The sequence below is a fragment of the Scylla paramamosain genome, chromosome 39 (genome assembly GCF_035594125.1).
Source record: "Scylla paramamosain isolate STU-SP2022 chromosome 39, ASM3559412v1, whole genome shotgun sequence".
Classification (NCBI taxonomy): domain Eukaryota; kingdom Metazoa; phylum Arthropoda; class Malacostraca; order Decapoda; family Portunidae; genus Scylla; species Scylla paramamosain.
In genome coordinates this window covers 11386681-11458769 of record NC_087189.1, presented here as the reverse complement: position 1 = coordinate 11458769, position 72089 = coordinate 11386681, and the positions used below count along the sequence as shown (strand labels likewise).

The 72089-nt window shown below is 40.2% G+C and overlaps 5 protein-coding genes across 5 annotated transcripts in view; 2 read left to right on the top strand and 3 right to left on the bottom strand.

Annotated features, from left to right (window-relative positions):
- The window catches only part of LOC135092162 (transcription factor SOX-10-like), an 8619-nt gene extending 2652 nt beyond the window's left edge, over positions 1-5967 (bottom strand). The window contains exons 1-2 of the mRNA XM_063990434.1: positions 5472-5967; positions 1-2835 (exon numbers count right to left, since the gene is read on the bottom strand). The exon at positions 1-2835 is cut by the window's left edge and continues 2652 nt beyond it. Coding sequence (XP_063846504.1) covers positions 1723-2835; positions 5472-5585 — 1227 coding nt within the window. The 5' untranslated portion in view covers positions 5586-5967 and the 3' untranslated portion in view covers positions 1-1722. The remainder of the gene's footprint in view (positions 2836-5471) is intronic.
- Positions 5968-16109: 10142 nt separating this feature from the next.
- LOC135092161 (G-patch domain and KOW motifs-containing protein-like) lies at positions 16110-44283 on the top strand. The gene is made up of 9 exons (XM_063990433.1): positions 16110-16395; positions 17694-17899; positions 21183-21313; positions 21983-22065; positions 28858-29029; positions 29704-29856; positions 31109-31792; positions 32496-32651; positions 43407-44283. Exons 1-9 carry the CDS (start codon positions 16250-16252, stop codon positions 43524-43526), a joined length of 1851 nt encoding a protein of 616 aa, XP_063846503.1. The 5' UTR covers positions 16110-16249; the 3' UTR covers positions 43527-44283.
- A 6733-nt stretch (positions 44284-51016) lies between these two features.
- On the bottom strand, positions 51017-54421 carry LOC135092311 (uncharacterized). Its single transcript, XM_063990765.1, has 4 exons — positions 54386-54421; positions 52405-52465; positions 51461-51642; positions 51017-51304 (listed from the first exon to the last, which is right to left on the bottom strand). The coding sequence occupies exons 1-4, from the start codon at positions 54419-54421 to the stop codon at positions 51017-51019; spliced, it is 567 nt and encodes a 188-aa protein (XP_063846835.1).
- Positions 54420-55577, top strand: LOC135092310 (protein FAM133A-like). Its single transcript, XM_063990764.1, has one exon. The coding sequence runs from the start codon at positions 54420-54422 to the stop codon at positions 55575-55577; it is 1158 nt and encodes a 385-aa protein (XP_063846834.1).
- A 12551-nt stretch (positions 55578-68128) lies between these two features.
- On the bottom strand, positions 68129-70483 carry LOC135092160 (uncharacterized). The gene is made up of 2 exons (XM_063990432.1): positions 69208-70483; positions 68129-69083 (listed from the first exon to the last, which is right to left on the bottom strand). The coding sequence occupies exons 1-2, from the start codon at positions 69997-69999 to the stop codon at positions 68418-68420; spliced, it is 1458 nt and encodes a 485-aa protein (XP_063846502.1). The 5' UTR covers positions 70000-70483; the 3' UTR covers positions 68129-68417.
- Positions 70484-72089: the final 1606 nt, after the last annotated feature.

The following is a 72089-nucleotide window of genomic DNA, read 5'->3' as shown; positions in this document are numbered from 1 at the left end:
TTAATAAATGAGTAATAAATGAAAATAAGTGAATGAATAGGTAAATAAATAAAATTACGTGAGGATTTTGTGGAAAATTGCTATACTTTTTTGTGCAATCGATGAACACAAGTTTTTAATGAATCAAAGAACATATTAAGGAAAGAAGAAGAAGAAGAAAAAACAAGGAAAATACAAATGTAAAGTAAACTACTAGACCTTGAACTCTTTCAAGAAGTTTCACGACACTTATCCTTTCAACATTTCATTATTGATTTAACTTCACTTCGGGAGCTGGCACTCAGGTGGTCTTTTTATTCTTTATTTTTATTGCTCTTGGCTAGTGGCCCTCTCGCATAAAAAAATAAAAAAGTAAATAAATAAATAAATAAGAAAATGTTGTGTTTAGTATTAATTCTATTCCGGAAAGATGAATGTACAAATCAAGTGAATATAGATATAGAGATCAATCGATAAGTAGACAAGTTAACAAATGTGTAGATAAATAAATAGTTGAATGAATGAATGCATGAATGTATGAATTAATAAATGATTAATTAAATAATCAGGCAAATAGGTGTGAGTTTCCGTGGTAATAAATAACTCGATAAAAATTAAACACGCAGACTCACGCACATCAAAACAACTCAACCCCACACACGTCCAACAAAAAGAGCAGCTCTTGACTGCCGGAGAGTGGCCTTGGCGTTCACAAGGAACCAAAGATAAAATATATTAGAAAAAGTACAAAATCAGGCCAAAAGCCGCCCAAAAATATGCTACAATTAAAAGCACGAACCGGAGCATATTTACAAATATATACTTCGAAAAAAATCTTGACTCCAATTAATCTAAGCACAAGGAAAAAAAAAGTAATAACTCTCACGTAGCGATTCAGTGCGTGCATTCACCTGTGCTTTTATCGACAGGTGAGACTCAACTAATTAGCAAAGGCGTATTGGTAGTGTGGAAACGAACCTCTCATTACAATTACCGGGAGGAAGACTAGACATCACTCATTATCACAGCACTAATCAAGACGCTGGCACGGCAAGATTGGGAAACAGACAGACAGACATGTACAGCCAGCACTATAGCATTACAGCACCACCGCCCACACGCCGCTGCTGGCAAAGGCAGGGAACAAATGCACATGTCTTCTCTATTCTGGAAAAGAAAGGAGGACAGGTCAGCCAGAAGGTGTGGGAGAGAGAAAGACCCGTATTCAGAAACACTCTGCTCTCTCATCACAACTGTTCACGAAGGCTACAGATATAATTAGCCGGGTTCTCAGGACTTTCTCCTTTTCATAATGTAGAAATCTTGTTAATCTGTCATAGGAACCTTAAAACACTCTTAGAAACCCGTACAGCCTAAATCAGGGCCTTTTAAATGTATGCTGGATGCAGGCAGAAGTGTTTCAGAATATGGTCCAGAGGCGGGTGTATCTCACACACGACAGGCGGTGAGGGAGGCGGTGAAGGGGGCGGTGAAGGAGGTAGTGGGGGAGGTAATTGGGAAGGCGGTGACTTACCAGAGTTTGTGGCGGGGGAGGGGCCGAGGGAGAAACAGAGAGAGGAGAGTCATGTTGAGTCGTGTTGGGTCATGTTGGGTGTGCTACGCGATGAGATCAGGAGAGACAAGGCGACCCGCAGCGGCCGGCGAGGGCTACGGAGCGGGAGGCCGGTGGGAGCAGAGACCAGCTCGCCAAACAATAAAGGAACGAAGGGGGCGCCTCAGGGCTCATCTGGAGGGGTCACCCAGGGCGTAGGAGGCCTCCAGCGCTGGCCGCAGCCACGAGGACGCCGGGGCCATGTCCGCACGACATGGCGCCGCCTGGGGGGCGCGGGCCGGCAGGTCTAGGGTGTCCATGAAGGAGTCAAGGCAGTCGTCCCAGGCCAACGTGGCGGGGCCCAGGTCCGGGCAGACAGGGGTTGGGGGCGTAGCCAACCTGCGCGGGGCGCCCTCCTCCTCCTCGTCCCCCAGGGCCGCCAGCAGGTCCAGGTCAGTGCCGAGAGCGTGCAAGTCCAGGGACAGGTCTGGGGTGAGCGGCACCAGGTCCTTCACGCCGATGTCGTCCAGGTCTGCCAGGGTGGGCGGCTCCTCCTGCCGGGGGGACTCGGCGGCGAGGCCACACCCCAGCAACGCCTCGTCCCACTCGAACTCAGCATCGAAGGGCGCGAGATGCTGCTGCTGCTGCTGCTGCTGCTGCTGCTGCTGCTGCTGCTGTTCCTCATGACTCAGAGAGGAGGAGTCCCAGGACAGCCAGAGGGCGGGGCCGTCCTCGAACATGCTGGCACTCTCCGGGGAGTCCGGGAGGTCCAAGGGCGGCGTGGCAGGCGGGAGGGTGGTGGTGGGCGGCGGGCGTGAGGGCTGATGCGGCGCGGGGGTGGCCGCAGGGCATGCTGTCCTGCTGGTGTCCTTGGCCGTGTTTCTGAAGCCTCCACTCAGCAGGCACTCCCGCACCCTGCTGACGGTGGCGGCTGTGGCGGGCGGCGCGTGGCTCACTGTCTTGCAGATCCTGCCACCGCCTGCCCCCGCCACGCCCCGGAGCGGGTCGCCGGCGCGGGTTCCCGAGGACAGGAGAGGCGGGAAGGGGCGGAGGTTCTTCTTCTTAGGGCGGTACTTGTAGTCTGGGTACTCGAGGCGGTGCAGGATCTTGAGTCGCTGCGCCTCCTCCCGGTAGGGGCGCCTCTCTTCCTCCGACAGCAGCTTCCACCGGCGGCCCAGCTGCTTGGAAATCTCGGCGTTGTGCATGTCGGGGGTCTGGGAGACGATCTGCCGCCGCTCCAGCTGCGACCACACCATGAAGGCGTTCATGGGCCGCTTCACGTGGTTGGGCGGGTGTTTTTTGGTCTGGGGAGGCAAGTGCAGGAGTGTCAGGGGAGCTACGGTGACAGACTGACTGATTCATTCATCAAATTCTCCACAACATCGGGGTTATATGGCACCACTGTGGTAAACACAAGTACCAGTCACGTGTTACACTAATAACACAGCTGTTACCGTCCTCACAATCACGCCGATTAAGAACAAACGAAGCGAAAATTACAGAAAACGAGTGAAAATAGCAAGGTAGACTACATTCCTCTTTTCCGTTCTCTCTCTATCCAGCTCGTGAAAACAACCTGTGGCATTAAGTAAACAACGAGTAAATGATATCCTTAACATGATTTCCTTTCCCTTATGACACAGTCGCAATCACAGCATAATCACGTTACAGAGGAGTCTTTTATTATTTTTCTTTTAATAGGTGAGAAAAATCAGAAATCAATTGAACAGTCTCTAAAATGAAGGTATAATGTTATCACCATCTTTTGTAGTAACGCGTTGCTCGCTGGTTGTCACAGACATTCGATTCCATTAAGATAGAACACACACACACACACACACACACACACACACACACACACACACACACACACACACACACATATACGTGCGATGTAATATATATCTTCCTTCTCTTCCTTTCCCCAACCCTTCGTACTCGTAATAAGTTTGCTAATTAGGTATTGTAAAGCATAGCGAAGCTCTACAAAGACACAGTTACAAAGCACATTTTCGTTCGTTTCCCACAAATGTTTATGCGTCCAGTAATTAAATGCCATCCATGTATCATTCAAATTATTGATATTCATTCTAGAGTTTTCAATAATTTCCGTCCAATTTACTAGATATTTTCATATTGTATAATTATATCCATGTTATCATTATTCAAGCATTTATTGCTATTATTTTTCGCTCAAATCACAACCTAATTTTCATCGGTACTAAACGGCTTTGCTAGACCTCCGTTTACAGGTGACCAACGTCAGATAAACAGGTGTGGCTGATTAATTTCACAGGTGTGCCCGAAGATAAGGAAAGTGGAGACACGCTAAACAAAACAACTAATGATATACAATCAGGTGACACGAGAGGGGAGGCTGGGAATGCAGGACTGATCGACTAATAGAATGGTTAACTGGCTGAGTGACGGATTTATCGCGCCACTCCTAGGACATGTGGAGCTGGGGCAGCAAGACACGCTAGGTAGTCTAGCCAGCAGCTATCTCTCTCTCTCTCTCTCTCTCTCGCTTTTATGTGTGTGTGTGTGTGTGTGTGTGTGTGTGTGTGTGTGTGTGTGTGTGTGTGTGTGTGTGTGTGTGTGTGTGTGTAAGGCCCGTATTCAGAAACACTTCTGGCCGCATCTCGACTGTTTTGAAAATGTTTTTAAGGTTCTGGTGACAGATTAAGAAAATTTTTACCTTATGAACAGGAAAAGCAATCTTTAGAACCCGGATAATTTATGGCCTGTGAAAATAGTAGTGATGAGAGAACAAAGCGTTTGTTAACGCGTGAGCGATTCAGGCACGTTTACAGAATCACACTCGTTTTACTTTGGCTGACGGAACAATTTTTTTTTTCTGTTAACTAAGACAATATAAGTTATATATGCGAATTTCCGTTTCTACTACAAGTATTTACTGTTCTCTGCGTAACCTAATGTAACTTAACTGCCACGTATTAGTACTTAACGTATAAAAAAAAGTAATAATGATAATGATAATAATAGCATTGGTATTAATTTATGTGGCAATTACTTTTTTTCTCTTTTGTTTGTCAAGGAGTCTGGTCAAGGCTGGCTGTTGTCGGGTGAAAAGGGACGGATGAAAAGGAAGAAAGAAAAAAAAAAAAAAAACGATCATTACGTATTCCGTCCCCAAAAGTCAATCAGTAATATAATTACTATTTTTATAATAATAATAATAATAATAATAATAATAATAATAATAATAGTAATAATAATAATAATAATAATAATAATAATAATAATAATAATAATAATAATAATAATAATAATAATGATAACAATAATAATAATAATAATAATTATTATTATTAATATTATTATCTATCATTATTGTTTTGTATTTTTATTGTTATTACTCGTTGTTGCTGCTGTTGTTCTTCTTGTTATTATTACTATTATTATTATTATTATTATTATTATTATTATTATTATTATTATTATTATTATTATTATTATTATCATTATTATTATTATCATTATTATTATTATTATTATTATTATTATTATTATTACTGTAACTCCAAGCAATTTCCAGTTTAGTCCCAGCACTAACGTGGAAAGTTTCAGCACTGAGGCAGCAAATTTAGTTATCATTATACTAACTGTATCACTGTATCATAAAAGAGACTGAAAATAAAAAGAGGAACTAATTTAGTAGGCAAAGTTACAGAGCCAGGAAAAGCACATTAGTCTGCCAGAGAAATGCAGATGTGAATCTGTAGCAACACTGACTACTGGACCAGTCAGCTCTGCGGCGGCATATTTACGTGTAATTATCAATAAGCCGTTTATCATCATAATATCATAAAAAGAGATGAAAAATAGACTGATTTACCAGGCAAAGCTACTTAACCTTAAATGCAGGTGTTAATCTGTAGCAACACCAATTACTGGACCACTCAGCGCCTGACCTTACCTGCGTGGCGTCTGAGTACGGCGTGGGTGAGGCGTCATCCACAAGCAGTGACCCAAACACCAGGGAGGAGGTGGCGGTGTTGGCGGCGTCCTCAGCACACCCTCGTGGTAACATGCTTGGTTCCTCTCCAGCACTCCCTCACTCCTTCATCCGCCCAGGGACAGACGGGCGTGCGGCACCTGGGCGTGTGCGGGCGCGTATGCGTGCACGTGAGGGCAGCGGAGGGGTGCCTGCTAACCGCGTCAACTCTCAACAGGTGCGCGTGTGACTGACTCGTAGTAAACACAACCACTACTTTTTGAGTGGCCCCTACACCTCCCCTACGTCACCTTCCCGCTGCCCAACTACCTTGCTCACAGCGATTCCCCCTCGTGACGTCACCCGCGGCGGCCAGTGAGGGCGGGGCGCGGATGGAGGGGGCGTGGCGGCGGCGTGGAGGTGGCGCATGCGTGTGGGTGGCGGGGTCATACGTGCGGGTAGCTCTCTCAATGAGCCCCGCCCCGACCCGCCCTGTTCCGCCCTGCCTCGCTAACCAGTTAGCCAGAGAGAGAGAGAGAGAGAGAGAGAGAGAGAGAGAGATTATCATATTATTAGAAAACATGTCATTACAGAGACACTACAGACATTAGACACCCACTATCCCTAAAGATCTTGTTAACACCCTCAAACTGAGGCTGTCGTAAATATACCAGAGCGACGTCCAACTTACTGTCTGTGAGGAAATGGTCATATACGTCAGCCAGTCTGGCTCCGAGGAAGATGTTACAGAGACACTGCAGGCAGCTTGTGTTGCTTCGGTCACACTTGTAGAGGTGAGAAACGTGCCCCGCCCCAAAGACACAGGTATTCTAGAAGCCCGAAGGTGCGTACAACCTTGCTTGCGAACTGAGTCTAAGTCGGTGATACTTTGGTTGAGATGAGCGGAAATAGTCGCAGTTTTGAACAGACTCACCCTGAATTCCCTCAGTCTTCCCGCGATGGAGTTCAGGGAGCGGGTCGGCTGAGCGTATCGTGTGTTTGCTGCAAGGAAGGGAGGGTGTGGCACCATCGGGTGAATTGTAGAGGCAGTCTGGGGCCACTTTTTATGATGAGATCGACAGTCTCTCAATCAAATAGTTTGGTGCAAGATTATTGTATGGTTTCAAGAGACACGATATTGATAGAAACATTTCTAGTGATCTTGACTGACAGTACAAAAGAGTGATTGATAGTCCTAAAATGTGAAGAATCCATAAAAAAAAAAAAACTTTATCTTGAGAGATTTTTCATGATTTGAAACTAAATGAAGCAAGACTTGTCAAAATAAGCAGTGGTATGTGTGTTGTGAAGATGAGGTGGCTTGACAGGGAGACAGTAGCGGATAACAGCACCATAAAACCATTGTTGAGAGAGAACATTGACTGCGAGCAAGAATCTCTGCAGGTTACAGTACATGGGTAGAACTGTAGGATTCCGGCAGTCTGTGACCAAACCAGTCTCCCCTCAGCATATCCACATCATGTGAGTTAAGAGCACTTCCTGTTTCTCCCGAGTTCCTTCTGGCCGCAGGGAACTGTGGGAAGATACTTTGGTTATGTTGTCTTGAGCTACTGCATTTGTTTGTGAAGGAGTGGCTGTTCTGTCTTTGAAATATGGCAGGTAGGAGTAAAGGAGACTTAAGAATGAAGAATTTTCCGTAAATGTGAACATTAATCAATTTCAGCCACAGGGATATGTAAGAAATTTGATATGAAATCGTCTGATGTTGGAACAGACCGTACTCCTTGTTTGCTCTCTCTTCTCAAGCTCAGTGAAGCGGTTTGCTGGTAGATTATTGTATGATTTCGAGAGACACTACTGACAGCAAGACCTCTAGTGACCTTGACTGATAGCACAAAGGAGTGATCGATGATTGGGATCTTTTACTGCCTGCATTGGTGAGTAGAATCGTCTAGTATTACTCAAATGAAACATCAAGTGTCATATTGCCATTACTTAATCAAAGACGCCGGAATGAAGTAATGAAAAGCAGGGCCCAGACCTGGTGAGAAGGATGTCTTTCTTAGCCACAAACCAGAAGATACTCGTATGCTTTGTAATCTTTCATCGGGAGGATAAAACTGGTAATCACAAGTCCAACACAGTGATTTTTAAGACACCGGTGAATTACACAACCACAAGGTTTCATATTATAAGGAATTTAGGCATGATGATTAAGGGCCATATTTTGAAACACTTCCGCGCCGCACCTCCACTGCATTCGGAAGGCTCTAGTCGAAGTGACACATAGAGGCTTTTAAAGGTATTTTTATGGTTCTTGTGCTGGATTCTCTGAGCCCTGTGCGCGGGAGTGATAGATTAATAAGATTTCTTCACTATTAACAGGAGAAACCCATCTAGTCATTTCTGTGGCCCTTAAAAACAGTCGTGGTGAGAGGGAAAAGTATTTCAGAATATAGGTCTTAGTCGTCCCATTCCAGACTCACTCCTGTTGTGTTTAACGTGTTCTTTATCTTGAGTATTCTTTTCTGCCGACAGTCTCCTTACGAAACATGATAGCTGAGATTCTAGACAGATCAAAGAATAACTTATGAGTGAAGTGGAACGGGAAACACAGACGTGTGACAGGAAAACTACTGTACACAAGGCAATGGTCCTTCATAGAAAACGCCGCCTCGTCTGGGGAACTAGGGAAAACATTGTATCCTTCTACCATAGAAGTATTATGGGTAGCCCTGTGTTACATCTACACGAGAATGTTGATAGAGCTTTAGAAACGGTGCTCACTAACACACACACGTGCATAAAAAAAAAAAAAAAAGTGGTACAAAACTATGTAGAGCGCCCCCCCACTCCCCCTCTTTAACGCGAGCCTCTCATTTCTCTCATTCGTTCTCTCTGTGCGATCTCTAAATAAAACCTTAACACTGATCTCAGTCACATGACTAACGTTCTTCTTCCAAGCAGGCAACCTCAGCTGCTGGTGTATGCTGTCATCCTTCTCTCATATTGCTTCACTGTTGCGCTCCTACTTACATTCTGTTTCGCTACTCACATCTTTGCTTTTTCATGCTCATACTTCTTGCATTCTCGCATTAAGCACTCCACGGTTTCATTTACTCTCTCACACATCGCACACCTCTTGTTCCCACCTTTCATCCAGCTATATACCCTGCTATTCACCCAAAGACCTCCTTCTGTCCTTGAATAACAGGTTCCTTAAAGTCTCCGTCATGAAAAGTTTAATGATGGAAGAGCAGGAGGGCACTCACACCTGGGAGAGTTTTTTTTTTTTTTTCTGACTCACCGTGCCACACATAATGTCTTATTTGGAGTGATACATGGCTCCCCTATTAACTTACATACCACTTGTCTTATCTTTTATAACTATATCTCTTATATTCGTCTTCACCATGTCAGATCTGATGTTGTTGTTGGTTCCCTTGTCAACCCAAATACCTCCTATGTCTTATTTTGTCTAATTATAAATATTCATCTTAGTTACATACAACAATAAGTGCTTTAAGTAGTGAACATTTTTTTTTCTGTGATTCACCTTACACTATAAGATAATATAGTGTTTCAATTCAGATCGTCATTCTTCAGCCTAAGCATTTCTCAGTCTGAATATTGTGAGTAGCAAAAGGACGGGCTACAGATGACTGATTGGACTGACAAGGTTAATGTGGCAGACACAGATGACTCACAAAATTCCTGCGGCGGAGATGGGCGGAGGACGGCAGGATGGAGACTGACAATGATGCTGTGGTAGACAAGGGCAAGGATGGCAAGGATGGCCAATGGTCGTGACTGATGCATCCAGTTGGGCGACTCGGGTTATCCGCGTCACCCAATTATCAAATGACGCAGGTCGTTGTCACACTAAGCGGCGGCCGCAAGGCGCGGCCACACGGCGGCTCCGCATGACCAGTACCGTGACACACTGTCCGGCCAAGCCGCGTACAGAGCACAGTTTACCCTCAGCATCCACTCTGGACAGTCATGTTGTCTGAGCTTAAGTTCATTTGTGCTCTTGAGGCAGAAGAACTGCTCAAAGACCCCGCACGTCAGAGACACTGGGTTCATACTTGTCATGCTGAAAGGTAAACTACAATAGTGAAAGGCTTCAGAAGTTATATGACAATATAAGGAAATATGATGAAAAGTTCTTTGAATATTACCGAATGACCACGGCTTCTTTTGATGAACTGTTGCAAGTTCTGAGGCCTCACATCTCCAGGCAAAGTACAGTTTAGGAGGGCAATATCACCAGAGGAAATATTAACTTTTCCTAAATTGTTGGCTTCTCTTACACACACTAAATGAATGAATCCACGTCAAACATGGTTACAAGTGCGTTGAGCAGGGAGAGCGCCGTGCGGCGTGGCCGGACAATGTAACCACATGTATAGAACTATGAGTTTTGATTGGTCCCCACATTCGGTGTGATGCGGCGGCACGGCTACGCGGCGCCGCCACAGCATGATGCAGGGTAAAACGGAGCAGTTCGGTGACGCAATGGTGTTTTTATTTTCATTTATTTATTTTTTTTAACGTAATAGGGTCATTGGTCTAGGGGAAAAAAAAGGAAAAAAAAAATGACATCCAATGAGGTGCCAGTCTCAAAAGAGAAGTCAAGGGAATCATCGAAAATTGAAGTATAAGTGTCTTGAAACCTTCCTCATGAAAGAGTTCAGGTCATAGGAAGGAGAAAATACAGATGCAGGCAGGGAATTCCAGAGTTAACCAGAGAAAGGGATGAATGACTGAAAATACTGGTTAATTCTTGCATTAGAGAGGTGGACAGAATAAAGATGAGAGAAAGAAGAAAGTCTTGTGCAGCGAAGCCGCGGGAGGAGGGGAGGTCTGCAGTTAACATGATCAGAAGAGCAGTTACCATGAAAATAGTGGTAAAAGATAGCTGGAGATGAAACATTGTGACGATGAGGAAGAAGCTGAAGACAGTCAGTTAGAGGAGAGAAGATCATAAGAGGAAAAGCTTTTGATTCCACCCTAAAATAGCGGTATGAGGGGAAATCCCCCCTCCCGCCATACATGTGAAACATACTCCATAAATGGACGGATAAGGTCCCTGTACAGAGTTAACAGCCGGGGGGCTTGAGAAAAACTGGCGGAGACGACTCAGAACACCTAACCTCATAGAAGCTGTTTTAGCTAGAGATGCGATGTGAAGTTTCCAGTTTAGCTTATAAATAAAGGATAGATCAAGGTTGTCTGGAATGCTGTGTTGAGTCGATAGATGGAGGAATTGAGTTTTTGATGGATTGAACAATATTAGGTTTGAGGTTGTCTGGAAGGCTGTGTCGAGTTGATAGATGGAAGAATTGAGTTTTTGATGCATTAAACAATATTAAGTTTGCTCTGCCCTAATCAAAAATTTTAGAGAGATCAGAAGTCAGACGTTTTTTGGCTTCCCTGCGTGAACTGTTTACTTTCTGAATTAGGGTTGGACGTCTATGAAAAGACGTGGAAAAATGCAAGGTGGTATCATCAGCGTAGGAATGGATAGGACAAGAAGTTTGGTTTAGAAGATCATTGATGAATAACACCATATAGCACGATTTTTGTCTTTGATAAGCAAGTGTTATTTTTTTTAACTCTTTTCATTGCAAAACAATAGAAGATGTCCATTATTCCTGTCAAACTTTGCTTTTGTCTTTTCCAATGATTTTTTTTTGTCCCAAAATAGCTGAATTTCTTAATTTTTCCAGATGCTGTCACAGAGAACCTCTTTGCTCTTGTCTTCATGATTTGACCACATATGTAGCAGAATGCACCTGGAGAATGAATGCAGCCTCTTGATGCCATTTCACCTCTTGTGATGTGTCTTCTTAGGCAGCCAAAGCAGAACTGACTGGTGGTTTGCAAGCCTCTACTTTTATATTGTCAAGCAGTACTCTAGAATATTCTTAGTCTTTCTAGAATGTGTTCCAGAATGTTCTCAATCTTTCTAGAGTATTCTTGAACCTACTAAAGAATATTTTGAATCATTCTAGAAAATTCTTGTAGATTCTAGAAAATTCTTGATACTTCTACTATACTTGATACTTGATTACTACTGTATTCTAGAAAGTTCTAGAATATTCTGGAAATGTTTACATTGAATAGAATGTGCTGAAATGTTCTAGAAACTTCTAAAAGTGTCTGGTAGAACATTTCGGAAGATTTGAGATTCCTGAAATGTAAGCAAATTCTTCTAAACATGAGATATTTCTTGCTAGATCTGATCAGTTCAAGAATGATCTTATTAAAATTAAAATTTTTTAGAACACTTTATATTCTTTCTTTCATTGTTTTAACTTATTTGCAACATTTCAAAAGCAATTGATAAGCAATTGAGATTTTGCAAAGGTCTTTACCTGACATGAAAACCAACAGTAACCCACACTGTAATGAAATAAGGCAATAATACAAATTAATTGTTCTAACCACAAAAGCAGAGTTTGAGGTTCAAAATTACTTTTTTCTATTTTGTTGAGATGAAAATAACTGGAAAATTATGGTTTGCGGCTAAGGACATGACAACAGTGAAATTCTGTTACATAGTGTAACAGGAAGAGAGCGGGTGACAGGATAGAACCCAGAGTAACACCACTGTTGATAGATTTAGGAGAACAGTGACTGGTCTGCCACAGCAGCAACAGAACGGTCAGAAAGGAAACTTGAGATGAAGTTTCAGAGAGAAGGATAGAAGCTGTAGGAGGGTAGTTTGAAAATCAAAGATTTGTGCCAGACTCTATCAAAAGCTTTTGATATGTCTAAGGCAACAGCAAAAATTTCACCAAAATCTCTAAAAGAGGATGACCAAGACTCGTAAGGAAAGCCTGATCACTATTAGGTTAGGTCTTGACGGAACCCATGCTGGTGATCAGATAGAAGGTTGTGAAATGATAGATGTTTAAAAATCTTCCTGTTGAGGATAGATTAAAAAAAAAAAACCTTAGATAGGCAGAAAATTAAAGCAATAGTTTGAGGGATTAGAACAATCACCATTTTTAGGAACAGGGTGAATGTAAGGAAACTTCCAGCAAGAAGGAAAGGTAGATGTTGATAGACAGAGTTGAAAGAGTTTGACTTGACAAGGTGCAAGCACGGAGGCACAGTTTCAGAGAACAATAGAAGGGGACCCCATCAGGTCCATTAGCCTTCCGATGGTTTAGGCCAGCGAGGGCATGGATAACATCATTGCGAAGGATTTTAATGGGTAACATGAAGTAGTCAGAGGGTGGAGAAGAGGGAGGAACAAGCCCTGAATCATCCAAGGTAGAGTTTTTAGGAAAGGTTTGAGCGAAGAGTTCAGCTTTAGAGATAGATGTGATATCAGTGGTGCCATCATGATGAAACAAAGGAGGAAAAGATATAGAAGCAAAGTTATTGAGATGTTTTTGGCTAGGTGCCAGACGTCACGAGTGGAGTTAGATCTTAAAAGATTTTGACACTTTCTATTAATGAAGGAATTTTTGGCCAGTTGGAGAGTAGACTTGGCATAATCTCAGGCAGAAATATAAAGTGCATGAGATTCAGGTGATGGAATGCTCAAATATCCTTTGTGGACCACCTCTATCATAATGTAGCTGCCCGAAGGCAGCTAAGGGTTTTTAGACCCACACGGTGACGCGAATCGTTTATAGCATTCGGTCAAATCTGAGGACATACATAATAAACATAAGACATGTGTAGCACTACTAACCATTACATACTGTATCAACATAATGCATCACTAATCATTGATTATGCTAATTAGGGCAATCAACCCCTCGTAATACAGATGTGGAACTCACGTGCTTGGGATCTTAAGGAGGCCTGTCACCAAGCAACACCTGAGTCTGTTTTGTAGTGGTCCGATCTTTCCTGGAGCAGTCACACCCGAACTCGGTAGCGGTACAAAGCCCTCCGGTATTCGTTCCTGATGGCCCTCGGCGCCTCACGCCTGCCCATCTTACCCTTAGGTCAGCAATAGTTCCTGGGTGACCCATCTGTGTCTTATCCATCCTACTCGCCATGTCATCAACTTTACCACGTAAACATGACCTCACTGCCTCCCTACAGCTAAGCTCTCCACAGCTAGTTCCTCTCACACAACTTCACTGCTGCATTTAACTACTATAATTAATTCAGTTTCCTTAATCTCTACTCTAATTAACTCAGTTTCCTTAGTGTTATCCATGCTTCATATTAGTCTCTCACCACCTGCCTCACAGGATCTTGTGAGGTGATAGAGCTGGCGATTATACTCCCCTCATTTACTTAACTTTTATAGCACCAGAACTTAATATACTAGTTCACTTTAACTCTCATAACACAAAACATGTTATTTAGCATACGCTTGTTCAACAACTTCCACCCGCTCGGTGGTCTTTCACCCGCTCGGCGGTAACACATATACAGCATGAGAACAGGCTGTGTTAAACCGATGTTTGGAAGGTTTAGGTTGAGAGAAAGAGTGAGGAATGTACGCCTCCATGCCAGACACTATTACCTATTATGCGCTCAGCACACAAAGACGGGTCTCTGACACGGAAGCAGTAGTCATTCCAAGGAAAATCAACAGGTCCTCCTCAGGTGCCCCCAATTAGTAAGAGGCAAAACACCAGAGACACCTCCGCTTCGGGACATCCTGAGAAGAGATTGGAGCAAAAGGACAAGATACAGATATGAGATTGTGATCGTAGGAGCCCAACGGAGAAGAGAGGGTGACAACATAAGCAGAAAGATTAGAGATTAGGAAAAGGTCAAGTATGTTGGGCGTATTTCCAAAACGGTCAGCAATATGAGTAGGGTGCTGCACCAGTTGCTCTAGGTCGTGGAGGATAGCAAAGTTAAAGGCTAGTTCACCAGGATGGTCAGTGAAGGGAGAGGAAAGCTAAAGCTGGTGGTGGACATTGAAGTCTCCAAGAATGTAGATCTCCGCAAAAGGGAAGAGATTCAGAATGTGCTCCACTTGGAAGTTAAGTAGTCAAAGAATTTCTTATAGTCAGAGGAGTTAGGTGAGAGGTATATAGCATAGATAGATTTAGTTTGAGAGTGACTGTGTAGTCGTAGCCAGATGGTGGAAAACTCGAAAGTTTCTAGGGCGTGGGCAAGAGAGCAGGTTAAATCGTTGCGCACATAGACACTACATCCAGCTTTGGATTGAAAATAAGAACAGAGAAAGTAGGAGAGAACAGAAAAGGGGCTACTGTCAGTTGCCTCAGGCACTTTTGTTTCAGTGAGGGAAAGAGGATGAAATTTAGTAGAGAAGTGGTGGTGTTCTACAGAATGAAAATTATATCTAAGACCGCGAATGTTGCAGAAATTAATGAAAAAAAAGTTGAAGGGGGTGTCAATACAGAGTTGATACCAGAAGAGCAGTCCGACCTGAGGACATTCGTGGTCCCCTCCCCAGATGGAGACTAGTAGAGTGCAACACCTCTCATATTTTATTTGTGCGTGTTAATGCAATCGCAGCCGCGCCGCAGTGTAACACCAGCCTTAGGTGTATCCTGCACCAGGGGAGAAGGAAACCATACAATGGGTGTTGGTACCCAGCCTATAAGTGTCGGCCATTATGCTGTCCATGTGTTTCCTGTCGATAAGTACCCTAAATACTGACTAGTAATAACAGAAAGACCACAACAGTATGCTTATAAATGACACTAATTAACAGTTTGGATTACAGAAGCATCAGTTGTACCTCGAAGTCTTCTACCGAAGCAGTGTCGCTTATTGGATCGTCGACTGACTCGCCTTCTTCGCTTGTCTATTGGGTATTATAGTGGAATGATGACTGGAATGAGAGCTGCTTTTCCATCACTGAATACAGAACCTTTTTGCTCACTGATATCTCTCGCCTTGTTGTTGGTCTTTTTTACAAACACTGATTCATTCTTTTTTTTTTTTTTTTTTCCTCTTCAGAAGTTGTAAACTATATTCCTAATGTTTCGTGTTTTTTTTTTTTTTTTTAAGTAAAGTAAAAAATATCCTTGTGATCCATTCCAGTATCCTATTTTTCAGGTAGGTCTTCTCTTTTCATTCCCTATACCCTCTGAATATATATATATATATATATATATATATATATATATATATATATATATATATATATATATATATATATATATATATATATATATATATATATATATATATATATATATATATATATATATATTTTTTTTTTTTTTTTTTTTTTTTCTTGTACTGTCTGTAGCCCACACAACTCCACAGGTTAGTGACTCTCTCATCAACATCGTCTCAATCAACGTTTGGAGTCTAAATAGCTATTTGACAGTTACATTGGTACTTGTATGTTTATGACTGATGATTTGATTGAAGAGATAATAAGAAGGCCAGTGAGAAATAGCATATGCCTCATTAGCTTAATATGACTGTTAGTTTAACGCACTGGAGGAGAGACTAATATAAAAGGACCGCGTACCTATTCTCAAACGTTTTGGCGACTCATCTAACATGGTGCGTTGGAAGTTACTGGGGGTTTTCATGATTTTGGTGATTATTTAACAGTAATCCTGCACGGTCAATTGGAAAAAAGGAGATATTTGAACTCAACTAATGATCTTTGGCCTTTGAAAACAGTAAAAAACGTTTACCCTAAGACTGAGCAACCTACGTGTAACTTCAAGACTAAGATCAAGGTACACAACAACAACAACGTTTTCCAAGGCAGAAAAACAGACAGCGGGTAATACTGTCCCTCGACCTTTTGGCTAAGATCAAAGTGGGTATATCTCTGGCTGCCAGTGAAGAAGTGAGCGGATTTTTTAATACTTTACTACAAGATGAACGGGCATAAGTTCTCCCTGTCGTTCAGCAAGAGGATAGAGAAGAAATCCCTGCAACCCTCAGCCCTGGGGAGTGAGGGCAGGGCGGAGGTGAAGCGCTCGCCCCAGGCCCTGCTCGCTGTGGACCAGGACTCCCTCAAAGTGTACGGCTTAGAACTACAACTTGTCTTCTTGTTCTTGTTCTTGTCCTTCTTGTTGTTCTTCTTCTTCTCCCTCCTCCCCGTTCTTCTCCGCATCATCTCATTCTCATTCTTCTTGTTGCTGTTTTTGTTGTTCCTTGCCCTTCATATTATTACTGTTATTATTATATTATTGTTGTTGTTGTTGTTGTTGTTGTTGTTGTTGTTGTTGTTGTTCCTCCCCCTTCATCATCTCGTTTTCATTTTCCTTGTTGCTGTTTTTTGTTTTTCCTCCTCCCTTCTTTTCATCTTCATCTTCATCATCATCACTTTCTTCTTCTTCTTCTTCTTCTTCTTCTTCTTCTTCTATTCATCATCATATTATTCTTTATTTTCCTTATTATTTTTTTTCTCTCCCTTAATTTTTGTCTTCATCTTCATCTCATTCATATACTTGTTGCTGTTTTTGTTGCTCCTCACTCATCTTTTTTTCTCCATCATCTCATTTCTTCTTCATCATCTCATTCTTATCTTCCTTGATGTTTTTATTTCTCCCCCTTCCATATTGTCATATTCTTATGCTCCCCTGCCTATTCTCTCTATCCTTTTCTTTTTTTTTTCCTTGCAGTATATGGACAAATTTAATTTCTTGTAATTTTTTCTCCATCATCTAAACAAATTGATATGAAAAGTAATACATAATATCATGCATGTATTATGTAGCAGTACCTTTATTTTCTCTTTTCTGTTATGATATACCTAAGTGGAACTGTCATAAAAAATATACCTATATAAAAAAAATCCTCTCCTGAATGTACTGCATCTCTGTTGGTGAAATTGTTTGCTTTCTGGTTGATGACAGTTCCATAATACTGTCCTGATATAATTATGAAGGGTTGATGGGAGATAAACTTTCTTTATATATCTTAAGAGAACTTCCTCCACAAATAGTAGCTATTTGAGGGTGGATGTGCATTAGTACTGGTCAAGAGGAAGACAGAGAGTGAGGTAGAGGAATGGAATTGCAGTGGAACTGCAAAAGACAGGAGTCACAGAGGAAAATGCAATTGACAGAAACAACAGGAGACTCAAACATGTTGCCAACCTCCCACTCTAGGGAAATGGCAAAAGGAGAAGATGCATTAGTACTGATGTTATAGTTTAATTTTGTGAAAGTTTTGTTCCTCCTGCAGTTTAGTTACTGAATAATAGCTCTCAACAGAATAGCAGGGTCAGTTAGGTTAGGTTGGAGGATGTATCCTTAAGAATGACCAAAATTGTTTTGTTAGGAATTGAGGATTATCATAACTTATCACATTTAGAAATGAGAATGCAGAGGAGGAGGAGCTAGTCATCCCGCTCCTGCAGGCCAAGAGGTCTGCAGTGTTGAGTCGTCTGGCCAAACTGCAACAGGAAGATGGAGGGAAGGAAGGTGAAGGGAAGAAGGAAGAGGAGACTGCTCAGGAGAATCAAGAGGACAGCAAGCCCCTCACACTGGAGGAAAAAGCTGAACGTGCTCTTCTGGAAGGTAAGCTTCGTTTGGCATGGGTTGTAAGGGAAGAAATTGTAGTAATCTGTGCCTTCCTTGTGACACAGTATTTTGAAACACTGTGCACTTATTAAATTTTTTCATCAGGTCATAGAAATTTTGGTCCTCATGGGTGCTTCTCCCACTGATGATGTAGAATTCTTGTCAGATGGATTGGTAAAATAACAGATGATAAGTGTCCGGAAACCTCCCTCTTGAAAGAGTTCAAGTCATAGGAAGGAGGAAATACAGAAGCAGGCAGGGAGTTCCAGAGTTTACCAGAGAAGGGGGATGAATGATTGAGAATACTGGTTAACTCTTGCATTAGAGAGGTGGACAGAATAGGTATGAGAGAAAGAAGAAAGTCTTGTGCAGCGAGGCCATGGAAGGAAGGGAGGCATGCAGTTAGCAAGATCAGAAGAGCAGTTAGCATGAAAATAGTGGCAGAAGACAGTAAGAGATACAACATTGCAGTGATGAGAACGAGGCTGGAGATAGTCAGTTAGAGGAAAGGAATTAATAAGATGAAAAGCTTTTGATTCCACCCTGTCTAAAATAATGGTATGAATGGAAACCCCCCACACATTTGAAGCAGATTCCGTACATGGGCGGATAAGGCCCCTGTACTGAGCAGCTGGGGAAGGAGGGGGGTAAAAAGAACTGGCAGAGATGACTTAGAATGACTAACTTCATTGAAGCTCTTTTAGCTAGAGATGAGATGTGAAGTTTCCAGTTAGATTATAAGTAAAGAACAGACCAAGGATGTTCAGTGTAGAAGAGAGACAGTTGAGTCATTGAAAAAAAAGGAAATAGTTATCTAGAAGATTGTGTTGAGTTGTTTCCACTACATCCTGTTAAGATGATTGAATATCTAATGGAGATGGATAAGGAAGAAAGAAAGTTGAAGGATGAGAATATAATAAAATGAGGGAAGCTGCAAGAAGCCATCAGGACTACATGTGGAATGGAACATGGCCACCCATTTCCACCTATTATCACCATCCATAAATTTGTCTTATTTTCTTTTCAAAGCTTCCTAACATTAACAGCCTACAACAGCTAGTTGGAGAACAGACTTGGCATTAACATGCCAAGTCTGTTCTCCAACTAGCCAAAAACTCCTTCATTAACAGAAAATGTCAAAACCTTTCAAGATCTAACTCCCCTCGTGATTTCTGGCATCTAGCCAAAAATATCTCCAATAACTTTGCTTCTTCTTCTTTCTCTCCTCTACTTCAACCAGATGGCACCACTGCTATCACATCTATTTCTAAAGCTGAACTCTTTGCTCAAACCTTTGCTAAAAACTCTACCTTGGACGATTCTGGGCTTGTTCCTCCCTCTCCTCCACCCTCTGACTACTTCATGCCACGTATTAAAATTCTTCGTAATGATGTTTTCCATGCCCTCGCTGGCCTAAACCCTCGGAAGGCTTATGGACCTGATGGGGTCCCTCCTATTGTTCTCCGAAACTGTGCCTCCGTGCTTGCACCTTGCCTAGTCAAACTCTTTCAGCTCTGTCTGTCAACATCTACCTTTCCTTCTTGCTGGAAGTTTGCCTACATTCAACCTGTTCCTAAAAAGGGTGACCCCTCTAATCCCTCAAACTACCATCCTATTGCTTTAATTTCCTGGTTATCTAAAGTTTTTGAATCTATCCTCAACAGGAAGATTCTTAAATATCTATCACTTCACAACCTTCTATCTGATCGCCAGTATGGGTTCTGTCAAGGCTGCTCTACTGGTGATCTTCTGGCTTTCCTTACTGAGTCTTGGTCATCCTCTTTTAGAGACTTTGGTGAAACTTTTGCTGTTGCCTTGGACATATCAAAAGCCTTTGATAGAGTCTGGCACAAAGCTTTGATTTCCAAACTACCCTCCTACGGTTTCTATCCTTCTCTCTGTAACTTCATCTCAAGTTTCCTTTCTGACCGTTCTATTGCTGCTGTGGTAGACGGTCACTGTTCTTCTCCTAAATCTATTAACAGTGGTGTTCCTCAGGGTTCTGTCCTGTCACCCACTCTCTTCTTATTATTCATTAATGATCTTCTAAACCAAACTTCTTGTCCTATCCACTCCTATGCTGATGATACCACCCTGCACTTTTCCACGTCTTTTCATAGACGTCCAACCCTTCAGGAGGTAAACATATCACGCAGGGAAGCCACAGAACGCCTGACTTCTGATCTTTCTAAAATTTCTGATTGGGGCAGAGCAAACTTGGTATTGTTCAATGCCTCAAAAACTCAATTCCTCCATCTATCAACTCGACACAATCTTCCAGACAACTATCCCCTCTTCTTCAATGACACTCAACTGTCCCCCTCTTCTACACTGAACATCCTCGGTCTGTCCTTTACTTATAATCTGAACTGGAAACTTCACATCTCATCTCTAGCTAAAACAGCTTCTATGAAGTTAGGTGTTCTGAGACGTCTCCGCCAGTTTTTCTCACCCCCCCAGCTGCTAACTCTGTACAAGGGCCTTATCCGTCCATGTATGGAGTATGCTTCACATGTCTGGGGGGGTTCCACTCATACTGCTGTTCTAGACAGGGTGGAATCAAAAGCTTTTCGTCTCATCAACTCCTCTCCTCTAACTGACTGTCTTCAGCCCCTCTCTCACCGCCGCAATGTTGCATATCTAGCTGTCTTCTACCGCTATTTTCATGCCAACTGCTCTTCTGATCTTGCTAACTGCATGCCTCCCCTCCTCCCGCGGCCTCGCTGCACAAGACTTTCTTCTTTCTCTCACTCCTATTCTGTCCACCTCTCTAACGCAGGATTTAACCAGTATTCTCAATCATTCATCCCTTTCTCTGGTAAACTCTGGAACTCCTTGCCTGCTTCTGTATTTCCACCTTCCTATGACTTGAATTCCTTCAAGAGGGAGGTTTCAAGACACTTATCCACCAATTTTTGATCACTGCTTTGACCCTTTTAAGGGACTGGCATTTCAGTGGGCATTTTTTTTTTTTATTAGATTTTTGTTGCCCTTGGCCAGTATCCTTCCTACATAAAAAAAAAAAAAAAAAAAATTACTGAGTCCATTCCATTCATCTATCTGAGAACCAATTTCTTCCTATCTCTTTTAAATCTAACTTTTTCAAGTTTGAACCCATTATTTCTTGTTCTATCCTGATTACTGATCCTGAGAATTTTGCCTATGTCACCATTATATTCCTTTTATCACTTCTATATCACTTAAAGACCTATACCATTGACCTGGATGATGATGATGATGATGATGATGATGATGATGATAATGATGATGATCTGTCCAGAGAGCAAGAGGAGGCTGGACGAATGGACTACACGGGATGTCAAGAAGGACATTACCATCCCTGCTGAAGACCCCCTCTCAGCCCCGCTGACAGACATTGGCAAGGAGTCCACACTGGATGACTATGATGAGGTGCTCTACATCTTTTCCTTGTCACTTTGAGCTGCTTTAAGAATATGTGGTTTTATGGTGTTTTGAAATTACATACATCTATTTTCTTATTTATTTTATGGTACTTTGAAATTATATCTTTTCTTAGTGATTATCAGGATTCTGAAATTGCACTTTTTTTTTTTTGGTATTCATGTTCATTGTTTATATTTATTATGTACAGTATCTGGTTCTGTTTTCTTCCATAGTTTTTGCAAAATTTCTGTTGCTTAGCCAGTTAATGAATCATAACTTAGAAATGAGCTACAATCCTTAAAAGTATATCCTTTACCCTTTCACCACTCTTTGGCACATTTTTTCTCAGTTATTAACAACCCTAACACATTTCTTTTTCTATAACCATCTCCTAATACTAAATGGACTAGAAATTGCAGAACCTATTTTTAAAAAAAGATTTCATACAATGTTCTTAATGCTGTGAGTTGTTGCTTATTTCAGTGAAAAGGTTAAATCATTACTTGTAGTATTTCAAAATTATCTAACACCTCCATCTCTCAAAATTATCTAACACCTCCATCTCCTCCTTTCCTCCTCTACAGATTACAGATGAGTCCTTAAAAGTATGGCATTAAATCATTACATGTATTTCTAAATTATCTAACACTTCCATCTCCTTTTCCTCCTGTACAGATTGCAGTGGAGTGTTTCGGCGCCGCTATCCTGAGAGGCATGGGTTGGAAGAAATCCGAGGGCATTGGTGGCAGAGAGAAAAAGTTTGTTTGAATCTCATTTCATTGTTGTGGGATGTGATGATTTTGTGTGCTGAAAAGAATATTTGTTCCAGTCTAAGCTTATTTGTTATTTATTTGTAGTGTGTATGTTCTTGCCTAATTGTTATTGCTTAATTGTATTTTTACGGGACTGCGTCAAGTTTGTAATGACCTGTCTTTTAAAGTTAATTTTTTTATTTTTTGTCTTTAAAGACATGAATGATTCTTGCCCACACAACTTCATCAGTCAGTGCATGTGTGTTTACCTAGTTTACCTAGTTGTATTTACCTAGTTGTAATTTACAGGGGCTGAGCTATGCTTGTGTAGTCCTGTCTCCACATCCACACTTGTCCAATTTTTCCTTGAAGTTGTGCATTCTTGTTACCAATATTACATCCTTACTTAGCTTGTTCCAGACTTCTATATTTCTCTGTGTTACTCAAGCATCTTCCTTTTCCTAGTCTTTTGCTGTGTCCTTGTGTATAATTGATATTTCCCACTTCTCTTAGCAGCAGTTTCTCATTATCTATTTTTTCCACTCTATTCCACAATTTATAAATTAGTATCAAGTCTCTCCTTTCTCTTCTTTGTTTCAATGTTGGCAAATTCATTTCCTTTAACTTGTCTTCATATGTTAATTCTTCCAGTTTAGGAACCATCTTCGTTCCCATCCTTTGTATCCTTTTTATTTTTTTCATGTGTTTCTTCTTGTGGGGAGACTGCACTGATTCAGCATATTCCATCTTTGGTCTAATCACTGTGGTAATTGTCTTTCTCATTGTATCTTTACCCATGTAGTGGAATGCCGATCCAGTATTTCTCACCATTTTATATGTATCTCTGAATATCATTTTTACATATTTTTCTGATTGTTGACTATCCTGTATTATCACTTCCAGATCTTTCTCCTCTTGAACTTTTATTATTTCTTCATTTTCCATTTTATATGTCCATTTTGGTCTCTTCACTTTTTCACATTTCCATTACATGACATTTTTTTCACATTAAATTCCGTCTCCCATTCCTAACTCCAATCCCAGATTTTATTTAAATCCACTTGTAGAATTTCACAGTCTTTGTTGTTTCTAATGTCTTTGTAATTTTGCATCATCTGCAAACAAGCTTATGTAACTACTCCTTCAGGCATATCATTTATGTAGATCAGGAAAAGTATTGGTGTCAGTACTGATCCTTGTAGTACTCCACTATCTACTTTTCTCCAATTTGATTTTGTCTTTTACCATCATTCTCATTTCTCTTGCCTTTAAGTAACTTTCCATCCAGTTTTTTTTTATTTTAACATTTAATCTTCCTATATTTTCTAACTTCCATAATAGCTTGTTGTGGGGAACTTTGTCAAAAGCTTTTTTTTTTTAAGTTTAAATACACACAGCCTACCCATCCACCCTCTGATGTATTGTATCAGTCACTCTCAAACAAAAGCTCATCAAGTTTGTTACACATGATCACTTTTGTCTAAAGCCATACTGTTTTTCTGATATTATATCATGTTTTTTCTAGAAATTTTGTCCACTGCTTCTTTATCACTTTTTCACAGATCCTACATGCTACATTGGTCATTGATACTGGTCTATAGTTTAGTGGTTTTTCTTTCTTTCCACTTTTATAAATTGGCACTATGCTCTCTTCCATTCCTTAGGCACTCTTCCAGTTGATATTGAGCACTTAATTATGTTATACACTGGTTCAATTAACTGTTTCCTGCACTCTTATAAAATGAAGCGTGGTACTCCATCTGGTCCTGTTGCTTTTCTCTCTTCCAGTTCCTCCATCATTTTATATAAACTATTTCTTTAATAACTATAATTTCCCACATTTGCTTTTTTGTCTTTTCATCTTGTGATTCTTTAAATTTTGATTCTTCTGTGAAAACTTCTTCAAACTTTTTGTTTAGCAATTTGCTCATGTCTTTCGGGTCTTCATATGTCTTCAACCTTTCTAATTTTCTTTTTATTTAGTGTCTCTATTAATTAATCTATAGAACAGTTTTGGTTTGTCCTTGCACTTTTCAACTATATCCTTTTTCATATCCTTTCTCTTCCTCTCTCCTTTTTTTTGCACATATTCATTTCTTGCTATCTTAAAGTCTTCTCTGTTTTTTTGGTTTTGATTTCTTTTCATTCTTATCCATGCTTTTTTTTTTTCTATCTTGCCTTGAATCACACCTATTTCCTTTTTCTTTAGGTTTGTATAATGGGACATATTTATTCACTCCTATCTCATATATTTCCATAAAAATGTCATACTTATCTTGTACATCATGTGCTCTTTTCAGCTTTTCCAGTCCATTTCTTCATAAAATTTCTTAAGATCTACATTCACTTTTCCATAGTTTCTCCTCTTTTTCTTTGTAAGATCCATCCTCTTCACTGACATCAGTATCAGTTTCTTTTTCTATCGTTACATGCTCACTTTTTCCTATGGGACATACGTATCTTAATTCTTTAGTTAGGTTGATTCCCTTTGTTAGTATTAGGTCTAGTCTCACTGGTTCATCATCTCCCCTATATCTTGTATTTTCAGTCACCAATTGCATCATTATGTTTTCCTCCCCATGCAGTCTCATTTCTTTCTGCTTCAGATGTTTCCCAATTTACTTCTTTACAGTTGAAGTCACTAACCAATAATACTCTTTTATTACTTTTGATATATTCACTCAAGCACTAAATGGCATATTCACTCAAGAACTAAATGGTATCTTCTATTATTTTCTCATATTCTTCCTTTTTTTTTTTTTTAATGAAGAGGGTCACTGGCCAAAGGAAATAAAAAAAAGGAAAAAAAAAAATCCCACTGAGGTGCCAGTCCCAAAAGAGAAGTCAAGAGAATCATTGAGAATTGAATGATAAGTGTCTTGAAGCCTCCCTCTTGAAAGAGTTCAGGTCATAGGAAGAAGGAAATACAGAAGCAGGCAAGGAGTTCCAGCATTTACTAGAGAAAAGGATGATTGATTGAGAATACTGGTTAAGTCTTGCATTAGAGAGGTGCACAGAATAAGAATGAGAGAAAGAAGAAAGTCTTGTGCAGTGAGTCCATGGGGGGAGGGCAGGCATGCAGTTAGCAAGATCAGAACAGCAGTTAGCATGAAAATAGTGGTTGAAGATAGCAAGATATGCAACATTGCAGCAATGAGAAAGAGACTGAAGACAGTCAGTTGGAGGATAGAACTTGATAAGATGAAAACTTTTGATTTCACCCTGTCTAAAATAGCAGTATGAGTGGAACTACCCCCCATACATGTGAGGCATACTTCATACATGGACAGATAAGGCTCCTGTACAGAGTTAGCAGCTGGGGGGAGGTGAGAAAAACTGGCAGAGATGACTCAGAACACTTCATAAAAGCTGTTTTAGCTAGAGATGAGATATGAAATTTCCAGTTTAGATTATAAGTAAAGGACAGACTGAGGATGTTCAGTGTAGAAGAGGGGTACAGTTGAGTGACACTGAATAAGAGGGGATAGTAGTCTGGAAGGTTGTGTTGAGTTGATATATGGAAGAATTGAGTTTTGAGGCATTGAAAAATACTAAGTTTGCTCTGCCCCAATCAGAAATTTTAGAGAGATCAGAAGTCAGGCATTCTGTGGCTTCCCTGCGTGAATTATTTATTTTCTGAAGGGTTGGATGTCTATGAAAATCATTGATGAACAATAGGAAGAGAGTGGTAACAGAACAGAACCCTGAGGAACATCACTGTTAATAGATTTAGGAGAAGAACAGCGACTGTCTATCACAGCAGCAATAGAATGGTCAGAAAGGAAACTTAAGATGAAGTTTCAGAGAGAAGGATAGAAGTCATAGGAGGGTAGTTTGGAAATCAAAGCTTTGTGCCAGACTATCAAAAGCTTTTGATATATCTAAGGCAACAGCAAAAGTTTCACCAAAATCTCTAAAAGAGGATGACCAAGACTCAGTAAGGAAAGCCAGATCACCAGTAGAGCGGTCTTGATAGAACCCATACTGGTGATCAGATAGAAGGTTGTGAAGTGATAGATGCTTAAGAATCTTCCTGTTGAGGATAGGTTAAAAAACTTAAGATAGGCAGGATATTAAAGCAATAGTTTGAGGGATTAGAATGGTCACCCTTTTCAGGAACAGGCTGAATGTAGACAAACTTCCAGCAAGAAGGAAAGGTAGATGTTGATAGACAGAGTTGAGTTGAAAGAGTTTAACAAGGCAAGGTGCAAACACAGAGGCACAGAAGGATTGGAGTGATAGGACAAGATACAGATATGAGATTATGATCAGAGGAGCCCAATGGAGAAGATAGTGTGACAGCATAAGCAGAAGGATTAGAGTTTAAGAAAAGGTCAAGAATGTTGGATGTACCTCCAAGGTGGTCAGCAATACAAGTAGGTGTTGCACCAGTTGCTCTAGGTCGTGGAGGATAGCAAAGTTAAGGGCTAGTTTACCAGATTAGTCAGTGAAAGGAGAGGAAAGCCAAAGCTGGTGGTGAACACTGAAGTCTCCAAGAATGTAGATCTCTGTAAATGGGAAGAGAGTCAGAATGTGCTCCACCTTGGAAGTTAAGTCGTCAAAGAATTTCTTATAGTTAAAGGAGTTAGGTGAGAGGTATACAGCAGAGATAAATTTAGTTTAAGTGACTCTGATTCAAGAGCGTGGGTACGAGAGCAGGTTAAATCGTTGTGCACGTAGACATAACATCCAGCTTTGGATTGAAAATGAGGATAGAAAATGAAGGAGGGAACAGAAAAGGGGCTACTATCAGTTGCCTCAGACATCTGTGTTTCAGTGAGGAAAAGATGAGGTTTAGTAGAGGAGAGGTGGTGTTCTACAGATTGAAAATTAAATCTAAGACTGCGATGTTGCAGAAGTTAATGAAGAAAAAGTTGAGGGGAGGGGTGTTAAGACACTTAGGGTTGATACCAGAAGAGCAGTCTGATCTGGAGACATTTGGGGGTTCCCTCCCTGGATGGGGACTCCAAGACCATGATAATTTTGAATTTTGAGTGAAGGGCGTGTGTGTGTGTAATTTGGTGCATGTAGTTTTGTGTGAAGGAAGAGAGATGTCTTAAGAGGGCAGGCTGTGACTGCCCCCTTGTGTTGTGAGATGCAAAGGGAAATGTTCAGTGAGGTCACAGCTGGGTTTAATGATAAGCTCACAGCACCCCATGATCCAGTGCTTTAGACCTCACTGGGAGTAATTATAATTTTGGCAGGTGTCTACTGCCTCCTCTGTGTTTTAAGAATTTTTGAGTGGTACGTAAGTTGTTATTACCGTCAGTATTTCTCCATTTTATCCTCACTATTTCTGCTTTTTCTTCCCCATATTTCACTATTTTTGTCTTCAACTCTTTTTTTTTATCGTTATTATTACATCTCCAACTCTTTTACCAATCCTGTCTCTTCATCATATATTGTAGTTGTTGTTAATGATTATATGGTTTTTTCTTTTAGCTTTGTTTCCATCAAACACACCACCTTCAGATTTTTCTCTTTTAATTTCAGTTTTCTGTGTCTATGTTGGTATACATTACATTCTGTTCTTCATCTTTACCATTTTTCTCAATTTTATTTTCATTAGTTTCTTTATTTTTTATATACCATTTCTTCATTCTTTCTCCCAGAACCCTCCCCAAAAATTATTATTTTTTTCTTTTGTTCTTGAATAACTTCTCTTTTGCCTCTTCTTAAATTTCTTTAATTTTTTCCATTTTTCTTCATTTCAGTTCTTCTTTGTATATCCTTGCAATCTTCTATTTCTCTTAGTTTGGATGTTCTTTCTAGTATCACTCCTGCTGCTTGTTGTGTATGTGTGTGTGTGTGTGTGTGTGTGTGTGTGTGTGTGATTCACCTATGGTCGTCTGCTGGTCACCCAGCCAACCATTCCTCTATGAAAAGAGCTCAGAGCTCATAGTGATTGATCTTTGGGTAGGACTGAGACCACTGACACACCACACATTGGGACAGCGAGGTCATAGTCCCTCGGGTTACATCCCGTACCTACTTGCTGTGTGTGTGTGTGTGTGTGTGTGTGTGTGTGTGTGTGCACACACGCTTTGTATGTGTCATAGGTTGTAAGTTACTTGTTTGTTATTCATTTATTTAATTCCTTTTATTTAACTATGATAATTAGATGTCTATGCATGTAGATGCTGTTTTCAGTCATGCCCTTCATATAGGTGTCTATTTGATGTATAGATAGATTTGATGTGTATAGTTGAAAACAGGCTAGGTTCTTCCCTCTGTATTCTTATTCAAGTTGTGGTTTGTATTACGTAACTTTTACCATTGACTTTGAACTAATGCTTCTCTGTACTTTTCTATTATGGTATTTTTTATAGATAGATTTTTGCTGTATATGATTAAAGACCAGCTAGAATGTTTCCTCCATATTTCTGCTTAAATTGTGGTTCATATTACTTAACTTCTAGTATTGACTTTGAATTAATGCTTCTGTGTACTTTTTCTGTCACGGTATTGTACCTCCCATGTGTTGTTATTTTACCATTCATCCTTACTACCTCACTCTAGCATTAACTTTGAATTGATGTTTTTCATGTGATTTTACATCAATTAATGTATCTTTTTTATTGAAGTATTATATCTCTCTTTTGTTGTTACTTTACTATCTATTCCTCCTGTCCTGTTCCAGGGTTATAGAGATCATTGATCTCTCTACCAAGACCTTTTCTCTATATTCCTATTTAAGTTGTGGTTTGTATTACTTAACTTCTAGCATTGAGTTTTATTTAATGTTTTTATGTACTGATCTATCCTATTTTACCATCTATCTCTCCTGTCTTTTTCCAGAGTAATAGAAATTATTGATCCCTCCACCAAGACCCTAGGCTCCAGTGAGGGGAAGCAAGCCACAGCACAGAAGAAAGAAGGAGAGGAAGTGGAGGATGAGGAGGAGCTTCCCATTGTCAAGGGTGCCTATGTCTTCCTCCACAGTGGCCGTCATCGAGGCACTTATGGGGTGGTGAGTTGCACTGTGTCCCTGCTGTGTTTCAGTAACCCTTAAGTGTTTTTTAAGGGTGCTTTAGTGATTCTAGTGATAGTTTAACAAAGTTTCTACACTGTCAGTAGGAAAATCACCCATTAAAACCCATATAATCATCTCTTTGGTCTTTGAAAAATAGTCCTTATTAGGGATCAAGATGTTTAGAGCCAGGACTTTGTTGCCATATTAACAGTCACTCATCTGAGGCTTACCTGGAATTAATATCTCACTGTAACTCCCTTAACTACCTATGTATAGACTCCAGTTATCTGTAGGTGAAGGTAAGGGAAGACCATCAAAATTTTCAGGATCAGTAATCAGGATAGAATGAGAAATAACAGGTTCAAGCTTGAAAAGTTAGGTTTAGAAATGAGATAGGAAGGAATTGGTTCTCAAATGGAGTGGTAAATGAATGGAATGAACTCAGTAATCAGGTTGTTAGTGCTGAGTCATTAGGAAACTTTAAAAGAAGATTGGACAAATTTATGGATGGGAATGATAGTGGAAATAGGTAGGCATGTTTCATACAGAGGCTGCTTTGTGTAGGCTTGATGGCTTCCTGCATCTTCCCTTATTTTCTCAGTTCTTATTTTCTAGACCACAAAAGGCAGGACACATTTACTTCAGTCACTACCTGTTTCTCTCTGCCACAGGTTGAGGTGGTGGATGAGGACCACTTACTGATAAGGGCAGCGGTGGGACAGGCAATGGTGAGGGAGGTGGAGGGCAACCTGCGCGTGGCCACTCAGAAGGAATACCGGGAGTCCTCACGTGTCATCAATAAGGAAATGTACGATAAGTTTAAGGTGAGTGTGAGGATGGAGAAAGGAAAAAGAAAAGTAAAGAAGAGTAAAAAGAATAGCAATGTAGGAGATAGGTAGAAGATGGATGGAAAAAGATGAAGGAAAAGAATAGTACATTATAAAAGAGAAAGAGAGAAAAAATGAAGGGAAAGGACTAAGCAAAGGAAGAGATGGAGTGAAAGAAAAGGAAGGATTGCTTGACATAAGTATAAAAAATGTTGAGAGAGAGAGAGAGAGAGAGAGAGAGAGAGAGAGAGAGAGAGAGATGTGAGGCAATGTGTTTGCCTTAAGGGCAAACACATTGCCCTTAAGGCCTCACACCGAGTCTCCTCCTTGAGGAGGGTGGCCAACTTGCTCGACAGGAGAGGGAGGCTCTTGCTCTACAAGGCCCAGATACGGCCTTATTTAGAGTATGCCACCCTCTCCTGGATGTCCTGTGCTGCCACACACATCAACAAGCTCGACGGCATCCAGCGACGGGCGCTGTGACTGGTGGAAGCAGCAGGTGCTCCAGCCCATCCTGAGACTCCCGTCGACACGTAAGAACACCGCAGGGACGTGGCAGCCCTTGTGGTGTTCCACAAGGCACGGGTGCAGGGTGTGCCACATCTGGCGGGACTACGGCTGCCCACCAGAGTCACCTCGCGGGACACGAGAACGGTGTCATCCAGTGGTGACTCAGTGGAAGTGCCGCGTTCCCGCTCCAGCCAACACCAGCGCACCTTTTGGGGGCGAGTCTCCAGACTGTGGAACTTCTTCGCGTCCTCTGTCCCTCATATCAGGGGGATGGATACCCAGGACGTGAAGCTAGCAGCACACCACTGGAGGGGCTCGTTCCCAACCCCCCTGCTAACAATATTAATATAAGTCTAACATAAAGAATGTATATATATGTATATATATTTATATTTGTATTTGTGTGTTGTGTCCCACCCCTAAAATAGGTTGCACACGGCAGTGCGCCTTCGGGTGATAATGTACCTATGTTTAAATAAAAAAAAAAAGAGAGAGAGAGAGAGAGAGAGAGAGAGAGAGAGAGAGAGAGAGAGAGAGAGAGAGAGAGAGAGAGAGAGAGAGAGAGAGGACATAGAAAAGAGAGTAGTTAATGATGGTGATGAAGGAAAGAGCATGTACTGTACTGGGAAAGAAGATAAGGAAGAATAGAACTTTATAGCAGAAAAATCTATATAACATTTTAAACACTATCTGTATAATTGTAAAACTATTAAAATGTATTTATTTTTCTTACCACCAGGAAGCTGAAATGAAGAAAAATGAAGCAAAGAAGAAAATGCACTGTGAGGAGGACAAAGAAGGTAGTGGGAGTGACAGAGACAGAAAGGGCTCTCAGAAGACAAAGAGCAAAGACATAGAAGAATCCCACAGAGAAGAATCCCACAGAGAAACAGACTCCAAAAATGTCAAAGTGAAACAAGAGAGTGGTGAGGAGGATAAGAACAGAAAACAAGGGGAAAGAGATAGTGAGAGGCAGAGAAGCAAGAATGAAAAAGAGAGAGATGAAACAGAAGGGAGGCTGAGAGAGAACAGCAAGAAACAGAAAGAAAGGGATAATGAGAGATCCAGAGACAGGGACGATGAGAGACAGAGAGACCGAGACAAAGAGAGGCAGAGGAGACCCAGGGAAAAGGAAGCCGAGAAGCAGAGATATAAGGAGAGCAAGCAAGAGTACAGCAAAGAAGAAAGGAAAGACAAACATCAGGACCACAGAGAGAGTGACAGGAAGACTTGGGACCCACAGGCAAGGCTGCACAAGGACACACAAGCATCAGGAGGCAAGAAGAGACAAAAGGAATTCACTGAAGCACAAGAGACAAAAGCAAAGCAGCAGAGAATGATGGTGCCACCTTGGGTCCGGGAAAATTTACGAGTGCGAATTATCAACAAGAACTACAAGGGAGGGAAATACCATAAGCAAAAGGTAATTATTGGGAGTCACGTTCTAGCATCTGCATTCCTTGCTTTTATGCTTTCTCATTGCATAGATGGATAGACAAGAGTCACTTTGTTTATAAGCATACTGTTCCATATTCTTATTGACATCAGCCTTACTTTTCAAAATCTTGTCATGTACTTTTCAAGGAGTGAAGATTATACTAGTATATGCAAGTATATGTTAGTGCATGCTAGTGTATGCTGGGAGAACAGAGCACTGGACTATGAAAGATAAGAGTGGTGAGAGGGGATCAGAGCATGTAAGGAGGAAATGTAAGGACAGGAAGAAAATAGAGGTTTTTGTCATGGTTATCGTCATAGAAGAATTTTTAGGAACCGGCATCAATCATTTCTTTATTTTTATGTAAGAGGTGCACTACTATTTTTTTTCTCTATTCATTTAAGAGGGGCACTAATGGGTAGACATCATTTATGCTCATTTACTTAACTTACAAGCTATGTTGTTACTTATGCTATTTCTCACAGGTATGTGTAGGCCTACTGACTTTTTGCAGTTTCCTGTAAGTTTGTATGTGCTCTTAAAATTTTGCCTGCTGCCTCCTTCATTCTGAAAAGCCAGTAGTGAAAATTTTAGAGTAGTGAAATGTTTCTGCTTCATTCCATCTTATCTCCCCAGGAATTTCAACTTGACTTACTGATACTAGGCATTTCTTCCTGCAATTTCCCAGGTGGTGGTGGTGAGTGTGGTGACGGCTGAGAGCTGTGAGTGTGTGGCAGAGGGTGGCCGGCTCCTGGGTGGTGTTGACCCTGCCTGGCTGGAGACGGTGATCCCCAAGCAGCCGCCAATGGTGGTGATGGTGGTGCGTGGACGACACAGTGGACAGGTGAGTGTTAGTGATAGTCTTGCATTCATCAATTTTTCATTTATTTATCTTTCTTTGTAAGAGGAGCACTGGCCAAGGACAAGAAAACAGCATAAAAAAAGACCTATCTCGAGTGCCAGTCTGTAAAGAAAGGTCAAAAGGATCATCCAAAATTTGAGGATGTCTTGAAACCTTCCTTATGAAAGACCAAGTCCTAGGAATGAGGGAATGCAAAAGCAGGCAGGGAGTTCCAGAGTTTGCCAAAAAAGGGATGAATGATTGAGAACACTGGTTAACCTATTTATTTAGTTATGAAGTTGGTATATCTGTATTTATATACATGTACAAACACTCCCCAACTCACAAATGAGTTAGGTTCTAGATAGCTGTTTGTAAGTTGTTATTTTGTATAAAATATTTTGGGTGTGTGTGTGGGGTGCATAGTGACGGAGTGACGGAGTGGGTAAAATGAAGCACAGCCAGGATGTTTCTTTACACTGTATTGAGGGCAACAGTATATGGTATTATAAGTGTGGACTATGTACTGGCCAGGTGCTGACTGACTCAGTGGGTTGACACAGCTACAAAGTAAACTAACATATGAAGCACTGAAGCTTTGTTTTATGACAACAAAATATGAGTGGAACTTTTAAACAAGGCAACATTAACATAAACTGCAATAACTATTACCAACAATTCACCAAGATAGTTGGTATTACAATAAAATAGTTTATGTTACTGCCACCATACTACTTCCATGCCCAGAATGGAGCCTACCAATTATACGTGTTGTTACATGCAGCGAGATAGAGTGGGGATTGCAATAAGAAGAGTAACAAACAGAGAAAGATCTAGAAAGAGGAGAGGGGGAGAGAGTGAGGGAGAGATGAGTCACAGATGTGTCCCGATGCACTGAGAGTTTACAGTAACTTTAAAATATAATTTAAATTTAAATTCCAGGAGATTTCTGCCACTTCCATTCCTTTTTAGGAGCTGAAATGGATAGATTATATAGCAGGGGAGCTGCTCTCCACCATAGTATAATAAGTTTTCATCCAGCCCTCCAACTAGCCCCAGAATAATTTTTGAAACATAAGTGTTTAGTTAGGGAGTGGGCGAGCGACTTAGTGAGGGCATGGCATGGGGCATGGGGCAGATCTTCACCCACCAGCTCCACCACCCCCATTCCTTCCCTCCCAGTTCCTCATCTTGTGTCTGCATTGGAAGAGGAATTTAACTATTTTTCTCACCACCTCAATCAGGAGCCAGGTGGATATCCTACTGTGTAGACATGGTGCTTAGTGACCAGAGGAGAAGGCATATGTAATGAGGGTTGATTGATTAATTGGTTTAGGTTATTGAGCCACAACATCATGGTCATATGGTGCTGCTACAAAACTTTAAAAGCAACAAAGAGTGTAGGTTAAAATATTGATATTAAAACAAAATTACAGGTATGGTAAAAATGACCCAGACCACTGTGTCTGGTGTTGTTTGTTTCATACCTAAGATACTGACCCCACTGACTCAGGCCCCAAGACCAAGCATTGTTCATTATGTCTTCCCCACTTGCCTCCAGGTTCTCCTGGTGTAAGGATAAAGTTTGGCCCAATACTATATTACTGATAAAATAAAAAAAGAAAGCCTTTAAAAAGTAATCTATAATTTGTTTAAAAGACCAACCTCCTCCATAAATATAAGTATCTCATTTCCTAGGGAGAAAGCCCTCTCTCTAAGTATGAGTGATGTTGGAAAGTCCCATCTTTGTCATGACAATGGAAAAGATATTGCTCTTGAAGCTCCACTAGACTGAGACACTCCACTAGAAAGTGTGGCACTGTAAGAGAAACTAAGCAGTCATCACAAAATGGTTAGGTTTCCTGGGACATGAAGTAACCATGAGTGAGATGTGCGTGACCCCTTCTGGAGATGGGCCAGTGCAGTCTCTGAGTGGTTCTCTTTATACATGGACATACATCCACGGACAGACAGCAAAAGAAGTTACCTCTCTGATCTTTGTGGTGGCAAGTAAACCCTTCCTTCTGCTCTGTCAGCGGGCAAGAACTGCCACCTTTACAGTCTGTGTGTAAAGTTACCGTATCACAGGAACTGTGGTAACTTTTTGTGCAGACTGTAATTCTCTTCCCACAAGAGAGCCGAGAGGGTTGAGAGAGATTTCGTACGTTTGACAGTGAGGTACATCCTTCTCTTCACACAATGTGGGCAGAGATGCTTCTCTGTAAAGTATCAGATGTTAAAGAAAGCTGATATATGGTCCTGCCTTGTTTGCTTTTTCAGCTTTCTGCTCTCATATTGCACTTCTGTTTTTACATATCAGAGCCTAGTAGATGTGGGTGGAAGGTGCACTAATGAGAAAACTATCTAAGTTATCATAGATCTCCATAAAGCAGGTCTTAATAGCAAAGAAATTGCATCCAAAAGGGGTTGAAGTTCTGCACTGTCCAGGAGCTAATACAAAAATTCAAAGCTGGAAGGAGCAAAAGTTTACCACTCCCACAAAAGCCATCTGGAAGGCCATGTAAGGTACCTGAGAGGACATGGACACTTCTCAGGAGGCAGCTGGAGGTCAATCCCAGCCTTACCAAATGCCAAATTAAAGAAGGGAATCCTAATATATTAGCTGGTATCTCTCTCTCTACTGTCCATGATACTTTGTGCCATGACCTTGGGCAACGCAGTTGCCATGCAAAGAAAAATCCACCTATAAATGACTTACGGAGAAAGAAAAGGATCCAGTTTGCAAAGAAATATCAAGATTGGACCTTAGGTAAGTGGTATACAGCATTGTGGTGTGATGAAAGCACTTTCTGTGTGAATGATACAACATCTACCAGAGTGTACAACCACCCAGGGTCTGATTCTAGTGACCCCTGCTACAGACAAAAAACCACAAAACACCCTCAGAGTTTAATGGTTTGGGTATGTTCTACTTTCAATGACCTCGTTGATCTTGTTCTGTTCCCTAAAAACACTAATGTCACTAAAGAAGTGTATTTGGAACTCTTAATGGATAATCTTGAGTCATTGAAATAACCAAAGATAAAATTTTCCAACAGGATGGGGCACCAGCTCATACTGTTAAAGTTGTTAAGGAATGGTTACATAACTGTGAAGTCAACACCATAAAAGTTTGGCCTGGCTATTCACTGGATATTTCTCCAATACAGAATATATGGACTGTAATTAAGGCCAAATTAAAAGGCCGTGACACCTTCACACTCTCCAAGCTGGAAAAAGAGCTTTGCAAAATAATGGACAGAATTCAAGCCTGAGACACTTCAAAATTTAGTTCAGTGTTAGTATATCAAAATGTCTTAGAGAGGTACTCAAGAAACAAGGAAAATGCAATAGAAATACTAAGTATTGGTGGAGTTAGAATTTGATATATTTTTTTGTGATCTGACAGGAAATGTGCAAACAAAAACTGTTGGTGCAGCAACTTTTCATGTAGACTGTATACTGGAGTATAAATCATGAGATGGAAAGGGACTGGAAGGAGGCACCTGAGTTGCTGCCTCTTTAGCTAGCCTATCGGCCTTCTCATTCCCTGGAAACTCAGCATGTGATGGGACCCAGCAAAACCCGATAGGGTAGCCTCTATACTGTAAAAGGTAGAGCCACTCAAGAACTGATACAACAAGTGGATGAAGAGAAGAAGGGCTAAAATGTTGAACATTGGATAGAATACTACACGTCGCTAAAAATTGTAAAAGATGAGGTGGGAAAAGTAAAACTATTTCTTAAAGCTAAGATAATGGCAGACAGTTCTGCCGTAAAAACAGAGGCATCACTTGGGAGGCTACCATCTTGACAGAATGAAGGAAAGATAACACCAAATCTGACTCCACCTTCAGATTTTGAGCCATCTGTAGATATGGGGAAGGAGTCGGAATGTGTGGAATAGTGTTCTGAAAATAATGCATGTGACTGGAAATTCAGTTGCAAGTTCTTATTATGAATAGCAGGGCAGCAGACAAATGTGTAGGAATTGCCAGTAACCAACTCTAGAAAACCTACAGGGACATACAAAGATGGAAGGTACATTTAATACCACCATAGCAGATACAACCCTGAAACCAAAAGGTTGAGGATACCTTGGGTGAGACACACAAAGTCAGACAAATGTGAAACACGGGAGATGGTCACACAAGAAGCAGACTTGGAAAGATGTTGGACTTGATACCAACACCTTAACAATAAGGACTGGTGACACAAGTCCACCAGTAAGCTAGGGATTGGGGATGAGTGGAATGCACCAGTTACCAGGTGAATACCAACATGGTGCACTGAGTCCAACACTCATAGTTGAGCCTCAGTATCAGAGGAATAAACCTCACAACCATACTCCAACTTAGAATAAGAGTTCAGTGCAAGAAAAGGAGTGTCTGTCTATGAGCTACCCAAGAGGTGTGAGCCAAGACAATAAGGAGTGACAGCACCTTCATACATGCTGCCTTAATATAGCGTAGATGAGGTATCCAAGTGAGGTGTCTGTCAGATACAAGTCCCAGAAAACGAGTTTCCTCCACATAAGAGAATCTTTGACCGTATAGATAGTATAGATACAAATCTGAGTGAGGGTGAACACCATGAAGGCTGCAAAAATGTATGGCCATAGTCTATGAAGCTGAGAAACGAAATCCCTGTCTTGCAGGCCAGTGAGAAATCCCATTAATTACTAACTGCAACTTCTGCTCAGTCAAAGGCATCTCCACCATGGAAAAAGAGATTGACAAGTCATCGACATATAAGCTTCAATGAATTCCTTCTGGATTCACCAGTGACACTGTTTATAGCCACAGCGAAAAGTGTTACACCAAGTATACTTCCTTGTTGCACACCATCGTCAAGTGGGTGATCTTCAGACAGAACACCCCCAATCTATACTTGTAAAATATGATGAGATAAAAATTGCTGTATAAAAATAGGGAGTCAACCATAGAGACGGAACTCAAACAGACTAAGTAGAATGTTGTGGCGCCAAGCTGTGTCATATGCTTTCTCCAAATAAAAAAATACTGACATGATGCTGTTTACTAGTGAATGCTTCACGTATAGAAGATTCTAGAAACAAAAGAACTTCAGACATAAGACTCATTCTCTAAAAAACATATTGAACAGGCAACAAGTAATTGCCTCTCTCCAAATACCACATAAGCTTGATATTTACCATCTTTTCCAGCAATTTACAAGTACATGAGGTTAAGGAAATTGGTCAATAATTGATTGCTAACTGATGATCTTTTCCAGGCTTTGGGATGGGAATAATTACAACCACACCTCAAGAAGATGGAAAATCACTAGTATTCCAAATAAAGTTATAGTAGTCAAGTAAAAAGGTAAAAGCTTCATTGGACATGTGACACAAGAAGGAATATGGAATGTCTTTGGATCATTGCACTGGGAAAAAGTCATGCATAGCTCAGACAGAGATAATGGGACAATATAAGTCTTTCCACTAGGGGAGGCAAGTGATGCTAACAGCTTCCAAATGTGTCTGGAGACACTAGCAAAGTGCTCATCAAACACTCCAGCAGCTGCTTTAGACTCTGCCACCATCCTCCCATCATAGGATAAAACAAGTGGGGAGATGCAGAATACTTCTCAGATATCTTGTGGACTTTGTTGAAGACCTTGGTGAGTTGAGTGTGAATTGTGATGGAGAAATAACTTTTCTGAGGCTCCTGCCGAGTCCTCTTTAAGGTGTGACGTGTGCAGGCACACACTTGTCAAAAAGCCTCCAAGCATTGGATATTCCCATGATGATGTCAAAAGTGAGATAAGGGAGCATGCTTTTCTCAAATGGCAGCTTTACAATCTGCATTCCACCAGGGAACAGGATGCTTAGGAAACTGGCTACAGTTCTTAGGGACCAACTGAAGAGCAGCCGAGTGCAAGCCATCAGTGAAATATGTTGCAGCCTTATCATAATTTCCTATCTCATCTACTGAGAGAGCAATACTGAATTCCGTGAATAGCTGCTAATCTGCCTTATCTAGATGCCACCAAGGAGGGTGTAGCAGTGGTGCAAAATCAGTTGACTCTAATAAGATTGGGAAGTGATCGCTCCTATATAAATCTGATAAAACATTCCAATTAAGATTAAGAAAGGAATTAGAGGTACAGAGAGATAGAGAGATCTTTTGGGGTAAAAGTACCAGTTTGACTATGGAAATGGGTCATGTCCCCACAGAGTAAAAAATCTCTAATTCTGAATCCTCGATAAAAGAAGCAAGTAAAAAACCATGAGGGTTGACAGTGTCATCATCCCAGAAAGGATGGTGACCATTGAAATCTTACAATAAAAGAAAAGGAGAATGAAGAGTATTGAAAAAGTTGTCAGGTTCATTCCTTTCAATAGGAACACTGGGAGGCAGATACAGACTGTACAATGTGTAAAAACAATTTATAAGAACCTTAACAGTAACAACAATTTGCCAATTGTGATTTAGTGTGACGAATTACCTTAGCTGACTGACAGTAAGAATGGTGGAACCTCGGTTGTTGAATCTGATTCATTCCTGAATGCCGTTCAAAATCCAAAATATTAAAAAACTGAAACTATTTTTCCCCATAGGAATCAATGTTAAATAGATTAAATAGATGAAACACCCATCCACCATATCTTAGTGGATAATGATTGATGCTTCCACTGCTCCACAACATCTCCAGCATAGAATTTTTTTTATCCAGAAAGGATGTATTGAATGAACTTAATGACACAGATCTCATCTGAAGATATTGTTTAGACCATACAGGCATTCTCTTTGTCACCAATCAAGTGAGGGAAGCCTTATAGAGTGACACAGAGAGGAGCAACCCACTCACTGCCAAAATGAAGGTTATCATAACACTTAGACATCTTGCTGCTGGGAAAAGCTACTGGGCAAATGCAGTTGTGCAGCAGTGATGGCATTGTGTGTCATAGAGAGAACCACAGAAGGCTTGGAATTACTCCTTAGTGCCAAATCTTGTTGGTTTACATCGAGGAACTTCTTCAACAAGATCATGTTTAACTTATTTCAAAGATTAAATTACTGTCTTACCCTCTGTCTTTCCTCCAAATATATATATATATATATATATATATATATATATATATATATATATATATATATATATATATATATATATATATATATATATATATATATATATATAAATCAATAATAAATGTCAGTTTTTGCTATGTCTTGTAGTATTTGAAATTAAGTAACTTTGTTTGAAAACTGAATTATGGAACGGCAACCAAAGCAATTATGAGTTAAAATTTTTGTTCAAAAATCGAAAACCAAATTTTTTGGAAAGGAAGATGTTCAGTAACCAAGGTTTCACTGTACAAGTCTTGACTCAGCTGCATATTTGATGATACATGTCTGGCCGTATGCCTCAATACTGACTGTTCACTGCACAGCTCAGGCAGTTGGCCATGAAATCGTTTCCTCCGCTGATGTACTGGACTGATGCGATGTATTGTGTTATTAGAGTCCAATACTACTGCTGGCGATTGGTTTTCGCTGAGTGAGTGCTGTTGAAAGAAATGGTCAAGAGATGGTCAGTGGTTTACGGTCAATAAGTAATATAGTACTATGACCCCCTATCATATGATGAAAATGTACTATGACAAGATAAGAAACCAAAAGTTCCCTGTCATATGTAGAGTAAGTCCTCTGTACAACATTGTTTTTTAGAAAAAAAAGCCAGAGGCACTAGGCAGCTGTTCACCATTTGATGAAGAACTGCCCCAGCAGCCACCTGTGAACAGTCACAAGTTGGTATGCAGTACACTGAAGTAAGGGATGGTGAAGAGTGCAAATATCTTGAAAAAATTTCTTTACCTCTTGGAGAGACTTTGAAGTTGTTCTTCCCATGGTAGTTTTGTTGACTTAGTGTGTTGCTGAATCATCTCAGAAAGGGGATGAATAATATCTGAATACCTAGGAATCATTCTTCAGTAAAAACTGACCATACTGATAAAGCAGTGTAGAGCAGCAGAATCCTTTAGGTGAGGAATGCTTGCAATCTCTGCTATCTTCTCCTCTGGTGGTTGCAGTCCTTCTGAAGTCACTACATGGCCAAGGAACTGTAAACTATATCGACTGAAGACACTTGTCCAGGGAGATCCTGAGGCTGTTTTCCTGCAGCTTCTGAAAGACTAGGTCCAGATCTCAAAAATACTATTTTTCATTGGGTGATGTTAGTATGTCATCAAGGTATATAAATACACATTCAATGTCATAGAAAATACACTCCATAACCCTTTGAAACATAGGTCCTGAGGTTTTCAGACCCATAGGCATATAGAAGTACTCATATAGGCCAAATGGTGTAGTAACTGCTGTTGTCTCAACTTCATCCTGGTTCATCGGGATCTGGTGGTAAGTTCATAAAAGACCCACTTTACAGAAACGAGTCGTACTGTGGAGTTTGTTGGACAGGCTTTCTATGTGTGGGAGAGGATAGCAATCTGGCTTCATGATGACATCAAGGGTGCAGTAATCACCAGTGACCCGCCACTCTACCGGCTTGCTCATGGGAACTAGGTGTAAAGGAGACACCCATGATGACCTTGAAAGGCGAATGACGTCAGCAGTCAACAGGTTGTGGAATGCTTCCTTTGTGGCCGTCAGTTTGTCAGGTGGTAGACGTCTGGGAGAAGTGAAGGTAGGCATTGCACTTCCTGTGTCAGCAAAATGAGAGGCTTTAAGTGTAGAAGTTTTCAGTGTTTTCACCTGATGTGGTTTCATGACAGACATGTACTTTTCAAAAAGGTTCAGAACTTGCTTAGGAAAACACTGTACTTCATTTACCATATAACAAGGAACCTGTTTTAGAACACCAGATAGCACTAACTGTTTTACATTGTCACGTACACTGCTTGCCTTATAGTCAGCTATTAAGCCAAAATGTGATAAGAAGATGGCTGGACATGGAGAGATGAGGGTTTGTTAGGTCATTGGTGTTGGACTGTGTTGGGTGTATAGCAAGACACTGCAGCTGCTCCTGGCTAAAAGGAGAAGCTCATTGCCTAGTTTTGTTAGTTGACTCGGTGGTAAATTTTTTTGTGCAGCCAATACAGCACCGATTGTTGATGGGAGAGCTTGTATAAATTTGTCTCACTAAGTCTTCACTGACACTCACATCGTTAGTGAGGCTGAGTAACTCATTCATGTAAGCAGATGGCTGTCCAGTCATCGTTTCAGTGGAGATTACTAGTTGTTCATCAAACAGCTCTGGCTTTGTTCATTCAAACATCTGGATCATTTCAGGCTTCGCATTCTTGAAAGATCTTGAGTTCAGTGTTTCCATGGAGAGCTGGCCGGCAACATTGGGTGATAAAACATGGTAGAATTTAGTAATTTCTGAAGTGATGCGTTGTAGGGGAAATTGGGCCTACATTATAGTGAACCATCCTTCTACTGACGACTCCATGAATGGAGGTGATTTGATGGAAATGTGTTGTGCTTCACCTTTCACTGCCTGCTCCTTGTCTCTGCCCATCTCCTCACTGTCACTCTGATCACTAGGAACAGTGGCGTCACCAGTTGTGGAGTGTATATTGTACTTCAGTAACAGAGTAGGTAAAATGAAGCACAGCCAGAATGTTTCTTGATACTGTATTAAGGGCAACAGTATTGTTTCTTGATACTGTATTGAGGGCAACAGTATAAGAAGGTGTTACAAGTATTTTATTGAGCTTGTAGTAGCCAGAGGTAGACTGTGTACTGGCCAGGAGCTGACTGACTCATTAAAGCTTTGTTATATGACAACAAAGCATGAATGAAACATCTAAACAAGGTGACATTAACATGAACTGTAATAACCATTAGTAACAATGCACCAAAATAGTCAATGCTACAATAAAATAATTTGTTACTCTGACCACATATGTGTTTTAATAATAATTATAGCAAAGTTAAAACAATGCTGGACAGTGTACAGTGATAAGGTTGCTGTGTACATAATAACAAGACAAAATAAATTAAATTACTATATTTTCTGGCATTAAAGAAAAAAAAATTTTCCCTAAATTTAAGTAAAAAATCTGTACAATTCTTGTTTATAACTTCAGATATTTGTAACTTAGATGTTCTTAAGTAGGGGAATGTCAATGCATGGTTCATACTTCTATATATTAAGAAAATGTTAAAGGTCTGTTATAAACAGATGGGTGAAATAAACTATGATCTGCATTAGTATTCATATAACACAAAGGCATCATACCAAGGCATGGTCAGCTCCACCTCCTTACATTAATCTTTCTCATGTTTCTCATGAATGTTCCACTTACATGATTTCCACCAAAAAATTTTTACAATGATGAATAAATTTATGTAGATTCAGTCAATAAAATGAATTAATATATATATATATATATATATATATATATATATATATATATATATATATATATATATATATATATATATATATATATATATATATATATATATATATATATTAGAAAAGTACTGAAGATGGGATTAAGTGTGTAAATGATGTATGTACAAATGTGTGGTACTTTACCTGGACCACTCTGTATGGGATTGGCAGTGTGGTGTATAGATAGTTAGATAGACTAAAGAATGGAAGAATACATAACTATCTTATTCAAATAATAAGTAAGAATCACAAAATGCAGGAAAATTTACATGGAAGTTGTACCTGAATGAAATTTATCAAGAACCAAGCAAAGCAAGTATAGATTCAGGACTTGCTATACATATATTTTGACATTTTTTCTTCATCCCACAGAAAGGACGCATCTTACAGTTGCACAAGGATCAGGAGAAGGCGTCCATTCAACTCCTTGAGGACGAGACCACTATCCTCAAACTCCATTATGATGACATCTGTGAATTTGTGGTCAGATAATGATCTGGTGATGCCTGAGGAAACACCTGCCAAAATCTCCTCAGGTAAAGGTCTAAGAATGATCTGACAAAGGGTAATGTTGGGTCATCTTTCACAACCATGTGTGTCCTTGTACAAAGAGATATGTATATTTTTCCTTTGTATGGCCCTTTTTAAGAGAGAGAGAGAGAGAGAGAGAGAGAGAGAGAGAGAGAGAGAGAGAGAGAGAGAGAGAGAGAGAGAGAGAGAGAGTTATCATAGGGTGGATGTTACTGCAGTAAATTATTGCGATAAATTATCACGATAATTAATCGATAACAACATTGGGTTATTGGTTATCCGATAATTATTTTTCCTGCATTATCGATTCACTGGTATTGCTGATACTTTTGGTTTCAAACTAGTAAAAAACAATAATTTTAATTTTTGGAACATGAACCAAATATAGTTATTTTACTTAAAAAGTACTTTTCATTAGTGGAGAGACAGGATTGAATTGAATTTTTTTCTAAGATTTTTCTAAGTTTTCTAAGATAAAAATAAAAATAATGATTTGGATTTATCAATTTTTTAATTTAAAATATCAGTATTGTTATCGCTAGTACTAGAATTTTGGATTTATCAATTTATCTCAATTATTGGGTGATAAATTAATCACCAGTTATCAGTTATTGCTGATAAGGTTATCGTTATTGATTTATCGTGGTAAATTTTTGTTATTGCGCCCAGCTATGGAGGTTATGATACATAGATAATCACATAATAAAAAGGATTACTACCAAGACTTTTCTTTTACATTTTATCTAAGAACTGGTCTTCCTCCTTTCTTCCATTATTTTCAGAAATTGAAGTCTTTGTACATGTATGTACATATATTATTTGGACATCTCATCTTGACTATTTTGAACAGGCTGTATTGCAAATTATTGAGATTTTCAAATGTAATGCCATGGTGGCACACAAGAACATCAAAGCTGGAATGGTTGTGAAGTACACTACCAAAAAAGTATCATTACAGTGGGTCTGATGAGTTTCACACTGAACACCCCAGTAATCTTAGGGTTGGTGAGCGTGTATGACTAAGGTTCCACCTGTCTTTTGTAAAACATCACTGGCAGCTCAAATCCTGTTGCTTCATTTATGAGTGCCTCTCACTTGATTAATGCTGGTGCAGCTATACCAAACACATGTAGGGATACTAACATGAGTAGTCTTTTACCAATGGATGTATCCTTGGTGTCTGTTTTGTTCTGAATGCTTAACAATACTTTTGAGTGTGTGAGTACATCATGATGCATCTGGCCTGTTAGATCTGGGTCCAATGTATATTAAGTCTTATTTAATATATATAAAGGCAACAGAGGAACACTCCACAGGAAGAGGAAGAGGAGAAACAGTGTAGTAAAAATTAAGAAGAAAGGCAAATAATCTAATGAAGATATGAGAATAAGGAGACAAAAGCAAGTACACACACACACACACACACACATGAAATACAAGCAAACACACACACATGAAATACAAGCAAATAAACTCTAAAAAAACAAAGACAAAGAAAATGAGGATGTAGTGGTGGAAAAAGAAAATGTGGAATGGATGTATGTAAATACACACACACACACACACACACTCACTCAAAGATAGATGGATAGATAGACATGTTTATTGACCACCAAATTGTAGATTTATGTAATACAGTAGACTTGTGGTCCAATTAGGATTATGAAAACATCACTTTGCAGCCACCATACAATGCTTGTGACATTATGATAGATGAAGCATAGCAATGATACTGTGGAGAAGGACGTGTGCATATCCAAAGATTAATAATAATGGAAACACAAATACCGTGGAATCTCGTTTACTGAATGCCTCCCCATTCGAACAAATAAGTTTTTGAAAATTTTGAACTCATTATTGTTTCGGTTGCGATACCATAATTCGGTTCTAGAACAAAGTTACTTGATTTCAAATATTAAAAGACATAGCAAAAGCTGCCATTTATTACCAGTTTATAACTTCCATAAATATTTACTTAATTTTTATATATTTGGAGGAGAGACACAGTGTAAGAGAGTAATTCAATCTTTGAAATAAGGTAAATGTGATCCCATTGAAAAGCCTCGGTGATCCCATTAAAAAACCTTGATGTAAACAAACAGTTTTTGGCACTCAGGAGTTATCCTAAGCCACCTGTGGCTTTCTTGATGACCCCCAACACCATCACTACTGCACAGTAACTTTTAACAGAAGGATGATGTCTAAGTATTATGATCACCTTAATTTTGGTGGTAAGTGGGGCTGCTCCTTTCTGTGTCCTTCTGTTTGCTGTAAGGCTTCCCTCACTAGATTGGTGTCGAAAAGAATACTTGCATGGTCTAAACAGTATCTTCTGAAGAATTCTGTGTCACTAAGTTTATTCAATGAATTCTTTCTGGATAAATAATTTGTGAGCTAGAGATGTTGTGGAGCAGCTATCTTGGCTGTGGGAGTGTCTGTCATAAGCTGCTAAGACAGGGTAGACTGGTGTCTGGGAATGTATTAATACATTTTACATTGATTCCTATGGGGAAGATAGTTTCAGCCTTTGAGTATTTTGGATTCCAAACAGCATTCAGGAACTAATTAAGCTTTAGAGCCGAGGTTCTACTGTATCAATAAGCACATAACATCAGTAACAAAATGATAGAAATATAGAAGTAAAAATACGAATGCCAATTAGAGGAAGCACAGCACAACCACAAATAAAGGTAAGCATTTAAAACCACGAATAAAGCATTCACAAAACATATATTTCAATGAAAAACAGCCACAAAAAGATCATAACGCAGCCTCTAGTGAAGGCACACACAGGAAGTAGTAATATTAGATATAAGACACAGACACACACTAATACTACACACCATTAAGAACTCAAACACACACACACACACACACACACACACACACACACACACACACACACACACACACACACACACACACAGTAGGCACCTGTCGAAACAATAATTACTCCCTTATGGACCTGATGAGGTCCCTCCTATTGTTCTCTGAAACTGTGCCTCTGTGCTTGCACCTTGCCTCGTCAAACTCTTTCAACTCTGTCTGTCAACATCTACCTTTCCTTCTTGCTGGAAGTTTGCCTACATTCAGCCTGTTCCTAAAAAGGGTGACTGTTCTAATCCCTCAAACTATTGCTTTAATTTCCTGCCTGTTCTAATCCCTCAAACTATTGCTTTAATTTCCTGCCTATCTAAAGTTTTTCAGTCTATTCTCAACAGGAATATTCTTAAACATCTATCACTACACAACCTTCTATCTGATCCCCAGTATGGGTTCCATCAAGGCCGCTCTACTGGTGATCTGGTTTTCCTTAATGAGTCTTGGTCATCCTCTTTTAGAGATTTTGGTGAAACTTTTGCTGTTGTCTTGGACATATCAAAAGCTTTTGATAGAGTCTGGCACAAAGCTTTGATTTCCAAACTACTCTCCTATGGCTTCTATCCTTCTCTCTGAAACTTCATCTGAAGTTTCCTTTATGACTGTTCTATTGCTGCTGTGGTAGACGGTCATTGTTCTTCTCTTGAGTCTATTAACAGTGGTGTTCCTCAGAGTTCTGTCCTGTCACCCACTCTTCTTGTTATTCATCTAAACCAAACTTCTTGTCCTATCCACTCCTATGCTGATGATACCACACTGCACTTTTCCATGTCTTTTCCTAGACGTCCAACACTTCAGGAAGTAAACATTTCATGCAGGGAAGCCACAGAATGCCTGACTTCTGATCTTTTTAAAATTTCTGATTGGGGCAGAGCAAACTTGGTATTGTTCAATGCCTCAAAAACTCAATTCCTCCATCTACCAACTCGACACAATCTTCCAGACAACTATCCCATCTTTTTCAATGACACTTAACTGTCCCCTTCTTCTACACTAAACATCTTCGGTACTTCCTTTAAACCTAATTTGAACTAGAAACTCCACATCTTATCTCTAACTAAAACAGCTTCTATGAAGTTGGGGGTTTTGAGGGATCTCTCAGTTTTCCTCACCCCACCAGCTGCTAACTTTGTACAAGGGCCTTATCCGTCAATGTATGGAATATGCTTCACATATCTGGTAAAGTTCCACTCATACCGCTCTTCTAGACAGGTTGGAATCAAAAGCTTTTCGTCTCACCAACTCTCCTCAAACTGACCGTCTTCAGCCTCTCTCTCATCATTGCAATGTTGCATCTCTTGCTGTCTTCAACTGCTATTTTCATGCTAACTGCTCTTATGATCTTGGTAACTGCATGCCTCCTGTCCTCCCGCGGCCTCGCTGCAAAAGGCTTTCGGTAATTGTCTAGAGTCCTTACCGGGCCTTATTACTGGTCTATTCACTTCAATTCTTTTACACATACCTTCACATGCACCTAAAACATCATTTTAAAGTGGGGGACAAATGCCCCCTTCCCTCTAGTCGGTTAGGTTAGGTTAGGTTAGGTTAGGTTAGGTTAAGTTAGGTTAGGTTAGGTTAGGTTAGGTTAGGTTTTAGGTGCATGTGAAGGTATGTGTAAAAGAATTGAAGTGAATAGACCAGTAATAAGGCCCGGTAAGGACTCTAGACAATTACCCTAACCTAACCTAACCTAACCTAACCTAACCTAACCGACTAGAGGGAAGGGGGCATTTGTCCCCCACTTTAAAATGATGTTTTAGGTGCATGTGAAGGTATGTGTAAAAGAATTGAAGTGAATAGACCAGTAATAAGGCCCGGTAAGGACTCTAGACAATTACCTATATATATATATATATATATATATATATATATATATATATATATATATATATATATATATATATATATATATATATATATATATATATATATACAGTGGAATCTCGGTTCTAGAACTTAATACGTTCACGAATGCTGTTCAAAATCTGAAATGTTTTGATAACCGAAACTTTTCCTCATGGGAATCAACGTAGAATTGATTAATCCGTTCTCAGAGACAGTCTGCCTAGTCTTAGTGGCTTATGACAGACGCTCCCCACAGCCAAGATGGCTGCTTCACATCTCCAGCTCAAATTATTTATTCAGAAAGAATTTACTGAATGAGCTTAGTAACACAGAACTCATCAGATGCTAATGTGTAGACCATGCAAGTATTCTTTTTGTCACCGATCTAGTGAGGGAAGCCTTACAGAAGGACACAGAAACGATCAACCCACTTACTGCCAAAATTAAGGTGATCATAACACTGCTGCTGGGAAAAGGTACGGGAAAAATCCAGTTGAGCAGTAGTGATGGCGTTGGGGGTCATCAAGAGAGCCACCAGGATAATTTCTGAGTGCCAAAAACTGTTTGTGTATATTGAGGATTTTCACTGGGATCACATTTACCTTGTTTCAAAGATTGAATTACTGTCTTACACACTGTCTCTTCTTGAAATATAAAAAAGCGAAGTTAATATTTATTATAGAAACTATAAATTAGTAATAAACGGCAGCTTTTGCTATATCTTTTCATATTTGAAATAAGTAACTTTGTTCTAAAACCGAATTATGGTATCACAACCGAAGCAATAATGAGTTCAGAATTTTTGTTCGAAAACTAATTTGTTTGAAAAGGGAGGTGTCCAGTAACCGGGGTTCCAATATATATATATATATATATATATATATATATATATATATATATATATATATATATATATATATATATATATATACACGAGTATATATATATATATATATAGTGGAACTCCGGTTACCAAACACCTCCGTTTTCAAACAAATTGTTTTTTGAACAAAATTCTGAACTCATTATATATATATATATATATATATATATATATATATATATATATATATATATATATATATATATATATATATATATATATATATATAATAAGGTAATAATCTACTTCGTGCTTTGTCACCCTGTGTGTTAGTATCCGTCACCATCATATATATATATATATATATATATATATATATATATATATATATATATATATATATATATATATATATATATATATATATATATATATATATATATATATATATAATAAGGTAATAATCTACTTCGTGCTTTGTCACCCTGTGTGTTAGTATCCGTCACCATCATATATATATATATATATATATATATATATATATATATATATATATATATATATATATATATATATATATATATATATATATATATATATATATCCGTCACCATCATATATATATATATATATATATATATGTATATATATATATATATATATATATATATATATATATATATATATATATATATATATATATATATATATATATATATATATATATATATATATATATATACGAGTATATATATATATATATATATATATATATATATATATATATATATATATATATATATATATATATATATATATATATATATATATATATATATATATATATATATAATGGTGACGGATACTAACACACAGGGTGACAGAAAGCACGAAGTAGATTATTACCTTATTATCAACTAAACATTAACTTTAGCACTACAAGAAGTAATTTTTTTTTTTTTAATCACCTGAAGCCTTCTTTAATATGCTTAAAAGGTTTATAGATCCTGCTTAACAACAACTAACGGAGGAAAAAGTACAAAATTACTTTAGATTTATATATCCCCAGTGAGACATAAAAGCGTATATACATAAACATAAAAAAGAAAAAGACAATGCAAAAATAAAGACAAATTCCATAACATCAAATAAACATGTGAAATGAGCACTACCACAAAATATTGTGTAAGTGTAGGTGTGTGGCTTTGTACCCTTCCGTTAAGCGTGTCTAGTAACACTCATGAGACGAGAGTCATCACCAGTCCTAGGAAACAAAGTCAAACCCTTGGCTGTGTGGATGAGACTGACTCCCATAGACAAGGACCAGAAAGAGTTAACCCTCGCTCTGGCTCTATAAGGCCTCAAACGAGACAAGCAGTGGAGTGTCGAACTCCAAAGATGGCGAGTCGGTACGGAGTTGAGTGCTCTGGTGGAGCACTCAGTTGAAGACGAGACGAGTGATTGTAGGAGACTTGTTCAGTGGCTTTTTGGGAATGGGGCTAGTCAAGGGCCGTTATGCCTCCCCCTGAAGATGATGGCACTACTATGAGTAATGAAATTGTGGAGAAGAATTAGATACCCTTGTCAACACCAGGGAGTGGTATAGAGAGCGTTGGTGATGATGTTCTGTGAGTGACCATCGGAGGAGGCGTCGGTTGGTGAACTTGTTGCGTTTGAGGAAGGCCAATGAATTATGGTCGTTGAATACCTGTAGGGCTTGTTGGCTAGCCCACAGGTAACATTCACATTTTTGGATGGCAGCTATAATGGCTAATATGAGTAACTCTTTCTCCACCATGCTGTAGTTTTGTTAGTGGAGGTTGAATTTTATTGAATGGATGATGGATACTATTTTTTCCTTCAGCAGGACTTCACCGGAGGCGATGTCACTGACATCAATTTGTCAGGCGAATGGTCGTGAGAAGTCTGGTGCTTGTAAGGCCGGACCCCATGCCACCCGATTCTTGGGTTGGTCAAAAGACTCCTGGCTGTCTGGCGTACATTTGAACCTGATGGTCCAGCTGGTTAGTTTTGTTAAAAGGGCAGCAGCTTCATCAAAATTTGGGCAGAAGTGATGGCAAAAATCTGCTATTCCAAGGAAGCGCTGTACTTCCTTTTTGGTATTGGGCACCGGGTATTCCTGGACAGCAGACACATTGGCAGTTTTAGCTTTTACACAGCCATGCTCCACCTGGTGGTTCAAGAAGGTTACGGTCACCCTGCCAAACGTGCTCTTGACCAATTTAACGGTCAGTTTCGCCTCCTGAAGCCTATGGAGCAATTCAATAATGTGGTGAATATGCTGCTCCCAATCATCTGAGAAGAAAAGGACATCATCTAAATATACCGACACACATGTTAGGCCATGGATGAGGTGATTCATGGCTTGCTGGAATGTGGCAGGGCAGTTGTGCATACCAAATGGTGCCACTAAGAGCCCAATGGGAGTGATAAAGGAAGAGATGTGTTGGGCTCGTTTTGTGAGAGGGATTTGGTAGTACGCCGCAACATTGTGGTCATATGGCGCCGCTACAAACATTTAAAAGCGACAAAGATTGCAGTTCTTAAAATATCGGTATTAAAAACAAAATTATAGGTAAGGTAAAAATGTTAAAGGATCACTATAAAAGAAAACATAAAAAAGGAAATGGGAAGAGCCATAAAAAAAAAAAAATGTAATAAAAATGAGGGGATTGGTATAGCAATGCTTTAGTTAATATATTTAATTTAATTTAATTTAAAGTGAGAGAGTACTGATCCCACTGACCCAGATCACTGTGTCTGGCCCAGGTATCTGGCGTTGTTCATTACATGCCCAAGACACTGACTCCACTGACCCAGATATCTGACGTTGTTCGTTATGTGCCCAAGACACTGACCCCACTGATCCCCAAGACCCAAAGCTGTTCGTTACGTGTCTTTCTTACTTGCCTGCATGTTCTCTCCATCTTCCTACCTTCCTTGCCAAGTGGCAAGAACTGCCACCCTTATAATGGAATATAAATCATGAAAGGGAATGGTGGAGGAAGGAGCAACCCGAGTTGCCTTCTCTTTAGCCAGCCTATCGACCTCATTCCCATGAACTCCCACATGTGCGGGTATCTAACAAAATGTTATGTGATATCCTCTGCGCTGAAGTAGGTGAATCTACTCTAAAACAAATAAAAGCAGGGGATAAAGAGAGGAAGGAAATAGTAAAACTTGAAACCGGTAAGGTAAAAATTATTTTTAAGGCAAGAATAATGGCAGACAACTCTGCCGTAAAAAAACAGGCAACTCTCGGAATGCTACCTCCTCGATATAAGAGAAGGAATATAACATTATATCCCACGTCTGCATCAGACTGATCCATCTGTGTAGACAGGGACGGAGCCAGAGTGTGTCGAAGAGTGTTCCAAAAATAAAGCACGAGACTCGTACTGTGGTAATAAGTTTTCATTATTAACAACAAGAGAGCAGATCGATACCCCCGAAAGCTGCCAGTCCTTGACCCTTGGAAGGCGATTGATGAAATGGAGAAGGAGAGTATATCAAACTCGGTCATGGGAGACTAACTTAAAAGGCTTAGGAAAACTAGGGGGAGCATCATACAAGGGAAAACGTGCATCATGAGAAACTGCTGTACAAGTGAAAGACTCAGGAAGACGGTGGATTCGATACCAACATCTCATTACTAAAGACTCACGACGCGGGACCAGTGGCAGACACCAGCATCCACCAGTAAGCTAGGGATTGGGGATGAGTGGAACGCACCAGTTTTCAGGCGAATACGAGGGTAATGCTCCGAATCCAACACACGGAGCCGAGTAGGAGTAGGAGACGAATATATTTCACAACCGTACTCTAATTTAGAAAGAATAAGAGTTCGGTGCAAGGCTAGGAGGGTCTGTTAGTCAGCACCCAAGAAGTATAAACCAAAACTCTTAGAAGTGATGCTCCCCCTAGTTTTCCTAAGCCTTTTAAGTTAGTCTCCCATGACCGAGTCTGATATACCCTCCCTCTCCATATCATTGCCTTCCAAGGGTCAAGGACTGGCAGTTTTCGCGGGTATCGATCAGCCCTCCTCTTGTTAATAATGAAAACTTATTACCACAGTACGAGTCTCGTGCTTTATTTCTGGAACACTCTTCGACTCACTCTGTCTCCGTCTCTGTCTACACAGATGGTTCAGTCTGATGCAGGAGTGAGATATAGTGTTATATTCCCTTCCTTCTGTGGAGGAGGTAGCCTTCCGAGAGTTGCCTCTGTTTTTACGGCAGAATTGTCTGCCATTATTCCTGCCCTAAAAATAATTTTCACCTTCCCGGTTTCAAGTTTTACTATTTTTAGTGACTCCCGCAGTGCGTCGTCTGCCCTGGAGCATTTTACTTCCTCTCTTTATCCCTAATTTTATCTGTTCTAGAGTGGATTCACCTTTTTGTTAGGTACGCTTTAGACTGTATCCCCTCTTACAGAAAGAGAAATAAAATGTACAAGCAAGAGTGTGCATAGCTTCCATAAACTATGGAATTCATGGGAATGAGAAGGTCCACAGGCTGGATAAAGGGGCGGCAACTCGGGTTGCTCCTTCAACCACCATATATATATATATATATATATATATATATATATATATATCTCAGCAAGATCGAACAACTACCATTGAACGCAGAATGTAATTTGCTGTCTATTGGTATGTAGGATGGTCATTCGGCTCTCGCAATATTTTAAGCTAAAATGATTTTTTTTTTTAATATTAATATTAAGCCTGGCGCTATTTTTCCTGCTCGCCTGTAACGTATTCAAACGCTGTTATATCTGTAACAAAGCGGCCGATCGTAACGAAATTAGCACCATATCATAGAACAATTTTATCAGTTTTATATGAACTACTAAATTGTTAAACCTTAATTTTGTAGTTAATAACATTAATAAAAGCTTTAACGAAATATCATCTCAGATTTCTAGCATTATTCCAAATGTGTTTCGCTCGTCAATCGCCATCGTAGACGTTTTATTGGCATAAATGTGTTATAGAGTAATGAATGTATTTGAAGGGAGTGTTCATGACTGCATTACTGGAAAAAGAGTATCTCTGTCGCCAGTGAAATATAATTTTAATTATGTATTTTGTTTCATTCTTGCATCTGATTGGCTGAAGACCTTATCACATTCCAGAGTCGAGGCCTTTGATTGGTGAGCCTGGTGGGTGCCGCAGTGCTTTAGATCCAAGCTGCTGAGATCTCCCCCAAGAAGGAGGCGTTAGAGTATACTGAACATCACATGGCCGTACCCTCTGACGCACAGATTCTTTGTAAGTCTGTGCCATGCCTGAAGATTTTGGCACACCACTGTATGCTACGAGATTCAACAACAAGAAGAGGAAACAAAAAGCAATGGACGCACACGAGATCCTCGGTGAGAAGAGGAACATGGAGAAGACGAAAGAGACCAAGGAACACAACAAGAAGAGGAGGTTGGAGAGCCTCGGAGACTGCACCAGCCACAAGAAGACGCACACTGAAAGCTGTGAAGAGGTAAAGCATCGCACCAAAACAAGGAAGGGGGGAGATGAGAGCCACGAGAGTAAGATGGATTGTGAGCAAGAGGTTGAGAAACACAGTAAGAAGAGGAAGAGTCAGGACACAGAGGAGCATGACAGCCAGGCCAAGAGGAGGAAGTGGCAGGACACAGAGGAGCATGACAACCAGGCCAAGAAGAGGAAGTGGCAGGGCACAGAGGAGCATGACAACCAGGCCAAGAGAAGGAAGAGGCAGGAAACAGAAGAGCATGACAACCAGACTAAGAAGAAGAAGAGGCAGGACACAGAAGAACATGAGAACCAGGCCAAGAAGAAGAAGAAGAGTCAGGACACAGAAGAGCATGATAACCAGGCCAAGAGGAGGAAGAGGCAGGACACGGGTGACCACAAGAAGCAGGTAAAGAAGAGCAAGGGGAAGGGAAGGAAAGAACGAAAGAAGTCAGGGAAGATGGACAGCGATGACGTGCTGAGGCTGAAAGTGGACGCCGAGAGAGTCAACAAGGAGGAGAGGGATATGAGAAAGTACTGCCATATTCATATTGAGAAAGGAAGCAAGGTGGATGCGACCGTGCGCGGCACACCGTGTGTTGTCGTGCTTGACACCGGCGCCTCGATCAGTGCCATGAACCTGTCACTGGCCCAGAGTTTGGGCCTCGTCACAGGGCGCGAGGAAACTGTGAAGAAACGCCTGGAGACCTGGAATGGCAAGCTGGACGTGGACGTGATCAAACTGGGCGTGGTGGTGGTGGAGCTGAAGGGCGGCGTGTCGGTCAACGCGCCCATATTGGTGCTTGTACGGGGGATGAAATTCAAGGGGTCTGCCAGACACGCAATAGTTCTCTCCATGAGCCTCCTGCAGGAGGCCAAGATGCGGCAGCAGTTCCATCTGGACGACAGCAGCAGCCTGTTCCTGCGTCACCCTGAACGTCTGCGGCGGAGATAACATAGAAAAGGCAATACATTCATGTTTATCGCACGGGCACAAGGCATCGAGGAGCCGCTGCAGGTGCTGGTGGACACAGGTGCCGAGATAACATTCTGTATCACCTAGACTGGCCTGGACAAGGTGCGGGGCATGACAGGCAGGTGGACTGTGCCGCCAGGAAGAGTCATGCTGCAGTTTGGCAGCGGCACAGACACAGTGCGAAAGATGCGTTACAAACGGGTGCGCAAAAGTAAAGACTTTGTGCTTGGACTAAAGCTGCTCTGTCAATTACAAGCAGCTATAGATTATGTTGATTTGTCTATGACCTTGACGCTCAAAGGAAAACAATTCCGCCTCGATCTCTTCCATAGAAGAGCGCGCGGTACTGCCGCGTCCCCTCAGAATCTGCTCTGATTTTTTCGTTATGTATGAGGGAGATCTCATCAGCAGAGGGAAGAAATAAATGGATAAAAAGCCTGTTCAAATGCACCTCCCAAATAGACAAAAATAGGAGTAGTGAAGAGAGTGTGAAACTCGTCGAGATTAAGGATACAAAAATAAATCCTCTGGATAAAGGACTTTAGATTAAAGAAATAGTCAGGATCAAGGATATCAGACTAGGAAAACAGTCCAGATTACGGGGAGTAGAATAAGGAAATAACCTGTATTAAGGATAGAAGATTAACTGAATTAAGATTAACGATATTGTACTAAGTGGAAGGGCCAATACCCAACATAAGTAGAAGGGAAGTGGAAAAAGCCATAAAGAAGGGAAAGGCTAACAAGGCAGGAGGAAAATCAGAAGTAACAACAGAAATGATTAAAGCACTGGGAGAGTTTGGAGTGGAGTGGATATACTCATTGTTAGAAAAGATTTGGAGCACGGAGAAAATGCCTGAAGACTGGAAGGGACTTGTGGGACTGGACTTGTGGGAGTTGCTGTTCGCCGACGACCTAGTCACCATTGCGGATACGGAGGAAGAGTTACAGGAGAGATATTTGTTATGGAAAGGCAACCTGGAGAGAAAGGGAATGAAAGTGAACACACAAAAGACAGAGGTAATGGTAAGCAACAGAGAAGGTTATGAGGCAATAAATGTAACATCAGAGGATGGCATAAAATTGAAGCAGGCAAGAGAGTTCAAATACCTAGGATCAGTAATTGCAGAAGAAGGAGGAACAGTAAAAGCAGTTAGACAAAGAGTAAAAGCTGGATGGGAAGAATGGAGGGAAGTGAGTGGAGTAACCTTAGATAAGAAAATACCATTGAAGCTGAGAATGAAGATATACAGAAGTGTGTTGAGACCAGTACTTCTGTATGGTGCAGAGACATGGTCTTTAAGGAAGAAAGAGGAAGGCATTCTGGAGAGAACGGAGATGAGGACGGTGAGATGGATGGCTGGCATTTCACTGTTAGAAAGGAGACAAAGTGAAGATATAAGAAGAATGTGTGGAATATGTAATATCAAGGAGAAGGCAAGAGAAGCACGACTAAGATATTTTGGACACGTGATAAGGAGAGAAGAGGATGAACCAGTGAGGAAGGCAATGATGGTGGAGGTTAGGGGGAGAAGGAGGGTTGGGAGACAGAGAATAAGATGGAGAGACGTAATAAGGAGTGATATGAACAAGCTGGGAGTGCAAGAAGATGATGCAATGGATAGAAACAGATGGAGAAGGATAACTCGAGCGGCTGACCCTGCAATACACTGGGATTAAGGTAGTATGAAGAAGATATTGTACTAAAATATGGATTATGGAGAGAGGATAAAGGAGAGAGGAAGGAAGTAGAATAAGGAAATAACCTGTATTAAGGATATAAAATCAATGAAATTAAGATTAACGATAGTGCACCCAAATATAGATTATGTAGAGAGGATAAAGAAAATTAAGATTAAAGATATTAGACAAAAAAAAAAAAAAATAGTCTAGATTATCAAGAATTCTCTAAATAAAAAAAAAAAAAAAAATGAGGGTAGAAAATTAAGAAAACTATCTGAACTAAGGATATTAGGTTAAGAAAATTGTAACTAAGATTAAGCACAATGGTTTATGAAAATAGTCTGGATTAAGGATATCAGGTTAAGATTAAGGATATTATAATAAGAAAATACTCTGGATTAAGGATATTAAGCAAAGAAAATTAAGATTAAGGACAGTAAATGAAAAAAAGCAGTCTGGATTAAGAATATAGTTAAAATAATTAATGTTAAGGACAGTCGATTAAGAAAATAGCCTCGATTAAGGATATAAGGTTAAGAAAATGAGATTAAATATAGTAGATTTAAAAAATAGTCTATGTTAGGGATTGTGGTTTAAGAAATTTGTCTGGATTAAGAATATTAGGTTAAGAAAATTGAGATTAAGAATAGCGTTATATTAGGGAAATTGTTAAGGATATTAAGTTAAGGAATATAAGATTAAGAATAGTGTCTTTCTTAAGACAAAGGTCTGCATTAAGGTCAGTGGTTTAAGAAAATAACCTGGATTAACTCTTAAACGGCGGACAAAAATATATATCAATTCAAAGCGAAAATGTGAATCTAAATTATTTGGCGCTTTTTTTTTTTTTTTTTTTTGAAGCGCGGCAAAATTTGAGCATTTTACATTTGCTCTAATACTTTGAGTAACACTTTCAAATGCTGTAATGTTTCACATTTCAATTTTCTCATTCGTTATAAACTTTGAGATTTATATTTTCGCTTTGTGTCACGATGTATATTTTTGTCCGCCGTTTAAAGGTCAAATATAGTAGATTAAGATTATTAAATAAAGGAAATAGTCTGGACAGTAGGGTAAGAAAACAGTTTGTATTAAGGATGGTGGAGCAAAAAAAAAAAAAAAAAAAATTTAAGGATAGTAGATTAAATTAAGATTAAGGATATTTGATAAAGTTCTTAAAATATCGCTATAGGTATGGTAAAAATGTTAAAAGACCACTATAAAAGAAAACATGAAAAAGGAAATGGGAAGAACCATAAAAAAAAAAAACTTAAGTGATAAAAATGAGAGGGTTGGTAATGTTTTAGTTACTTAATATAATTTAAAGTGATGGGGCACTGACCCCACTGACCCAGATCACTGTGTGTGACCCAGGCATCTGGCGTTGTTCATTACGTGCCCAAGACGCTGAGCCCACTGACCCAGGTATCTGGCGTTGTTCGTTACGTGCCCAGGACACTGACCCTCACTGACTCAGGCCCCAAGATCCAGAGTTGTTCATTACGTGTCCTCCTCACTTGTCTCCATGTTCTCTCTATCTTCCCACCTGCCCTGCCAACTGGCAAGAACTGCCACCCTTATACTGGAGTATAAATCATGAAAGCGAATGGTGGTTGAAGAAGCAACCCGAGTTGCCGCCCCTTTATCCAGCCTGTGGACCTTCTCATTCCCATGAATTCCATAGTTTATGGAAGCTATGCACACTCTTGCTTGTACATTTTATTTCTCTTTCGGTCAGAGGGGATACAGTCTAAAGCGTACCTAACAAAAAGGGGAATCCACTCTAGAACAGATAAAATTAGGGATAAAGAGAGGAAGTAAAATGCTCCAGGGCAGACGACGCACTGCGGGAGTCACTAAAAATAGTAAAACTTGAAACCGGGAAGGTGAAAATTATTTTTAGGGCAGGAATAATGGCAGACAATTCTGCCGTTAAAACAGAGGCAACTCTCGGAAGGCTACCTCCTCCACAGAAGGAAGGGAATATAACACTATATCTCACTCCTGCATCAGACTGAACCATCTGTGTAGACAGAGACGGAGACAGAGCGAGTCGAAGAGTGTTCCAGAAATAAAGCACGAGACTCGTACTGTGGTAATAAGTTTTTATTATTAAGAAGAGGAGGGCTGATCGATACCCGCGAAAACTGCCAGTCCTTGACCCTTGGAAGGCAATGATATGGAGAGGGAGGGTATATCAGACTCGGTCATGGGAGACTAACTTAAAAGGCTTAGGAAAACTAGGGGGAGCATCATATAAGGGAAAACGTGCATCATGAGAAACTGCTGTACAAGTGAAAGACTCAGGAAGACGGTGGATTCGATACCAACATCTCATTACTAAAGACTCACGACGCGGGACCAGTGGCAGACACCAGCATCCACCAGTAAGCTAGGGATTGGGGATGAGTGGAACGCACCAGTTTCCAGGCGAATACGAGGGTAATGCTCCGAATCCAACACACGGAGCCGAGTAGGAGTAGGAGACGAATATATTTCACAACCGTAATCTAATTTAGAAAGAATAAGAGTTCGGTGCAAGGCTAGGAGGGTCTGTTAGTCAGCACCCAAGAAGTATAAACCAAAACTCTTAGAAGTGACAGCGCCTTCATGCATGCTGCCTAAATATAACGAAGGTGGGGTACCCAAGTCAGGCGACTGTCAAATTTAAGTCCCAGGAAACGAGTCTCTTCCACAGAAGAAATTCTTCTATCATGTAAATGTAAGTCTTGGTCAGGGTGAACACCACGAAGGCGGTAAAAATGCATGGCCACAGTCTCTGAAGCCGAGAAAAAAATCCCCGAGTTGAGAACCATTGAGTTGAGGACTATTGACTGCCACCTGCAGCTTTCTCTCCATCAATGGCATCCGAGCTGTAGAGGAGATAGACAAGTCATCGACACATAAGCTAACAAGAACTCCTTACGGAAGTACACCAATGACTGTTTATAGCTACAGCTAGAAATGTAACACTAAGTATACTTCCTTGTGGCAGGCCATCTTCAAGTGGGTGTACTCCTGACAGATCGCCACAAAACCGTACCCGTAAAAAACAATAAGATAAAAAAAAAAAAAAAACTATTGTATAGAAATAGGGAGTCGGTCATGAAGACCAAACTCAAACAGAGTTGTACAGATTTAGCAGCTTGTGGGGGGGGGGTGAGAAAAACTGGCAGAGACGTTTCAGAATGCCTAACTTCATAAAAGCTGTTTTAGCTAGAGATGAGATGTGAGGTTCCCAGTTTAGATTATTAAGAAAAGGACAGACCGAGGATGAGTGGCATTGAAGAAGAGGGGATAGTTATCTGAAAGATTGTGTCAAGTTGATAAATGAAGAAATTGAATTTTTGAGACATTGAAGTTTTCTCTGCTCCAGTAAGAAATTTTGAAGAGATCAGAAGTGAGGCGTTCTGTGGCTTCCCTGCGTGAACTGTTTACTTCCTGAAGGGTTGGATGTCTAGGAAAAGACGTGGAAAAATGCAGGGTGGTATCATGAGTGTAGGAGTGGATAGGACAAGAAGTTTGATTTAGAAGATCATTGATGATTAATAAGATTAGAGTGGGTGACAGGACAGAACCCTGAGGAACTACTGTTAATAGATCTAGAAGAACAGTGTTTGTCTACCACAGCAGCAACGTAACGGTCAGAAAGGAAACTAGATATGAAGTTACAGAGAGAGGAATAGAAGCCGTAGGAGGGTAGTTTGGAAATCAAAGCTTTGTGTCAAACTCTATCAATAGCTTTTGATATGTCTAAGGCAACAGTAAAAATTTTTACTAAAATCTCTAAAAGAGGATTGCCAAGACTCAGTAAGGAAAGCCAGAAGATCACCAGTAGAGCGGCCTTGACGGAACCCATACTGGTGATCAGATAGAAGGTTGTGAAGTGATAGATGATTAAGAATCTTCCTGTTCAGAATAGATTAAAAAACTTTAGATAACACGAAATTGAAATAATAGGACGGTAGTTTGAGGGATTAGAACGGTCACCCTTTTTAGGAACAGGCTGAATGTAGGGAACTTTCAACAATAAAGAAAGATAGATGTTGAGAGACAGAGTTGAAAGAGTTTGACTAGGCAAAGTGCCAGCACGAAGGCACAGTTTCGGAGAACAATAGGAGGGACCCCACCAGGTCCATAAGCCTTTCTAGGGTTTTGACCAGGGTGGCCGTGGAAAACATCATTGCGAAAAATTTTAATAGGTAGCATGAAGTAATCAAAGGGTGGAGGATAGGGAGGAACAAGCCCTAAATCATCTACTGTAGGGTTTTTAGCAAAGCTCTGAGCAAAGAGTTCAGCTTTAAAAAATATATGTGATAGCAGTGGTGCCATCTGGTTGAAATAATAGAAGGAAAGAAGAAGAAGCAAAGTTATTGGAGATGTTTTTGGTTAGATGCCAGAAGTCACGAGGGGAGTCAGATCTTGAAAGATTTATACACTTTCTATTAATGAAGGAGTTTTTGGCTAGTTGGACAGCAGACTTCACATGATTCCCGGGAGAAATATAAAGCGCATGAGATTCTGGTGATGGAAAGCTCAAGTGCCTTTTGTGGGCCACCTCTGTATCATGTATAGGCCGAGAACAGGCTGTGTTAAACCAAGGTTTGGAAGGTTTAGATTGAGAAAAAAAGAGTGAGGAATGTACGCCTCCATGCCAGACAATATCACCTTTGTTATGTGCTTGGCACACAGAGACGGGTCTCTGACAAGGAACCAGTAGTCATTCCAAGGAAAATCAGGAAAATACCTGCTCAGGTCCCCCCAACTAGCAGAGGCAAAACGCCAGAGACACCTCCACTTAAGGGGATCCTGAGGAGGGATTGGAGATATAGGACAAAACAGAGATATGAGATTATGACTGGAGGAGCCCAACGGAGAAGTGACGGTAACTACATTAGCAGAACTAGAGGTTAGGAAAAGATGAAGAATGTTGGGCGTATCTCCAAGACGGTCAGGAATACGAGTTAGGTGTTGCACCAATTGCTTTAAGTTGTGGATAATTGCAAAGTTAAAGGCTAGTTCACCTGGATGGTCAGTGAAGGGAGAGGAAAGGCAAAGCTGGTGGTGAACACTGAAGTCTTCAAGAATGGAGATCTCTGCAAAAGGGAAGAGAGTCTTCAGGAAGAGTTTGCAAAATTAAAGGCTAGTTCACCTGGATGGTCAGTGAAGGGAGAGGAAAGGCAAAGCTGGTGGTGAACACTGAAGTCTTCAAGAATGGAGATCTCTGCAAAAGGGAAGAGAGTCAGAATGTGCTGCACTTTGGAAGTTAAGTAGTCAAAGAATTTCTTATAGTCAGAGGAGTTAGGTGAGAAGTATACAGCACAGATAAATTTACTTTGAGAGTGACTCTGTAGTCTTAGCCAGATGGTGGAAAACTCGTTATGACAGCAGGTTAAGCCGTTGCGGACATAGAAACAACATGGAGCTTTGTGTTGAAAATGAGGATAGAGAAAGTAGGAGGGAACAGAAAAAGGTTCTACTGTCAGTTGCCTGAGACACCTGTCTTTCAGTGAGGAAACGAAGATGAGAATTAGTAGAGGAGAGGTAGTGTTCTACAGATTGAAAATTAGATCTAAGACCGCGAATGTTGCAGATGTTAATGAAGAAAAATTTGAAGTGGGTGTCAAGACACAGAGTAGATAGCAGAAAAGCAGTCCGACCTGGGCACATTTGTGGCAGTAATGAAGGACATTTGCTCCAGTAAATATAGGTAGAAGGGAGAATTTACAGTGTGCCAAAGTTGGGACATACAATAAATCCTTAACAGGCAAAAGCGAAGAAATAACTCTACCCTAGGAAGCATCTACCACATTCCTGAGAATTAATTCATTAGTACGCATGATGGAGGTAACATAGGTTTCCAAAGCATAAAGTAATAAGGAATCTTCGTGAAGAGTATACTGCTCGTGTACCCTAGCGAAAGCTTCACTAATAAAAGTCCTAAGTTGGTTAGTGTAATTAAGGAAGGTACGTGCGCTATGATTCAGGCGTGCAGTATTTTTGAGATTTAATCGAACCGTCTTATTTGCTGACATATCTGCTGCAACCAACTCGGTATAACGGTCATGTAAGTCCTTCTCATCGCTATGTACAGCAGTTCCGAAATGCATGCGAGATAATTGTCCAATTCCATCTACCAGCGAGTGGAAGACGAAGAGAAAGAGAAGGACAAACATCTCTGAAGCAAGCGAAAGGGAATATTTAAGCATTTTGGTTAGTAGGACTGCGCAGATTACAGTTATGAGTATGTGTAGGAGAATCAAGACGCACAGCTCGCGCAAGGGAAGTAGCTTCGGCTAAGCTTACGTTCACCAAAGTGTTGGCTTGTTTGAGTCTGTCACCATGCACCACTTCTACCTTATTAGACACTGTGTCAAAAACTTTACATTTATTACCATATAGGTGTTTAAGTGCAAGACGAGGCCATTCAAATTTAGGAGATAACTTAGAGCGTCTCTCGGGAACCTGGATCCTTACTGAATCACCTGGCTGCAAGTCTACTGGAGAAGCATGTTGATGTTGTTTCAAAGCCATGGCCATTTTTGACTCTTGAAGTTGTGTTTTCACTTCCTTATGGGTGTCTGAGGAAACTTGAAAATAAGCTTTCCCATAGTCATCCGCATTATAAACAGGAGACTGAGGTCTGTCGAGAACATTCGGGAGCCTTAACTCCTATCCATACACAATATAACGGGGAGTGTGTCCCGTTGACTCACAAACGCTGACATTTATGCAGGAGGCAACATGTGGTAACCGGTCTTTCCAGGTGTCTAACAAATTTTCTTTCACGGGTGGCAACACTTAAAGGATTTTTCTATTTGAACGTTCTGCTAATCCATTGTTCGCAGAGTTTTAGTTGTTATATATGTGTGTATTTTGTTGTATTGACTGCATATTTCTGAGAGTAGTGCGCTGCAAAACTCAGTCCCGGCATCACTTAGTGAAAGTCGAGGTGTTGAGTAAAGCAGGAATAAGTTGGTGATCAAGGCGTGAGCAACAGCAGCAGCAGTCCTTTTTTTTTTTTTTTTTTCAGAGACGCTAGTAAGACGTAGCAATAAAACTTATGAACACAGACTAACAAATACTTAGAGCCCCGATGGCTAAGAGGTAGTTGCAAAAGGACTATCCCTACTATGTCCCAGGGTTTAGTGTGTGGAGGATACTCGGTGCAGATTTCGGCACTGTTCCCTTATTCTGTGCGCAGGTCAACATGCTTTTCAATGTCTACACGCATAGCTGGCAAAAATAATGTACACGTGCAGCAGCTAGGGTACGATCCTTCCCCGGATGACCGGCAACAGATGAATCATGTACCAGTTGTAAGGCGGAAGGTACAAATCTCTTTGCAATTACTATTTGTGTTACTGGGTAGCGCTTATCCTGCCAGCAGCGCCAAAGAAGGCCATCCTCGTTGAGTAAGAATTGTGATATAGGTGTGTTTGATGTAGGAAGACTGACCTCATCCCCTGATTCAATGTGATGAATAATTTTATCCCCATGCATGATGGGGATAAAACAGGGATAGAATGGAAACTTGAGATTAAGTTAGAAAGATAGATATAAGCCATATGAGGGTAGTTTGAAAACACTACCCTCATAAATGTTTTGGGCAACAGGAAAAGTTTCACCGATATCTTTAAAAGATAGTGACTAATACTTGGTAAGGAAAGTCAGAAAAAGACTAAGCAAAGAAAGACAGAATATCACCAGTAGAGCAGCCACGTTGAAGCCTATGCTGGCAATCATATATAATGTTGTGACAGAGGCGATAGGTAATTAAGAGTCTTCATGTAAGACGAAAAATTGAGTTGTTCCTTCCAGCTCGTCCCATTTCATGACTTGAACTGCAATAATAAGGGGGCACTAGTTCCTCGTTGGCAGAGGAGGTGGGCGGCTTTAGTTGTCACCACTAAGATGTGGGAGACATCATGTTTTGCTATTCTTCCGTGGACATTGTCCATGTGTGGGGTCGCCGCTCACAGACTTCACTTGCCCGTCTCCAAACGGGTCACACGTGTCTCACCACAAGATTTCCTGATTTCCTAGAAAACACAACCATACTATGATGACAGCTTAGTCCCTGGTTACAATGCAACACTTTCTGGCAGTGTCCCAGCCTGGTCGATCTGCAGGAAACATACCTGTTCCGCTGTAGCGGTGAAGATGTGACCTTCCGCGTCTCGCTACTATTTGGAGGGAGTGCTCTCTCCCCGGGACTCAAAGTCCTCGTGTTTGTGGAAAAGGTTGGTCTTGTAAATAAATTGTAGCTTCCCTTTAAAATATTATCAATTTAAATTATTTTTATCAGTAATATATTATTAGGCAGAGATGTTTCGGCGCCTACCCCTCCTTTTTTTTTTATTAATCAATTACTCAATCTTCCTGTTCTGGATAGATTAAAACTTAAAAAAAGTCAGGAAATTAAAGGATCTGGGTGCTAGTTAGGATTAGAGCAGGCATCCTAGGAACAGGCTCGATGTAGACAAACTTCCAGCAGGCAAGAAATATAAATGTTAACTTACAAAGTTGGTTGAGTGTAACCAAGGAAGGTGCAAGCACGGAAGCACAGTTTTGGAGAATAATAAAAGGGATGCCATTAGCTTCATAGGCCTTCGGAGGGTTACTTATGAATAACGAGGGCGTGGAAACATTACTAGGAAGAATCGTTATAGGATGCATGAAGTAGTCGGACGGTGGAGGAGAGAGACGAACTATCCAGAATTGAATTTTAAACAGAGGTTTGTTCGAAGACCTCAGCTACTGAGAGGTAGATGAGATTGCAGCAGTGTCATCAGGATAAAATAAAAGAGAAAAAGATGAAGAAGAAAATCTAGAGATGCTTTTTACCAGGAGCCAATATTTATAACTTTCTATTGAGAAAGGAGTTTTGTCTAGCTGGAGAACGATCATGGCATGATTTCTGGCAGAATTAAAGTACGTGAGATTGAGGTTATGGAAGGCTCAAATACCTTTGGTAGACCGCCTCCCTTATCATATATAACAGAACAGGGCAAGTTAAACTAATGTTTGGAAAGTTTAGGGCGAGAGAAAGAGTGATGTCCACACTGGCGATATGTTGCCTGGGAACAAAATGAAACCACTGTTGGGACAAACACGGTGTTCGGGGATGTGTTTGTTACAATGTTGGGCAACATTTTGGCAATAAGAGACAACTTAGTGAGGCTGTCCACACTAGATCTTTGTAGACGAGATGGCCATGTCGGTGTGAGGACGCATTAATGGCAGCTGCTGCCATTAATGGGCGAGACCGTCCTTCTTGTACAACAACAGTGCAAGACAGCAAGATCTTGTTAAAAGCGTAATAGAGGACGATGTGTCTCTCTGGCCACACACAACACATGAAAAGGGAGTCCTCCAGATTTTTTTTTTCGAATATCTCGGTCTGATTTTGACTTTGTTGCAAATGACTGGTGGCCATATTTGTAAAAGTAACACAAACTTCAGGCAGCCAATACTGGCAACAGACCGCTTTGGTGTGACATTGCGGTTTCTGGGCTCAGGTGACTGCTGATCACCCTCGGATGCACCTTCAAGATGTCAAAAAAAAGCACTGGACGGGAAACACGTCACCGTGCAGGCACAGCACGTGCCTGTCACACTCATAAAAAAATGTTTCTGTATATCTCGTTTCCTTTTCCCTATATAACTTGTTATGCGAGCATTTTGGCTGTTTGGTAAGTAAAAATGTGTAATACACTAAAAAATACACGTTTTTAACAATGAGAAATACACAAAAAATACACGTTTTTGGTAAAGTTCTGTTTCTCCATAGAGTGCTATTCTTGTGTTTCAGCGTTTTGTTATGTAAGAAACTCAAAAACACTCATAATACACGAGTCTCGTTATGTCCTTTCGTTTCCTTTCATAGTATATTTTGCATCAATTTTTGCGTTTTTGTGTCGTACAAAAATCCAGAATGCATGGAAAATACACTATATAGGGAAACGAAGGGACATTACGAGAGACTTGTATTGTGGGTGTTTTTGAGCTTACCAAACGCATGAATAGCACTCTATACAGAGAAACAAAAAGCATGGAAAGCACCCTATGTGGGAAAACAAAAATAACATTACCAAAAACGTGTGTTTTGAGCGTTTTTGAGCTACTTACGTACCAAAACGGTATATCGCAGGCAAAACCTTTATGGAAAGAAAAAAAAAACGTAATAATGTTATGAAAAACAAGTATTTTCAGTGTTTTGAACTTGTTACGTACAAAAAACGCCAAAATGTATGGAAAATACCCTATATGGGGAAAAGAAAGAAAAACTTTACGAAAAATTTGTGAATTGTTCATGTTGACAAGTAGTTGGGTTTAGGAAGGGGGATAAAAAACCCAGGGAGGAGTTAGGATTCTTTTAATCTCTAACGTTTCGGCTGAATAGCCATCCTCAGAGAGACTGATTTACATGAGTGAAAACACACTATTTATAACAACATACAAAATTTTCTCATTTGACATTCGTACAGAGTATTGCCATCCTGGCGTGTACCTCACCTAATTTTATTTTCCTAGTCAGGTGGCATTATCCGTCTACGTGACGAGCCTTTACTGGGGATTTTCCTTGTACCTGACCTGAGGGCCAACCTGGCGGAATTACCCGCCCACCTGATTAAACCTTCTCTGTGGTTAAGGACTTCCCTAGTTGCTATGAGGGCTGCCTCTATAGCTTTTCTCATTCTTTTTCTTCAATCCAACATTAATTTCTTTAGCCTCTTCCCATTTTGGTAGGTGTTTACATTTTTCTATGTGCAATACAAGGGAGTTTGATGTGTTGTGTTTTAAAACATCTCTCCTATGCTCTGTTATTCTTGTTTTAAGTCCCCTGCCTGTTTCTCGGTAGCCGGATGTTTTGGCCACGGATGTTTTGGCTACGGACGTTTTGGCCATCAAATCGCAACTTGCCACTTTTTGGCCACGGAAAGTAGGATATTTTGGCCACGGACATTTTGGCCATTAAATTAAAAATAAATCGCCACCCAAGGAAGATAGGATATTTGATGTGATAAACTCAACAAAAATATTGGTATTTAAAATGTAATTGAGCATTTTTGAAAAATTGCAATAGAGCATTTTTTAAATTAAAATTGTTATTAAAAAGTATAGGTTCACATGCTACGCATTCATATCTCCACCTCTAAGATTATAGCTGATGCCTCGGAGGAATTGTGGGATGGTCTTCTTCCCTTCATTCAAATCGATGACCAGGTTTTGGATGCGGGTGTGTAATTCCTTGTATATCTTCTTAAACCTCTTAGCAGGGCGAATGCCGCGTTCTTGCTGCAGCAGAATTTCATCCACAGTGGCAGCGTCAGCTTGCAGACACTCTATCAGCTTCCACACCGTGGGGTTGGCATGTCCCACCAGGCGGAAAAACTTGTTGTTCCACCCTTCGCAAATGTTATTTGTCCTTGGCTGGTTGTTTAGAGTTGCGTGGTGCATATTCCACTTCTCAGGCGGGAACATAGGTGGCGTGCGACGTAGATGAATCGAGATTGGCTGTAGGTGTCCTGACTTGGAAGTGATGTTACGACGATGACGCAGTTGGCCTGAAATATAGGTGGAGTCAAAGTATTCCAAGAGTGGAGCAGCCTCCTCAGGCATGGTAGATCGAAGGTATGACATGCCATCCTTGACATCTTTTGGGGGCAGGAAGGCCAGTGCATCCACCTGACCACAGAAGAGGCGGAACTCCTCATCGGATTCGTATAGGTTTTTGAGACCCAGGTGCTGGATCTGCCTCCAGATGGACTGGGTTAGATGATAGAAACAGAACCGCACCTGTACCAGGGTTGTAATAGTTAAATTTGAAAAAAAAAATATATAATTAAAAAATACTTTCAGAAAGTAATAGTAATTAATTAAATTTCAATTAAATTACAATCAGAGTTACTCCAATACTGACCTGGACCTCCTCCCCGAATACCACATGAAGGGCCAGCTCCACAGGCCTCTCAAAGTCGATGATGACTGAAATGGGATCACAGCCACTCTCCGCCAGGACCCTGAAGACTTGTTCGTAGCTACTTTGTGTCTTGCGTTGCAGCAAGACGTACACAAGAGGTAGATAAACACTGTTGACTCGACCTTGGATGACATATAGCTGGGTGAAGAGTCTCGGAGCTACCGAAAATGTGCCATCCATACACCACTCATCACAGCGTGCTAACAGTTCCAGATGATGGGGGGTGGTAAAGCTGATAATACGCTCATCTGCCTCTGGTCCATTGTCATAGTGGAGGTGGGATGTCCAGTCATCAGGGATTTCCAACTCTTGAAGAGACTGTGGATCCTTGGGACGGTGTGCAGCCCGGATGCGACGAAGGACACGCTTACTAGAATCAGACCTAGGCATGCGTGCTTTGACCTCCGCGGGCAGTGCCGCGACTGTGAAGGCGAGAATCTGATTAGGCTGATCATTGGTGTTCGAAGCCTTCCTCTTCATACCCTGTCGAGCTTGCTCCACTTGGCATCCAACTGTGTCAGAAAGATGGTTATGCGAGGTCACAACTTCAGGGTTACCAAGACTTTTGCTTGTCTTTAGTATACCAGGGCACTTCAGACTAGCCCGCTTGACACACCGAAAAACTATCTCATCCACTGATTTTGCAACATGCTTCTTAGTGTACATAAAGCCATCCAGGCAGATTTTCTGACCACCTCGATTTGATGTGGTGACCTCAAGCTCAGCTGACATGGTGGAGTAGTAAGTACTGTGCAAAGTAGCTCCAATCAGGCTGTTCCTCACCTCGGTCAGAAACCTCACAAACCACCAACTGCTTCACAGTTCAAAACAAACTCGTATGGCAGTAAAAGATCTAATTCCTCTCTCTCTCTCTCTCTCTCTCTCTCTCTCTCTCTCTCTCTCTCTCTCTCTCTCTCTCTCTCTCTCTCTCTCTCTCTCTCTCTCTTTCTGGTAATGATTAATTAAGTAAGGTAATCTGGTAAGATTAATCAAGTTAAGTAAGTAATTAATCAAGTAAGAAGTAAACTGGTCAGACATTTTCACAATCACGAATTATAAGTGAAAAAAAAAAATGTGAAAAATAAAGAACAGTACTGTGAATTTTTCGTGGCCAAAACATCCTCCTAAGGTTTGCTGCCGTGGCCAAACCGTCCTAGTTTGGTGGCCAATGACCAAAGTGTCCGTAGCCAAAATGTCCGTGGCCAAAATATCCTACATTCCTGTTTCTCCTATGTATTGCTTTGTACAGCCTTTGCATGGTATGCTGTACACTACGCTGTTATTATTAACAAGTCCGGTCTTTTTAGGCCTCGTTAGCTCACCAATTTTCTCTCCCGCTAATGTTGCTATTTTTAATCCTGTTTTAGACAAATATTTATTAGTTATGGAAGCCTTGTCCGAATTTGGTACACATATATACCTCTCTCTTTCGCTAGTTGTACAGGGATCTTTATTCTCTTTGTTTTCACTTGTTATTTTCTTTGCCTTATTCTTAAGCCTAACAAGGAGCCCTTCAGGATAACCCAGCTTTTTGAAAGTTGATATGACATATCGTATTTCTTGTTCTAGGAAGTTGTTGCTGCAAATTCTGAACGCTCTTAAGTAAAAACCAATAATCACGATAATTTTTTATCCCCCTTCCTAAACCCAACTTTACGAAAAATGTATAATTTTAATGCTTTTATTTACCTTCTTAGGTACGAAAACTTATCTTCTTAGGTACGAAAACTCGACAACGCATGATTAGCACTCTCTGTGGAGAAACCGAACAACATTATCAAAAACTTGCATTTTGAGTGTGTTTCTCATTGTTAGGTACCAAACCACTAAAATACATTTAAAGCACCCTATACGGGGAAAGGAAACGAGATTTCCAGAAACATATCTTTTGAGTATTTATGAGTGAGCTAGGCACCATAAAGCAAAAAAGCATGGAAAGCACTCTTTTCGGTAAAAGACATTATCAAAAACTCCTCTTTTCAGTGTTTTTCAGCTATAAACTTACCAAAACGCTAAAACACATGCAAAACACCCTTTACAGAGAAAGAGAATAACATTACCAAAAAATAAGTACTTTGAGTGTTTTGGGCCATTTACGTAGAAAAACGCCAAAATGCAGGCAAAGAACCCTGTATGGAGAAACAAAAAAGTATTAAGAGAAATGTGTATAATGAAAGCTTTTGAGCTTCTTAGGTAAAAAAAAAAAAAAAAAAAACGTTAAAACGGAAGGATAGCACTTTATATGGAGAAACAAATTGACATCAAAAAATCTCTATATTGAGTGTATTTAAAATTGTTAGCTGCCATAACGCCAAAATGCATGCAAAGCACCTATATGGGAAAAAAAAAAACGACATTTCAAGAAACTTGTTTTTTCTTATTTAGTGTTTATGAGCGTGTTAGGCACGAAAACGCTAGAGCATGGAAAGTACCCTATATGGAAAAAAAAAAAAAAAACATTATAAAAACGTACTTTTTTTTAGTGTTTTAATATAATTACATCCCAAAACGGTGAAACGCAGGCAAAACAACCTTTATGGAGAAACAACATAACATTACCAAAAATAAGTGTTTTGAATTTCCTTGAGCATGTCATGTAAAAAGAAAAAAAAAGTTACAATGCACGCAAAATACCCCATATTGAGAAACGAAAAGACATTGCGAGAAACGTGTAATATGAGTGTTATTGAGCTTCTTAGATATCAGAACACTAAAACGCACGAATATCACTATATATGGAGAGACGTTATATATATATATATATATATATATATATATATATATATATATATATATATATATATATATATATATATATATAT

Bases quoted from the DNA above. Each gene is read 5' to 3' on its own strand.
- LOC135092161 (XM_063990433.1), top strand. From the start codon at position 16,250: ATGAACGGGCATAAGTTCTCCCTGTCGTTCAGCAAGAGGATAGAGAAG. The intron at 16,396-17,693 runs GTACGGCTTAGA...TATCACATTTAG, and splicing joins GACCAGGACTCCCTCAAAGT to AAATGAGAATGCAGAGGAGG. The intron at 29,857-31,108 runs GTGAGTGTGAGG...TCTTACCACCAG, and splicing joins AAATGTACGATAAGTTTAAG to GAAGCTGAAATGAAGAAAAA.
- LOC135092310 (XM_063990764.1), top strand. From the start codon at position 54,420: ATGCCTGAAGATTTTGGCACACCACTGTATGCTACGAGATTCAACAAC.
- LOC135092311 (XM_063990765.1), bottom strand. From the start codon at position 54,421: ATGGCACAGACTTACAAAGAATCTGTGCGTCAGAGG. The intron at 52,466-54,385 runs GTACGGCCATGT...CTGTCTACACAG, and splicing joins AAGAATCTGTGCGTCAGAGG to ATGGATCAGTCTGATGCAGA. The intron at 51,305-51,460 runs GTATATTTAGAT...TTGAACCACCAG, and splicing joins ATGGCCTAACATGTGTGTCG to GTGGAGCATGGCTGTGTAAA.
- LOC135092160 (XM_063990432.1), bottom strand. From the start codon at position 69,999: ATGTCAGCTGAGCTTGAGGTCACCACATCAAATCGAGGTGGTCAGAAA. The intron at 69,084-69,207 runs GTCAGTATTGGA...ACCCTGGTACAG, and splicing joins TATTCGGGGAGGAGGTCCAG to GTGCGGTTCTGTTTCTATCA.